The sequence below is a fragment of the Pristis pectinata genome, chromosome 35 (assembly GCF_009764475.1).
Source record: "Pristis pectinata isolate sPriPec2 chromosome 35, sPriPec2.1.pri, whole genome shotgun sequence".
Lineage (NCBI taxonomy): Eukaryota > Metazoa > Chordata > Chondrichthyes > Rhinopristiformes > Pristidae > Pristis > Pristis pectinata.
The window spans coordinates 8,562,145-8,634,233 of record NC_067439.1 but is presented as its reverse complement, the minus strand read 5'-3'; the positions used below and the strand labels follow the sequence as shown (position 1 = coordinate 8,634,233).

Sequence of the window (72,089 nt, the reverse complement as noted above, 5' to 3'; positions counted from 1 at the left end):
TGGAAGCTTCCGGGCTGTTGGTCTTGCACGCCCCCGTGCCATTAACAGGAGAAAGCTCTTAACTTCGGTTCCTTGGTGTGACAGACTCCAGGCCCAATCTCTCCAGGTTGGTCATGTTCTCTGGGATTTAAGGATTAGCTTCCAGATCAAGCAAAATAAAGGGAAAATTGCAAGGGAATTAACCAATATTCATTTATTTAATCTAAAAGATGTTGATTGGCTCAGTGCCAGCTCCTACAGCTGTACAGCAATTCTGGGTAGGGCAGTTATTGGCCTGACCCAACCCTCACGCATGGATCTGACACAACACCTAGCCACTCCCGGCTTCATTTAGCAACCTGTCAGCCCATTCTGGCCTGGCCCTGACTGTCAAACCCTTCCCCATTGCCCCTGAACCCTTTGTGTGACTACAGATCACACCCCTCCACTTGGGAGCTGACACTTACCCTCCCAACCAACCTCTAACTGTCGCTGATCCCTAAACTCTCTGTGCCAACCTTCTCCTCGAGCCTCTCTTCCTACAACCTCTCTGGACAGAGCAACAGCAGAGTGATCGAAGAAGAGGTCTTTCCTCCTACAAAGCCGACTCATCTTGGGCCTTGGGCTCCATGTGGATTCCCAGGGTTCGCTCCTTAAACTATACATCCAAGGGAAAGAGGGAACTAACAGACTAAGACACATTAAGAGGTGCTGGACAATTCCTATGATGAGAACTGGATGAGCAGTGGAGAAGGCTGCCAATTCTAAACAAGTAGAAGAGTCCTGTCATGTAAGCATTAGCTTCGGTAACTATCTCTACATGTTTGATCCCTTTGAATTGTGACAAATTTCCACCCCAGTGCCTTCAGGAAAAGGCAGGAATAATGACACTTCCCATAATGAGGGCCTCTTTTTTATGATTTTATTGGAATGTGGAAAATTGAAGAAGAAAGAGAGAAGGAAATGGAGAGAGTCAGAGCGACATAAATTAATTTAAATTGGTTTATTACTGTCACATGTTTTGTTTTGCATGCCATCATACAGATCATTTCATCACATCAGTGCAATCAAAAGCAATAACAGAATTCAGAATATAGTGTTCTAGTTTCAGAGAAAGTGCAGTGCAGGCAGACAATAAGGTGCAAGGGCCATGACAAGGTAGATTGTGAGGTCAAGAGTCCATTTTATTGTACAAGAGGTCCGTTCAATGGTCTTATAACAGCGGGACAGAAGCTGTTCTTGATCCTGGTGGTACGTGCTTTCAGGCTTTTGTATCTTCTACCGGATGAGGTGGGGGGAGAAGAGAGAATGTCTGGGGTGGGAGGGGTCCCACCCCAGTATAGAGAGAGAGTCTGAGAAAGAGTGAGAAAGGGAGAGGGAAGGAAGGCAGTGATAGAGAGAGAGAAAGAAAGGGAGAGACAGAATGAAGTACAGAAAGGGTAAGAGACAGAGAGAGAGATAGAATGAAGTACAGAGAGGGTAATAGATAGAGAGAAAAAAAGGAGACAAAGAAAGACTGGAGGAAAATAACCAATTGAGATGTAAGAGAGAGACAGACAGACCAAGCAAGGAAGAGGGACAATGAGAGGAAAAAAGGGAGAGAGAGAGAGAGAGAGAGATGAAGAAGGGAGATAGAGAACAGAAGGGGGATAAATAGAAAGACAGAAAGAGAGAGAGAGAAGAGTGAGGGAGAGAGAAAGAGAGGGACAGTCAGGGAGATTGGGTTGAGTAACTGCATAGCCTGTGGGATAAACATTAAAAACTACAATAATAAATATTCCAGAAATTAACATCCTCAGAAGATTTTTTGCACTTCCTAAATTTTATAAAAATACAGGCTTGGCAAGCCATCCTACCCACACTCAATCTCCATTGCTTAAGTTCCCCGCCGCTCCTGAAATGAGATTCAGACTGTATTTGGTTCATTGGCTTTCTTTTAGGCTAATTTCTCTCCTGAGACATTGCCTGTTACTGGGTCATAATTCTCCAAAACATCCCCTCAACTAGGCTTGATTATCATTTCTGGAAGCTGAGACATTGGTTGCAAAGATTCTGACTTCTACTGTATTTCCCCAAAGCTCAGGTTGTCCAGAAATACTTCACAGCTACTGCAATGAGGCAGCCAATATATGCACAGCATACTCCTACAAATAGCAAAGTGATAATGACCAGAGGTTAGCTTAGAATTTTATCTCAAATCAGTCACACTAAAATTGGTCTAATAAAGTAGTGAACAAAGCAAAACAGTCCATTATCTTGTTGAGATTTCATAGAGATACAGCACAGAAACAGGTCCTTCATCTCACCGTCCACACCAACCACAAACCACCCATTTACACTGATCCCATGTTAATCCCATATTTCAAAGTTCTCTCTACATTCTTCTCAACACCTCCCCCCCCTCAGATTCTACAACTCACCCACTCACCAGGGGCGACTTACTGTGGCCAATTAACCCACCAACCTGCTCGTCTTTGGGATGTGGGAGGAAACCAGAGCACCCGGGGGAAACCCATACAGTTACAGGGAGAACACAGAGAGCACCCAAGGTCGGGATTGAACCCAGGTCTCTGGCCATGAGGTAGCGGCTCTACTAGCTGTGCCACTGTGCTGCCCATTGTAGTGGGGAAAGCTGAGAGAGAGAGATAGAGAGAGAAAGAGAGAGAGAAAGAGAGAGGGAGAAAACGAGAGAGTGAAAGAGAAAGAAAGAGAGAAAGAGAGAGAGAAAGAGAAAGAGAGGGAGAAAAAGAGAGAGAAAAGGAGAGAAAGAGCGAGAGCGAGAGAGAGAGACAGAGATACAGAGAGAAAGAGAGCATGAAAGAGAGGGAAAAGTTAATGAAATGCATTTCAGAAGGAAAATGATGACAGGACTCTGTACTATGCCAACCAGAGATGAATTTCTAGCTCAACTATTGACTGAGGAATCATTATTGCCCAGTACAACAACCCCCATTTTATTCTCCCCACATTTGCAGCAATTTCCCCCACATTCTACTACTCACCTACATTAGGGGAAATTTACCGCAGCATACTAACCCACCAACCGCACGTCTTTGGGATGTGGGAAGAAACCGGAACACCTGAGGGAAACCCATGTGGTCACAGGGAGAATTCCACAGAGAGCATCCAAGGTCAGGATTGTACCTGGGTCGCTGGAGCTGTGAGGCAATCACTCCACCATGTTGCAGAGAGAAACAGAGTTAATATTTCAGGTAAATTAATTGGCCACTGTAAATTACTCAAAATGAAGGTAGGTGACAGGAGAATTGGAGGCAGTTCGTTGTTCTTGTGAAAGACAATGGGTTACAGGGAAGTAAATGGGGGGTTGGAACTGATGCGATTGCTCAGAGAGCTAGCAGAGAGTCGATGAGCCAAATGACTTCCTTCTATGTCATAAAAAAATATGAGAAATATGAGGCCAATGACCTATTATCAACATTTTTTGATTCAGAATAGTAAACAGTTGTTTGACTTGGAGGCAGTTCCAATGTAACGTTTCCTTCAATGAATTCCAGAAATTGAGTGACTGTTTACAATAAGTTCTTTGCCAAGGATTGAATATTATATTATCATTAATTGTCTAGCTGTTAAAAGCATTGCCATAAATATGACTCTTAAAGAAGCTGGTGCCCTCTCACTCTGTTTAGTTAGTTTTAATTGCTGTAGGTTGCTACTGGAAGTTGGGTCCCAGTTTATGGTTCCAAGGCAGAAGACAGTATGATTGGTTCCTTCATTCATCTCAGTCGAGCATCAGCCACTGGGGTTCCCACCAGCCCTAGCAGTAGTTCCTGGCAAAGCCCCAAGGAATAAAGGGAGATGTGCCCACCACTCTGCCAGGCAGCAAGCAGTTGGTTTCAGCCTGGGAACTTTGGGCAGAACTCACGAGTGGGACAAGTGCTTCTTATAATGAGAAAAGGAGCTCAGCTCTTGAGAGAGTGGTGGAGAGACGTGGGCATTGGACGAAGGGGGTGAATTTTGCAATGTTAAGGGGGGGGGGTTCAAAAGCCGTGGTGTGCACTGGTTGGACTAAATAATATTCTATGTGGAAATTTGTTCTTAGTCATAAACATTAAACACATAATACAGTAGTGTACCTGAGTTGGTTACCTGGACGCTGTCATTTGGTTTAATTCAGTACTATGTTGTGCATTAAACACTTGGAAAAAGGAATGAATTTCTAACGAGAATTTCTAATGAATTTCAATGAGAGGCCTGACGATTGCATGAAATCTCTCCAGGAATGCTGGCTAACCACACATCCTAGATTCTCTTTGTTAAATGTTAAGAAAAAGAGGCATCTTTTTCTTAACCTGAACAGGGGAAAGGAGAGAAGCAAAGGAGTGACGTAAGGGATGGGACTTATGTACATTTGGAAAGGCAGAGCTAACCAGCGATCGTCAGCATGGCTTTGTGTGAGAGAAATCCAATCTCATTAATTTGATTGAGTTTTTTCAGGAGGTAATTAAGAAGACTGATGAAGCAAGGCAATAGATGTTGAACTTTAGTGAGGCATTTGACAAGGTTCCATGTGGTTGGATAGTCCAAAAGGTCAAGCCCTGGGATCCACATGGGATCCAAGGCAAGCTGGCTAATTAGATGAAAAGTTGGTTTGGTGATAGGAGGCAGAAGATGATGGTATAAGGTTGCTTTTCTGATTGGAAGTCTGTACCAATGGTGTACCGCATTGGTTGGTACTGGGTTCCTTGCTGTTTGTGATATCTTAATGACTTGGATGTGAATGTAGGAGGAATGATTAATAAATATGTGGATGACATGAAAATTGGCGATGTTGTGATTAGCAGAAAAGGTTGTCTAAGGCTACCGCAGGATATAGATCAAATGGAAAGTTGGGCAGACTGTTGGCAGGTGGAATTTAATTCCAACAAGTGTGAGGTGATGCAATTTGGGAATTCAAACAGGGGTAGGACGTATACTGTGAATGGTAGGGCGCTAAGGAATTTTAATGAACAGAGGGACCTTGGGACTTCAAGTCCATAGTTCCCTAAAATTGGCAACACAGGTAGACAGGGTGGTGAAGAAGCGATACGGCATTCTTGGCTGGGGCATAGCATATAAAAGTTGGAACATTATGTTGCAACTTTGCAAAACACTGGTGAAACCACACTTGTGTTCGGTTCTGGTCGCCACACTATAGGAAGGATGTGGGTGCACTGGAGAAAGTGCAGAGGAGAATCGCCAGGATGTTGCCTGGATGGGAGGACTAGGTAGGCTGGGCTTGTTTTCCCTGGAGAGAAGGAGGCTGAGGGGTGAGCTGATAGAAGTATATAAAATTATAAGAGGCATAGACAGGACAGATAGGGTACCGAGCCATGGTAGGCGCATCACAAACAAGAAGGCTTAAGCTTGTGAGAGGAAGGAACTGGGGGGATAGTGTTTTACACAAGAGGAGTTGATATCTGGAACTCGCTGCCAGTGGTTGGATCAGATACAACCAAGAGGCGTTTAGACAAACACTTGAATAGGTAAGGCATGGGAAGATACGGTCCTAATGCAGGCAAATGGGACAGGTGCAGATGGGCAAAAAGGTCGGCATGGATGAGGTGGGTCAAAGGGCCCATTTTGTGCTGTACTACTCTCTGACAGGTTGAAACAAAGATCAACAAATGAACGGCATCTATATAGGGCCTTTTACATCATTCTCACAGTGTGCCAGTGTGCTTTATGTTAGTATGTAACCACCGTTGTGACGGAGGGAAAAGCAGCAAGCAATGTTCACACAGTAAGCTTCCACACGCAGCAGTGTGATAATGGCCAAGTCATCTGTTTTGGTGATGTTGGTTCTCTTGTTCTTGGCCCATCGAGTCCAAGCTGGGTGTCTGAGCAATTCCATCACACCCATTTCTCCACCTGCTTCCCTATAACCTATTCTCTCTCTCATGTGCTGATGTAGGGTTACAACCTGAAAAATTGACAATCCCCTTCCCCCCCACAGATGCTGCTCGACCCGCTGAGTTCCTCCAGCAGATTGTTTGTTGCTCCAGATTCCAGCATCTGAAGTCTTGTGTGTGTCTCTCCCTCATGCCCATCAGTTCCCCTCTGATTCTCCTTCCTCCTGCCCACGCTTGGGGCAATTTTTACAGTAGCCAACTGACCTACCAGCATGTGTTTGAGATGAGGGATAAAACAGGAGTATCTGGGGGAAACCCTTGGGGAAAAAGTAGATGTTCCACATATGTACCCCACACACACACATTCTACAGTCTTCACCCATGGTGAAGATTGAACCGGGCAGCTGGAGCTGTGTGGCATGTGTGATTATTTGATGAATATTGGCCCTGAGACAAGAGCAAGCTCCTCAGTGTTGAAATAGTGTTCTTAGATCCACCTGTGAGGGTAGAAAGCTTAAAGGCTCATCTGAGAGATGGCACGTCTGATGGTGCGCAACCCTTAATTATGTACTGGGAACATCAGGTTTTCTGCCAACTGTCAGGAGTAAGTCTTGAATCTGCAATTTTCTGTGGTAAGAGAGCTCTCATTGAGTTCCCTGGTACCTCTACTGTGCTTCACCTTGTAGGCCTGACTGCAGTTGATGCCTTTCCATGTGTGCTAACCTGTGCCACTTTTAAGTGAGGTGCCTAATTCGTCACAGTCCTCGATATGAACCCTTATGCATGGAGCCAAATGCTCACACTCCTGCCATAGCTTCACCACCCTCCCCACCCACAACCTCTGTGTTGCCTGGGAATGATCACTCTTCCACGTATGCTGGACAGGGACAGGTTCCTACATTAGTCTCCTAGGTCACCTCAGGACCCACAAAACCTAAATGGAGGGATGTATTGGTATTGGTATTGGTTTATTATTGTCACTTGTACCGAGGTACAGTGAAAAGCTTGTCTTACAAACTGATTGTACAGGTCAACTCATTACACAGTGCAGTTACATTGAGTTAGTACAAAGTGCAAATGTCATTGTCAGTCCCGAGGGAATGCCAAACAAGTTCCCACTCAATTGCGGGAAATAACCTGGACATCAGATCAAGGTGCTGTCAGTGTTGCCGCATGTGTACTTGCAAATTTTATGAATAGGGTATATTTTTGAAAACAAAACAATTTAAATGACAGCTTTATATTTCAACCCGGAGGAATGACTGGGTTTGCAAGGAGAAGGTTTGATGTTCATTTGTGGAGTGTCTATTACTGCAACGCATCTCCTAAAATGAAACTTGTTTCCTGAGAGGAAGTGGTAATGGACAACTTTTCACTGCAATGATTACCACCCTTCTGATCAGCTGCCAACTGTTTCTAATTATAGGTAGAGATAGAACACAAATTTTCTCACTTTTCCAGCCCATTTGGAAAGATTGTTTCAACAAATGCATTGTGCTTCTGCATTGCAACTGGATAGCTCACAGTGCTGAGGAGGTATGGGAAAGGGGAACAACATGCACAAAGGGACACACAGACATACAGTGATGTACACTCACACATGCACACACAAGCACATGCATGTGTGAAACAAACATACATACATGCAGTCATATAAACAACACATAGACGCACCAAAGACACACACACACACAGGTGGACCAGTACAAAGGAACACACATTGATGCACTGATGCACACTCACTGATGAACGTCACTGATTCTTGAACCAGCTGGCACAACCCTAATCACTACAGTTTACCAACACTATGACCACTTTGATCACTTTGCACTAAAATGGATTTTGTTTTTTTTTGTTCTAATTGTGTCCCTTGTAAAAGTTGTGTATAACATGTTTATTTCTTGTGAATGCTGTTATATGATGCTACGTGCCTGTGATGTTGCTGCAAGTAAGTTTTTCATTGCATGTGCATACATGTACTTGTGCAGATGACAATACACTCGACTTTGATTTGACACATAAAACAGCACACAACAGATACGCAAGAAGCAGTGCATTTATACATGCATGCATGTGAACAAACGCACTGATACACAAAAACACATACACACAGTGAACGCACATGCGCACACCACACCCCCCCAAACACACACACACACACACACACACACACACACACACACACACACACACACACACACACACACACACGTACTCAGTCAAAGTAAAAATTGAGACCAGGCACCAGAGAACCCAAGTATGTCAGGCTTTAGAGTCATTTTGGTGCCTTGGTCCAATTTTGTTGCCCTTGCTACTCAGTTCTAGAATTATTGGTGTATTGCTGGTGATGTGTTGTAGTTTGTGAATTCCAGTCCAAAACCCACCAAAGAGAATTTCAAAGAAAGAACCGCCCATTCTAGAGCACCCTTCATAACTTGCCTCAGCACCTTATAGTCACTGAAGTTTTTTTCCCCAGTGGAGTCATTGCTGTAATTAGCACACAGTTAGCTCTGACATTGTGGAAATGACGGGGCATCTGTTTTCAGTGATGTTGGTTGAATGCTAGTTTATTTTGGGAAGAACTTCCCCAAGATTCATTTTATGTCCAGCATTAGGGTGGATGGGGACTCAATTGAATGTGCCACCTGGGTAATAGTTCCTCTGACAACGTAGCCCTCCCTATACTGGACCACCAGCTTCTTTGATGTGCTTGAGTATCTAGAGAGGGATATGAACGCAGACCTTTCTGGCACAGAGACTGTGCAGGTACGTTTTGTCATGAGGTCTCCACTGAGCACCTCCACATACGTACTCTATCCAGTAATGGTAACCTACCAAATGATAACAAGGCTGTGAGTTACAGGGAATAATATTAGTTGGGGTTTGAATGTTGGTCCAGGATACCAAAAAACTGATGTTGAAAAGACTTGAAACATTTAATCTATTTCCCCCTCTGCAGATGTTGCTCAATCTGCAATTTCCTGTTTATATTCAAGAGGTTTACGCTATTAAAATGCATAAGAAATAGCAAAACTTTAAAGGTGAGTTCTGACAAAGGGCTTCATCCTGAACGGTTAACTCTGCTTCTCCTCCCACAGATGCTGCCTGACCTGCTGAGTGCTTTTAGCATTTTCTGTCTTTATTTTAGGTTTCCAGCATCTGCAGTTTTCTTTTAATTTTCATTTACAGATGGCCAGACTAGGTTCTTAGTTTTATAAATAGGGGCAAAATAAGGAAGATTTGGAGAATCACAGTTTAGGCTTCAGTGAGAATACTGTGCTCTATAATAAGAACCTCTTTGTTTTAACCTTTTTTGCAAACAAGAATGTAAGGGTAGGGAAAAAGCTAACAATTAATTAGCAATTTTGGTCCTTACAACATAAAAACTAAGACAAAGTGAAGACTAGGTTAGAAACAATCATGCGTGTACTTTAGATTATAGAGATTTTTGGAGAAACCCACTCGTAAACAAACAGGCAGAATGTCTGGTGCGTGGGTGGTGGAGGAATGGGCTTGGAGTCAAGTGGGGAACTACAGATGCTCCAATATAAGTGAGGCAGAGGTGAAGTTTACAATGGGCAATGTATGGTGCGCAACCCAGCAGGGCTAAAAGATGAAGTCTTTGAGCTCTCGATCTCCCAATCTACCCCGTCACGGCCTTTGCACCTTGTTTGTCTACCTGCACTGCACTTTCTCCATAACTCCAATACAATATTCTGCATTCCGTTTTCTTTTTACTACCTCGATGTACTTATGTATGGAATAATCTGTCTGGATAGCACACAGAACCAAAGCTTATCACTGTTTCTCTGTACATGTGGCAATAATAAACCAATTCCAATGTATCACCCACGCAATGCACTGCAATCCCAGTGCCGCACACACTATTTATGACCCTTCAAGTATTTCATGGTTCCTTGAAACATATCAATCATCTGAGGCAATGCTATGAACACTGTGCCCTCTGTCCTCATTCAGTCAAGAACCCACTCAAAGTTTGCATAGTGGGTTAGATATCAGGACAAAGTCCCTGATTTCTGAGATGGTGGAAGTGGCAGTGTTGAGACATTGAGTAGATCTGGACCTTTACTGTGGCTGAATAGGAGGTGATCTCAGTGAAATGTACAAAATTCTTATGATGCCTCTGTTTTACTTTACGTAGTTAACCACCCAGTCCCAGAGAACAGAGAATGACAGGTGCCTAGGAGTGTGATAGACTGGAACCCAATCAAGGGGTTTGATGGAGGTTGCATTTATATATAGAATAGTAAATACCTGGGAGTGAGTTATGAGCTGAAATCTGATCAAGCATTTCAAGAGATTTGTATGGAGAAAAGAGTTACCCAGGGGTTAATCTGCTCTAAGGGTCGAGGGGATTATGCGTAGAATAACAAAAACCTGGGAGTGCGTTACAGGTTGGAATCTAATCGAGGGATTCAGGGGATTTATTTGTAGAATAACCAAATCAGGGAGTGAGTTATAGGCTAGAATCTCAGGTATTCGGTGACGTGGGGGGACAGTTATTTCTAAGATAAGATAAGAGTTCTTTATTAGTCACATGTACATTGAAACACACAGTGAAATACATCTTTTTGCGTAGAGTGTTCTGGGGGCAGCCCGCAAGTGTTGCCATGCTTCCGGCGCCGATATAGCATGCCCACAACTCCTAACCCGTACGTCTTTGGAATGTGGGAGGAAACCAGAGCACCCGGAGGAAGCCCACGCAGACGTGGGGAGAATGTACAAACTCCTTACAGACAGCGGCCGGAATTGAACCCAGGTTGCTGACGCTGTGATAGTTATAGAATAACAGATACCCAGGAATCATTTACATGCTAGAAAGTGATCAAGGAGGAGTTTATATATGGAATAGCAGATACTGGGAGTGAGGGACAGGCTAGAATCTGATTGAGGGGTTTGGGTGTTTATATAAAGAAGAAAACATTAAACTGTGGGGATTTTAACCAGAATCTGAGCAATAGGCTTTCAACTAAACGGTGGATGTGAAAGAGAGCTCTGATGAGGGGAAATTTAGAAAGTTTAGAAGAAAGGACAAAGTGATAGAACAGCAAAATAATAGTCAGAGTCTTTGAGGAAGAGGCAGTGTATAGAAACATAAGAGTTTACCTCCAACTAAAGTCAGATGGGAAAAATCGGTAAGAATTCAAAACCAAAGGCTCTTTATCGGAGTGCATATATCAGTTGTAACAAGATAGGTGAATTACTGCAAAAGTAGAAATAAATGGGTATGATCTAATAACATTATACATGTAGAACAATGCTGGGAATTATATATTCCAGTATACTTTACTTTTAGAAGAGATTATCTAAATGGGAAAGGAGACATGATATTAAAGAATGAATTAAAAGCATTTCAGAGGAAAGATTTTAGTTCTGACAATCAAGAAGTAAAATTAGTTTCATTGGAGCTAAAAAAACAAGGGGCAAAAGAAACTGGTGTGCCTAAACAGAGGTGGTAATGTGGGAGAGAGTATAAATCAGGAAATTGGAGGTGCAATGTATCAAGACTAATACAATAATCAAGGAGATTTTAATTTACATATTGCCTGAGCAAACCAAAAGAGCCACACTATGTGGAGGGTGAATTAACAGAGTGTTTAAAGTATGTTTTTTTACGTCAATATGTTGAGAAGCTAGCAAGAGAGCTGGAGATTTTAGATCCAGCACTGTAATGAGAAAGGGTTAATTAATGACCTAAAACAAAAACAGTGAGTGCTGGAAACACTCGGCAGGTCAGGCAGCATCTGACAGAGTTAACGTTTCAGGTCAAAGAATCTTCATCAGAATGGGACAGTGAGAAAACAAGTTAATTTTAGGTTTCAGAGAGGATGGAGGAGGGGAGAATAAGACAAAGGAAATACTGTGATAGGGTAAGACAAGGGTTGCTCATACCATCTGCTTTTCAGATTAATGAGGATGTTTAGAGAGAGAAAACAAATATTGAGACATGTAAAGCTAATGACGTACATATACCTGAGCTCAGAGTGACAATGCTGAAAATGCCCAGCAAATCAGGCAAGTCTGTGAGGAGATAAAAAGCTGAGTTAATATTACAGATGATGAACCTACATCACAACTGGCCAGCTCTGATAACAGAGTTACCTGAAATTGTTGAATTCAGTATTGACACACAAGGGCTGCAAAGGGTCCAGTCAGAAGATGAGGTGCTTTCCCTGAAGCTTCCATAGGGCCTTGTTGGTTCAGTGCCAGAAACCAGAGACAGATGTCAGAATGGGAATCATCCAGCATTCTCCATTTGGGTTGTAACTTAAAACTAACTTGCTTGTTCACCTTCCCAGATGAGCACTAACTCTGCTTCTCTTTCCAAAGATGCTGCCTGACCTGCTGGGTGTTTCCAAGACATTTTGCATTTGTTTCAGTTTTCCAGCATCGTGCAGTTATTTGATTTTCAGTCAACTAATGACCTGGTAGTTGAAGGTCTTTAGGGAATGGATAGAGTTTTATATTAAAAACTGAAACTTATTTAGTTCAATCTGAAACTAGGACCTTAAATTTGAATAAAGCCAACAGTAGACTGGGAAACTCCATTGAAAGGTAAGAATAAAGAAGGGATGAACAACATTTAAAGAATATGACCTCCTAAGGCAAAAAATCCAACAGGAAATGTGGTCCAGTGATGACTATCAAGAAAGTTAAAGATAGTGTCAGACATAAGGAAAAAACTTATAATGCTGCCAGAAAAAACAGTAAGTCCAGGAATTGGGAATATGTTGCATTCAGCTACCAAGCACAAAAAAATTGATAAAAGGGACATTAGTGTATGAGAATAATCCAGTTAAAAACATAAAGGCATACTGCAAGAGCAAGAGATGTATAAAAGCAAAAAGACTAATTATAGCTAATGTGGTTTCCTTGCATAAAGAGATAGGAAAAATTATATTGGGGAATAAGGAATTGTGTCTTTCTTCATGGAAGAAATCACAGAAAACTCTGGAAATAGTGTATGAATGAGAAACTCAAAGAAATTAATATTAATAAAGCAAAGGTATTGGGGAAACTGATAGAAATGAAGGACAATAAATTTACAGAACTAGTAGCTGTGTGGCTATGGAGATAATGGATGCACAAGTTGTTATCTTCCAAAATTCCATTAACCTGAATGCCTCTCGTAGGCTGAAAGGTAGCAAACCTAACCCCACTTTTTAAGAAAGGAGAGGGAGAGAGAGAGAGAGAGAGAGAGAGAGAGAGAACGCTGAACATTACCAGAAGGGAAAAAGGGGCTGGAGAGCAGGAGGAAGGAGGAAGCATCTGCCAGGGAGGTGTCTCTGCTCAACACCCACAGCCTCAGCTCCCAGCTGAGCAGAGAAGCAGGGGTTGGCCGCAGAGGTAAGAGGGAGTCTGGGAAGAGAGCTTCTTCTCATTAGCAGCCAGTGACATCATAGCAAACCAAGTGACCTTTTCCACACTCCAATGGTTACCAACACTGTAGTCCATTTATACTTGGGTGGGGAGATCCCAGATGAACTTAATAAACCTCCACATCTTGCTTCACAGGTCCACCCCAAACTGATTATATGACACCAATTAACAAACCCTCTCCAATTACTGAAGAGGCTCACTCCAACTGTTTCCATTGGTCTGTAGCTCACCTTAGCAAACTTTGGAAATTTCTTGAACATTAAAAGACTTGCAGATGCTAGAAATCTAAAATTTTAAAAAAACAGAAAATGCTGGAAATAGCAGTTCTGTGGGAAGAGAAACAGTATTAACATTTCACATCGAAGCCCTGCTGAGGATATGGATACCTATTTGCACATCACTGAATTTCCAAAGCTGGAGAGGACATCTGGAACCACCTTCTTCTGATGTTGCCCACCCCCTCCCATCTCTGGCCCATTGGACCTCACAAATGGAATCTACCTCATCCATGAAAATGTCCATGTCTCTTTCACTAAATCTAGGGGCTCGGTCCCTCAGTCTCCCCCAGTTGCGTGACAGCCACAGTCTGTGTGTCACTGCTGTCAGGGTGCCGGGGGAGTGTGGCTTTAAGGGCTGATGCTTGTTTCTGATTGGTGTGCAGCAAGGTATCATAGAGCATGAGAACAGGCCCCTTGGCCCAACTGGTTCATGCTGACCAAAATGCCCATCCAAGCCCATCCAAGCTAGTCCGATTTGCCAGCGTTTGGCCCACAGCCTTCTAAACCTTTCCTATCCATGTACCTGTCCAACTGTCTCTAAGAAGTCGGTATTGTACGTGCCTCAACCACTTCCTCTGACAGCTCATTCCACATTTGTGTAAAAAAGTTGCCCCTCAAGTTCCTATTAAATTTTCCCCCTCTTACCTTAAACCTATACCCTCTAGTTCTTGGTTCCCCAACCCTGGGAAAAAGACTGACTGCATTCACCCTATCTATGCCCCTCGAGATTTTATACACCTCTATAAGATCACCTTTCAGTCTCCTCCGCTCCAAGCAATAAAGCCCTAGCCTGTCCAGTCCTTCAAGTCCTGGCGACAGGGTGTCTGAAGCTGTGTAAGGTTGCACCAGGAAACATCTCAATGTAGAACACAGTAATCCTGTCTCAAACAACCAATTTCTCAATGTTTTCATGTGCGTGTGGGGGACCCTTTCAATCCAATGCTGATTTGATCACATCTCCCTGGGAGCTCAAAGATCTAAATGATAACCCTTACTCTTTCCCCTTGTCCTTGTCTTCTATCCCATCAGCCTCCACATTCAACCAGTCATCCTCCATAACTCCCGCTGCCTTCAGTGGGACTCCGCTGGCATGCTGCTGGATGGGAGATGGGTTTGTGCAGGGGGAGTGGGTTTGGCCCCTGAACTGCGGATGGGAAAGAGTTAACCAGACAGCTCTGGTGGCACGGCGATCGAGGAGTTTATGGGAACAGTGCCAGGCAGACCTTTCTGATTCACTGCAAGGAAATTGCCAGTAATTTAGTTTGTTACAAGGAAATGATGCCTGCAATCCTTGCAGCAGGCAGAATTAAAACAAAATTAAAATTAAGAATCCTCTCAAAATTCCCCCGATCTGAGCTCTTCCAGATGTTTCCTCGGCTCTAAGTTCAAAGGCATTCAGTGTGATTCAGTGTTACTGAGATAGACCTCAGTAACCACTGCAATGATGCCTTGGAGTTGGTAGGTTACCAGCATATCTCTGACCAGCAGTCTTCCATTTACTGTAACGCCCTCGAAATGTTGGTCAGAGTGAGCATTCAGTATGCAAATGTAGAGAGTTGCTGCTAATTCAGCACAAGAATTACTCACTGAATAACTGTACTCATGAAAATAAATCACAGTGTTGCTGCGCACAGTTTATTCTGACAGGGTTACTGTTTATTCAACAGGATGTGGGTTAATGTGTAGTTCTACAGAGTCACTGATTATTCAGCAGGGTAAGGGTTAATTCCTGAAAAGCTCTACTGAGTCACTGTTCATTCAGCAGGGTAACAGTTAATTACTGTGTAACTGTGCAGAGTCACAGTTTATTCAGCAGGCTAATGGTTAATCGTAACTTATGTGTTCAGTCGCTGTTATTCAGCAGAGTGAGGGTTAGTTGCTGCAAAACTATCCAGTCACAATTTATTCACCAGGGTAAGGTTTAATCACTCTGTATCTGTACAGAGTCACCATTTATTCAGCAGGGTAGGTGGGAATCATTATTTAACAGCACAGTCACAATTTATACAGCAGGGTAAGGGTTAAACATAATCTTTGCAGAGTCACAGTTTATTCAGCAGCATAAGGTTTAATCACTGTAGCTGTGCAGAATTATAATTTATTCAGCAGGGTAGGGCTTAATCATGTAACTTTACAGAGTCACAGTTTACTCAGCAGAGTAAGGGTTAATCATAATGTATCTGGTCTAATTTACCATTTATTCGGCAGGGTTAAGGGTTAATCACTGTATAACTAGACAGTCAGTTTTATTCAGCGAGGTGTAAGCTAATCACAGTGCAACTACAAGAAGCAATGTTTATTTGACAGTGTTACAGGAATGAATGGTGGTGATTCAGTGTCTCAGGTCCCACCTAAGGGTGGTTCAGGAAAGACTTACTTATTATCAGACAGAAGGAGGCTACTCAGCCCATTGTGTCAATGCCTGCTTCCCGCAGAGCAATTCCATCCATCCCATTCCCCCTCTCCTTATTTCCCTGCACCACTGCAACTTATTCTCACTCACACACGCCTGTCATCTCCACTTTGATTCCTTTGCCACCTTCCTACACTAATGTACAGTTGTCCAATTAATCACAAGCACATCTTTGGGGTGTGGGAGGATACCCACGCAGTCACAGGGAGAATGCACAAACTCCACAAAAACAGCACCGGAGATCAAGATCGAACCCAAGTCCGTGGAGCTGTGAGGCAGCAGACTTACTGCTGTGCAACGTGCCACCCATGAGAAGTTAATCAGTGTGTATCTGTACAGAATTACTGTTCATTCAGCAGGGGAAGGTTTAGTCACTTTGAAATCCCACAAGGTCATAGTGCATTCAGTAGGGAAAGGGATAGCCATGATCTAACTTTACAGCATTGATCTTTATTCAGCATGATAGGAGTTAATCGCCATGTAAATATATGACATTTCAGTGGGATAAAGGTGAATCACTGCAAAACTGCACGGGGTCGCAATTTATTTGAGAGGATGTGTACCTGTGCAGAATCTTTTGTTATCCAGCTGGGTAAGGGTTAATTACAGGGCAACCATGCAGAGATACATTTTACTCTGAAGGGCAAATGTTAATCACCACGTAACTATACAGAGACACTAACTATTTGGCAAGGAAAGTGTAATTGGTTTTGGTATTGGTTTATTATTGCCACAAGTGAAAACTTTGTTTTGCATGCCATCCAGCCAGATCATGCTGTACGTAATTACATCAAGGTAGTAGAAAGAAAACAGAATGCAGAATATAGTGTTACAGTTACAGAGAAAGTGCAGTGCAGGTAGACAAATAAAGTGCAAGGACTACAATGAGGTAGGTTGGGAGATCAAGAGTTAAAGAATTCATCTTTTAGTGTCCATTCAAGAGTCTAAGAACAATGGGAGAGAAGCTGCCCTTGTAATCACCATGTATCTGCAGAGAAATATTCTTTATTCAGCAGGGTGAAGTTTAGTGACCATGTCACTGTTCTATGCTATTTATTTAGCAGGATTAAAGGTTGCTTTTTATGCAGTGGAATAATGGTTAATGAATGTGTGACTGTGAAGAGTCAGTTTCATCCAGCAAACTCAGGGTTAATCTGTGTTTATGTACAGAGTCACAATTTATCAGCAGGGTAAGGGTTAACCAAATGTGCAAAGTCCTTTATTCAACAGGGTAAGGGGTAATCTTAATGTGACAGCAAAGGCTCAGCATTTATTCAGTAAGATGAGGGTTAATCACATGCATGAAATGTAAAAACTGCAGATGTTGGAAATCTGAATTAATTAGAAAATGTTGGGGGCACTCAGCAGGTCAGTGTATATCTGTGGAGGGAGAGGCATAGTTAACGGTTCAGGTCAATGACTCTTCGTTAGTGTGGATCCTCCCATGATCATGTTATACAGCATTTCTCAAGGCATTCTGAGATCCACCCAAAGGCACAAGCCTGCTCTTGACCTCTGTCACCAACACTGACGCTCTATGTCAGAGCTGTCCTTGTTTCCTTCCCCTTTGCCACGTTCAGTGTTCCAACAAAGGCATTTCCTTCCTTTCACATACCAAGGATCGCAAGCTTCAACAGCTCTTGAACCCTAATACCTCTTCAGATCTTCTCCTTCATCTTCATCATCTTATCTCTGCTCCCAGTCCCACCTCTTGCTGTTTTGCTACCTTCTCTGATCTCTCCCTCCCTGATTCCGAATGATCAGCAGAGACCTCCCCTACATCCCACCTCAATAAGCTGGGTATGATGCTGGACTTCCTTCTAAGACCTTTGTATTTATGCCCTTTTTTTGAAGGGCAGTTCTCACACTTGACACTGGCTGCTTCTTCCCTTTGCCCCAATTTCTGACCTGAACCTATCCTCCAGCCCAATACTCTCTATTCTTCGCTAACTGCCAAGGTGACTTTGACCATCTCAATTTTTCCACTCCCCTCCAAAAGAATTTGCAACTCTCTGCTCACTAAGGACCAAGCCAACATTTTCATTGAGCCTGCTGACGAGGGCAGTGCTGTTGTGGTTTGGTGAACTGACCTCAACCAGGAACCTGCCACTCGAGCATCGAGTCATTCTCTCACCAGCCACTGATCTCATTTTCCTGGGATACCTTCCCTCCTTAGCCTACAGTCTCATAATCCCTCAGCTCCACAACAGCCCAGCTCCAGCTCCTTCCCAGGATCCACATGCAAGACTGTTCTGTAGACCCATTGCTTCAGCCTCTTCTTGCCCCATTGTGCTTATTTCTTGACTCTATTGTTCCTCCCTTCATCCAGTCCCTTCCCAGTTATGACCATGACATTTGATGCCCTCCATCTCTTTGACAGTTTCCAGTTTCCTGGTCCTAACTGCCTCATCTTCACCATCGATGTCCAGCTCCTCTGTACCTCCAGCCCACACTGGGATGGCCTGAGGACCCATCAATTATTCCTTGATCAGATGCCCAACCAGTTCCCCTGCACTACAATCCTTCCCCCCCCATACACCCCCCCCCCCATGGCTGAACTTGTCCTTATATTGAACAACCTCTCCATTAACCCACCCACTTTTGCCAGATCAAAAGTGTAGCTCTGGGAACTCTGGAGCCAAACTTTGCCTGTCCCTTTGTGGGATATGTGGAACAATGTTTCAGTCCCATTCAGGCTCCCTCCCTCACTGGGACATTGACAACTATATTTGTGCTGCTCCCTGCACTTATACAGAACTCTGAAACTTCATTACTTTACTTGCCTTTTACACCCTGCTCTGGTATCACCTGGTCCATCTCTTCCCTTCCCTTTCTTGACTTCTCTGTCTCTGTCTGAGGGGATAGGTTGGTGACCCATGCCCATCACAAGCCCACAGAATTCCACAGGTATTTTGACTACACTTCCCTCCTCGCTTCCTGTAAGGACTCCATTCCATTCTCCCATTTTTCCCATCTCCAGCCTATCGGATAACGAGGCAGTGCTTCTGAGACAACTTCCATTTTCCTGAACTGTGGCTTCTCTTTTACCGTAGTTAACAGGGCTCTTAACCATCCCCTTCTGCTCTCACCCCTGTCATCCCAGCCCCTTGCCCTCACCTTCCAACCCACCAACCTCCACATTCAACCAATCATCCTCCATAATTTCCACCACCACCGGATTCCACCGTCGGACATGTTTTCCCTTCCCTTTCAGCATTCCGCATTCTCTGCAATTCCTTTCATTTTTCTAATCACACCAGCCACGCCTTTTCTCATGACACTTTCCCATGCAAGCATTGGATATGCAACACCTGTCCTTTTACCTCATCCCTTCTCACCATCTAGGGACCCAAACACTCCTGCCAAATGAAGCAGAAATTCACTTGCACTGCTTGCAATCTAGTGCTATTGCAGCTAGTGCTCACAATGTGGTCTCCTGTGAAAGAGAGTGACACACAGATTGGGTGACTACTTTGCAGAACTCCTCCATTCAGTCCGCAAGTGTAACCCAGAGCTTCCAGTCACCTGTCACTTTTATTCACCACCCTGCTCCCACTCTGACTCTCTTTTGTTAGCCTTCTATTCTGTTTCAACAAAGCCCAGCATAAGTTCAAAGAACAGCATCTGGGCAAGTTACAGCTCTCGGGAGTCAATATTGAATTCAACAATATCAGATAACCAGCCTTTCCTGTTTGTGACAGAACTGACCGGTCCTAAGATAGGGTCATCCATCTGTAAAAACCACATAGTTTTTTCTCTTTCCAAGGATGCTGCCAGACCTACTGAATATTTCTAATATTCCCTTTTATTTCAGATTTCCAGCAGCAGATATGTTCTGAATCTCACACTTCAGTACTTTTTTTCCCTTTGTCTATTACCCTCATTCACTTCCCTCAGCTCTGATCTGAAATGGTAACTCTGTTTCGCTCTTCACAGATACCACCGGGTCTGCTGTGTATCTCAGAATCTTCTGTTTTTATCTGGTAAACAGTCAATTTTACCACAATAATCATGGTGCAACTGTAGATAATCAGGATGAGGTTTATACATTATGTCACTGTACAGTCACTGTTTATTTAGCAAGATAAGCATTAATCACTGTGTTACTGTGCACATTCACTGTTCATTCAGCAACTTAAGAGTTAATTGCGATGCAGAATTTCTCAGTTTTGGCAGGGTAGCAGTTAATTACACAGTAGCTGTGGCAGAGTCACATTTTATTACTGTGTAATAATGCAGGGTAAGTGTTAATCACAGTGTGCCTGTTAAGAGTCTCTGTTTATTTGAGAGAGTAAGGGTTAATCATTGTGACTGTGCAGAGCCAATGTTTAATCAATAATTTAAAGAGTAACTGGTGGGCAGAGTCAATTTTGTTTAACCAGGTAAGGGTTAGTTACTCTGTCATATTGCAGAATCTGAGTTTATTTGGCAGGGTTGGGGTTAATCATGGTTCATCTGTACACTCTCATTGTTCTTTCAGCAGGGTATATGTTAATCACTGTGAGCAGAGTCTCAACTTATTTAGCAGGGTGAGAGTTAATCACTCTGTAATTGTACCAAATACATTTTTTAGCAGGGAAAGGCAATCACTTTCTCTCTGTATAGTAAGTGTTTATCCAGCAGGAAAATGGTTAATAATTCTGTAACTTTGCAGGGACATTGTTTATTGAGGAATATAAGGGCCCATCTTTGTTTAACTATGCAGGTAATTTTTTATTCTGCATGGTAAGATTTAATCATTTTGTTACTGCAGAGCTATTTAGTAAAGTAAAACCGTGAAACCATACTGAGTGACTGTTTATTCAGTAGGGTAAGAGTTAATCACCACATCACAGTGCAGTCACAATAAGGGTTAATAATGTTATAACTGTGAAGAGTCTGTGTTTATTCAGCAAGATCAGAGGCCAGTGTGTACAGAATCACTCATTCAGCAGGGTAAAGGTTGATCAATGTAATAATGCAGTAAATGAATGGTTATTCAGCAGAGTAAGGGTTAATCTTTGCATAACCATGCAGACTCCTGCTTATTCAGCAGGGTATTGGTTAAGAACTGTGTCACTGTATGGTCACTTTTTCATGCAGCAGAGTAAGGGTTAATCACAGTGCAGTGTCACTTTATATTCCGCAGGGAAAGTGTTAATCATGTATACCTGAACAGAGTGAGGTATATTCAGCATGATAATAGTTAATTATTATGTATCTGTAGAGGCAGGGTGAAAGTTAGCCAAGCGTCCGTACAAAGCCACAGTTGTTCCAGTGTGAGGCTGAGGCACAGCCACAGCCACACCTCAAGTGGCCACTACGTTGGGGCAGTGAATGCTGAACATACCAGCAACGTTCCTGCTTGGGAATGAAGAACAAAAATAAGGTCCAGGTTTAACCATATAATTGCAGTATTGCCTCTGAACTCCCCTCATAGACCATGTGTCAAACCTATTTATCATTCTTTCATGGGATATGAGGGTCACCAACATTTACTGACCATTCCTTCATTGCCCTTGGGAGGGTGGGGTGAGCCACCCCCTAGAACCACTGCAATCCTTCTGGTGAAGGCGCTCCTGCAGTGCTATTGAGTAGGGTGCACCAGTATATCAACTCAGTGACAATTGAAGGAACAATGATGTGTTTCCAAATTGGGATGGTTCATGATTCTTTGGGATACGTGGAAGACATGGCGTTTATTTAATATCTTCTATTCCTATACTTCCAGGTGGATGAAATGCCATCAGTTTAAGAGCTGTTGTCGACAGGGTAGTTTGCAGGGCAAGTTTATTTTTATCTCTAGAAGTTCATTGTTCTTTAATTATCAGAGAACAGCAAACTGGATTTCAAATTTCACAGGGGAGAGAGAGCTAAGGAAACAGAAGGTAGAGGAAATGTGAAATAAAGCAGATGTTGCAAAACTCTCAGCAAGGAGAGGGCAGCAGGGTTATGTTTCAGGTCTGGGCTCCCCTTTTGAAGACACAATTATCCCTGAGGATGAACACCTCTGGTCTGTGTACAAATGTTCCCTGACCTACAGACAGGGTTCACTGCCTGCTGCTGAGAAGTTTATGTGGGAAGGTGCTGGGAATACACTGGGGGCAAGGGGGAGGAGTGTCTGTCTTCAGCCTTCAGTGGATTTAAACTGCATGTTCTGGAGGCTCGTTCCTCAGTATGGTCGGTGAATGTTTAGCTCCTTTCCACCCTCTTGTGGTAAAAGCAGGGTGCAACAACTGAGGCTCAATCACCAGACTGGCCCAAACTGTTGATCATAGAGTCATTCAGCGTGGAACCAGACCTTTTGGCCCAACCATAAACCAACCACTTACACTAATCCGACACCAGTCCCATTTCATTCTCCCACATTCCTATCAACTCCCCCAAGGTTCTACCACCCACCTACACAGTCGGGACAATTCGCAGCAGCCAGTGAACCTCCCAACCTGAAAAACATGATGGTCTTGAAGAAGGGTCCTGACCCGAAACATTGACCGTCTGCTTTTCTCCACGGATGCTGCCTGGCCTGCTGAGTTCCTCCAGCATCATCGTGTTTTTCATCCAGATTTCAGCATCTGTTTCTCTAACCTCCCAACCTGCGTGTTTTTAGGATGAGAGAGGAAACCAAAGAATCTGGAGGAAATCCACGCAGTCACAGGGACAACATGCAAACTCTGCACTAATTGCTGCACCACTGTGCCATCCTGTCCTGTACCAAAGAAACATGAGTTCAAATCCCACCATGTCACAGAGGAATTTAAATTCAAGTAATTGAATAAATCTGGAATTTAAGAAACTTCTGTCAGTAACACTGACCGTTATGTACGTCCTTTAACCACCTTATTGACCTGTCCTCAGCATGGAAAGATACCAGCCTTTAACCACCTATTTACACTAATGCTACCCTAACCCATTTTAATCTCCCCATATTCCCATCAACTCTCCCCAGATTCTATCACTCGCCTACACACTAAGGGCAATTTACAGCAGCCAATTAACCCACCAGAACATGCAAACTCCAGACAGACAGCACTGGAGGTCCAAATCAAATTGTGGTCGCTGAAACTGTCAGGCAGCAGCTCTGCCAGCTGTGCCACTGTGCGAGCCTTGGACATGAATTCTAAAACCACCAGAGCAATTTAAGTTTACTCAATTAAATAATCTAGAATTTAGCATCAGTAACAATAACCACAATTGTTGTCAAAACTCGTGGGTTCAGTTATCTTTTGGGGAAGGTAATGTCTCCACATCCAGTATGTGACATCAGACCCACAGCGAAGTGGTTGGCTCCAAAGTGTCTCAGTGAGCTACCCAGTTGGAGCAAGTAACACTAGGTGTTGAATGTTTGGCTTTGGCAAAGTTGCCATCAAACTAAAAACCAGGAGGCGTCAGTCACATTCAGCCCAATGCATTTCTATAGTGCCTTTCACCGACATACTTCCCAGCCAGTGGAATACTTGAGGAGTGCTGACTCTGTTGTCCCGGAGCCAAAGGACTCTGGAATTGAGGAGAACTTGACCCAGTGGGGACATGGAAGCTGTTCCCACTGGGATTAGTCAAGGCGGGCAGCAGAGATGGAATTAAGGGAAAACTGGATAAACCCTTGAAGGAGAAAGGAATAGAAGGAAGACCATGACACGGTGGGTGCCTTATAACACTAGCGACCCAGGTTCAATCCTGACCTCCGCTGCTGTCTGTGTGGAGTTTGCACGTTCTCCCTGTGACTGCATGGGTTTCCCCCCAGGTGCTCCAGTTTTCTCGCACATCCCAAAGGCGTGCAGGTCGGTGGGTTAATTGACGAATTGCCACCAAATACCAGTGTGTGGTAGGAGAATCCGAGTGAAGTTGATGCACTTCTGCGAGAGAAGAGGTTACAGGCAATAAGTGCAGGAATGGGAATGATGTGATAGTTCTGAGAGCTGGCAAAGACTTGATGGATCAAATGGCCTCCTATAATAAATAGTATGAGGATATGAGATGTTGGGGAAGAAGGGAAGGCAGGATCTGGCTTTTGCAGGGTAGAAATACCAGCACAGAGTGTGATATAAATTCTAGCCTTGACTTCACTGACTGGCAGAGAAGTCTGGAAGGGCTGAATGGCCTCCCCTGCTTCCATTTTCTCTGTAATTTTTCCAGAAGTGAGCATAATGATAGCACAGCGTTGTTGTTGGTCTGAAAATACTTTGGGTCGACAGTAGATGGTGCTGCGAGCACACACATACAAGTAGGGTGCTTGGGGAAAGATATTGTAAAGGAATCAATAGGTGGCATTCAAACCTTGGCACGGGCTTGTGCACCTGTAAGCTGGAAGGTGTTTGCAACTGAAGATCTAGGAATATGATGAGGCATTAGATGATTAGTTCCTTCATTACTCCTGGGTCTGAACCCTGGGACTCCATGTGATCAGACCACAGTTACTTGCTTAGGCTATTCCAGCAGGACCTCCCAAACCTGTGGTCTCTACCATCTAGATTCATTCCAAAATGTAAACGTACGAGGAGCTTTTGATGTCTCTGGGGCTGTACTGGATGGATGAGGGGGGATCTCACTGAAACCTACTGGATACTGAAAGGCCTGGATAGAGTGGACGTGGAGAGGATGTTTCCATCAGTAGGAGAGTCTTGGATTCGAGGACACAGCCTCAGAATAAAGGGAGGCCCCTTTAGAACTGAGGTGAGGAGGAATTCCTTCAGGTAGAGGGTAGTGAATATGTGGAATTTGTTGCCACAGGGGGCTGTTGAGACCAAGTCATTGGGTGTATTTAAGGCAGAGATTGATAGGTTCTTGATTGGTAAGGGGTTTAAGGGTTAGGGGGAGAAGGCAGGAGAATGGGGTTGAGGAAAAAAAATCAGCCATGATCAAATGGCAGAGCAGACTCGATGGGTCAAATGACCTAATTCTGCTCCTATACCTTATGGTCTAAAAGACAGAGAACAGGATGACACTGCATCTAACACCCTAAATATTCTTTCCCTCCACCAGCAGCTCACAGTGTCTGCAGTGTGCACCATCTACAAATTTCACAGTTATTTGCCCAGGCCATTCCGACAGCACCTCCCAAACCCATGACCTTTACCACCAAGAAGGACAATGGCGGCAGGTGCATGGCAGCACCGCCACCAGCAGGTTGCCCCTCCAAGTTACCTGTCATCCTGACTTGGAAACACATCGCCATTCCTTCGTCGCTGTTGGAACTAAACCCTGGGGCTCCCTGCACAGTTACTTCCTTGGGTTACTGCTGCTTCCACTACCAAACCCATGGCGCCTACCACCTCAGGAAGAGCTGGATTGGTATTCCGAATTTTTTCTTAGGGAGACGCGCGTAAAGGTGGAAGTCCTGAACTTGCCGAGAAGTCCTCACTGCTTTGTTCGAATGTGGAATTCATCAGCAGAAGTGAACCTTGCTGAGGTTACACTGCCTCCTTAATCAGTGCCACTTTAGACAAGGTGCAAGACCTACTCACCCTCAGATTCCACTGGAGAGGAACGCTCCTAGGCAAGACAGGAACTTTGAAATTCATTGAGTTAATGTATTTGATTATTTTGTATTTTAAGCATTTTAATTATTTTTTGGCAAATTAATTTTAAAAGTTTTAAATGATTTTAAAGTTTTTAATAACATTGATTTTGAATGATCTTAAAATAATTTGTGAATGTCAGAGATATTCAGTCTTTTGATAATTCTGACAGCTGGTAAGCCTGGTGTGGGGCTTATTCAGCTGTCCATTTGGTTCTGGGGGTGGGGAGTCCTCAGGCTGTGGTTCCGAAGTACGCTTCACCGACCAAGGTTCTACTGCTGACAGGTACAGGTAGGGGAGTGATGAACATGGATGCCATTGCCAATTATTGAGAGGGACTGGAATTATCCAGTGAGCCACATGTTGTGCACCCCTGACCAAGAAGGACAAGGGCAGCAGATGCATAGTATCACCACAGCCTTTGGGTTCCCCACCGCATCCTTGCTTAGAAATACATCATTGATCCTTCATCATTGCTGGGTCTGAATGCTGGAGATCTCTCCCCAACAGTCCTGTGAGAGTATCTTCACCTGAAGGAGGCTAACTGCCTCTGTAGAGTTTAATCCCATAGGAGTCTAGTGCATAGAAAGAGCATATTAACTTATCCAAAGAGCAATTTGTTAATCAGGAGTGGCAGGGCTGTCTATGATATGCCCAGGGTCAAGGAGGTGGTTCACCTCTGCTCTCTCAAAGGCAGTTCAGTTCGGGCAATAAACGCCAGCTATGCCCATGTCGCAGAAGATAGAACTGTGAGGCTGCAGAGTTCAATTCCAGGGTTAATGATTGATGAAAAGTTCATTAACCTTCAACATTGGACGGGTATAAGGTGTTAGATGAAGGGATATCAAACTTGCAAGGTGATGGGGTTAGAGGAGGTGAGAGGGACCTCTATCGCTCTACCAAAGAGCCAACCCAGCATTAATGGGCCAAAGGGCCTCAGGCAAAGGGTGGTGGGGACAAGCAGCCTGTGACCGCCATTGGATTGCAAAACACTGAAACACAATAGAGATTTGCAAGTAGAACTGCTACCGTGAAATGTCAATTTGAAGTGTGCTAGGACAGAACACTACATCATGGATCGTGTCATAGGGAGGAAGCAACAAGCCCGATCCCATCAACTAGTGCCCTAGTCGGCCTCCTAATTGGGAGGACAAGGTCTCATTAGGTCAATGTCATTGGAAACGGTTATCAGCCTGGACAATTATAGGAGTTTGGAGAGAAGGATTGTGGAAGCCCCCCAAAACATAGTTATATATGGATATCCCTGGTTTTATTGTTGGGGTGTACCAGGTAACTAGTAAGAACTATTGTTAGTCATCATCAAGGGGCGGTGCCTCAAGAAGGCGGCATCCATCACTAAGGACCCTCACCACCCAGGACATGCCCTCTTCTCGTTACTACCATCAGGGAGGAGGTACAGGAGCCTGAAGACCCACACACAATGATTCAGGAACACCTTCTTCCCCTCCGTTATTGGATTCCTCAACAGTCCATGAACCCATGAACACTACCTCGTTATTCCTTTTCTCGGCACTATTTATTTTTGCAATTTATAGTAATTTTCTGTCTTTGCACTGTACTGCTGCCACATACACACTTCACGTTGTATAAATCAGTGATAATCAATCTGATTCTGATCGTGAAAAGGTGCTGGAGCTTTATTGGAGACACTGCCTCCTAATGTGGACCAATTTAAACATTTAAGAAGAAAAGGTCTTCATTTTTTTTTAATCCAGCACGTGGCACTTCCAATTGTGCCTGGAGGAAGACAAGTGAGGGAGTTTCAATGTGTCTGCTTTTGGAGGGGGTCTCCTAATGTTGGCTGACTGCAGTTAACCTGGGAGTGTCCTCATCCTCTCTGTTCAATGATTATTGAGGTTCCTGATTGCTTCCCTGTTGCACATGTCTGTGAGCCGCCTGAAAATTGTCCTGAAAGTCCTCGCAATGACACCTCATTCCCCCCTGTCCTACCAGCTGAAAGTCAATCAATCTTGATTGGATGGAGTCTCAGTTGTCACTCCAACGGATTCCCCACCCACCCCATCTCCAACAACATGGAAACTAAAATGTTCAAGGAAAAACAAGACGCACGTTTGTGTTTTTAATCCACCTGATGTTTTGTTTTTCTGAGCTTTATTCGTGCCCTGGAGGATTGGCTAACCCAGAATGGTAACCAGTTAAAATAATGACAGTTGTTGATCTGTTGGCTAATATCTTGAAGGACGATTTGGGGAAGGAACTGACCAAACATCCTCCCCAGCGTCCATGAATATTGTCTTCTGTAGCAATATGTGAGCTGCTATTTCCCATTCTACTAAGCTGGGAGTTTTGAGGCCTATCTGGAGTTTTATTCCATGGTAGACTAGTGTACAGCAAAAGCATATTAACCAATCCAATGAACAGTTTGCTAATCACAAGCGACAGGACTGGGCGATGATGTGCCCGTTATTATTTGTGTCAGCACGCACTAATCTTCCATCAGGTGACCAACTTTACCCCTTTGCAAAGCAGATTGGCTGGTGGGGTTGTGGGGGAAGAGGGACACTGGGGTGGGTGGGAGTTGAGGTCGCCCTTAAAGGATGGCACACATACTCTTGTCCCGGAATGGATTGCTGGAGTTGGGGACAGGGGTGACCAGAGGATCCTCTTTGGCATGTTCCTCACAGTAGGCTAGAAGCTCGGCTGCTGCCTTGGAGACCTGAATGGTTGGGAGAAGAAGGGAGTCAGAGTTGGAGTCCACAACAAGAGCACAATATTCCACAGGACCAGAAGATACAGAAGCAGAATTAGGCCATTCAGCCCATCGAGTCTGCTCCACCATTCAATCATGGCTGACATTTTTTTCTCTCTCTCTGAACCCCATTCTCCTGCCTTCTCTCTGTAACGCTTAACCCCCTTCATAGCAGTGTTCAAAGTCAGTGAGGGTATGCATATTTTGAATTCTGCTGGAGTGCAGACCATGGGATTCATTGCTTGCCCCAGGACCTTGTGGAAGAGCCCCAAACTTCATCAGAGATACAAGAGACTGCAGAGGCTGGGATCTGGAACAACAAGCAATCTGCTGGAGAAACTCAGTGGGGGCAAGGGAATTAGTAGGCAGGGCCCTGATGCAGGGTTTCGACCCGAAATGTTGACAATTCCTTCCCCACCCCCACCCCCCACAGCTGCTGCTCTACTCACTGAGTTCCTCCAGCAGATTATTCGTTGCCCCAAACTTCATCAGCCCAGAAATTCAACTATGGAAGGAATGACAAGTCATTCTGGAGCTTCCGAATACTGAAAGCCCTGGACAGGTTGGACGTGGAGAGGATGTTTCCATTAGTAGGAGAGTTTAGGATGAGGGGGCACAGCCTCAGAATAAAGGGACGTCCCTTTAAAACTGAGGAGGAATTTCTTCAGCCAAAGGGTGGTGAATCTGTGGAATTCGTTGCCACAGAGGGCTGTGGAGGCCAAGTCATCGGTGTGTTTAAGGCAGAGATTGATAGGTTCTCGATTGGTAAGGGGGTTAAGAGTTACAGGGAAAAGGTGGGAGAATGGGTTTGAGAAAAAAAATCAGCCATGATTGAATGGCGGAGCAGATTTGATGGGCCGAAAGGCCTAATTCTGCTCCTATATCTTATGATCTTCCCAGCCTCCACAGATCCTGCTGATGAAGAGGGTCTTGGTCTTGAGTGGTTCTCAGTCGCGAGCAAGCTGTGGGTTAACTGAACACAGAGAGGTGTTTGTTTCACTGCAGTGAACAGCCCAAGACTCCCAAGGCAGGCGCAGCACAGCTCAGACAGAGAGTAAAGATCTATCAATACCACCTCCTCACACACTCTCAGGGCCGTTCACAGGTCCAAGCAGTGAGCCGTTGAGCAGTACACCCGAGCTGACTGCTTGACCCTCATCCAAGGTTATATCTCTGCTTGGATACGCCTGGAAAGAGGTCTTGCAATGTCCATGGGCTCACTGCAGCCCTCCAGCACCAATGGGGACCACAAGGGCTGGACACCAAGCTGGACAATAATGTTCTAACTTAACTATTTGTAGTTTGCTGTTGTAAATAACATCGTTTTAAAGTTTAAACCAAAACAGGTTAGATACAGAGTAAAGCTCCCCCAACACTGTCCCATCAAACACTCCCAGGGTAGCAGCACCTTTAAATTAATGAAACGCCTGAAGATAGAAGGAGGTGGTGGAAAAATTGGTTTAGAATATGGTGTTGGAGACACCAGTTATTCTCAGGGCCGGACCTCCCCACCAAAGCTGTATGCATTGCCGGCCATTGGTTGTCTCAGAGAGGGAAGTCTGGCCTTTGAAACTATTTCCATCTCACACACAGAAGTCCTGTGCTGAGAAAGCAAAAAAAATATTGCAGATGCTGTGTTTTTGAAATAAAAATAGAAACTGCAGGAAATACCCGGCAAGCATGCAGTTCCTGGTTAGACATGCATTCCTGAGCCTTGTGGTCAGAACTGGGGACGGGAGCCAAACAGCTTGGTTACCACACTGCCCTAGCACACTGCACAGTTAGAGCTGCTGCCTCACAGCACCAGTGACCCAGGTTCAATCCTAACCTCAGGTGGAGTTTGCATCCCTGTATGTTAAATTTATGTTAACTTATGTTTGTCACGTCTGTATTGTACTGTGCTACATAAAGCTAATTCTAATGGCATTTATACCCTGTGCATGCAGGCCTATGACAATAAAAGTGAACTTGAATGCTCTCCCTGCGACCTCATGGGTTCCTGCCCTCCTCCACCCTTGGTCTCCTCCTACGTCCCAAATGCATGTAGGTTGGTACACTAATTCTTCGCTGTGAATTACAGTGTGGGTGAGTGACAGAGTCTTAGGGGTGTTGATGGGAATGTGGGGAGATTAAAATGGGAGTGGTGTAGGATTGGTGTAAATGCAACGGTTGGGGCAGACTCGGTGGGCTGAATGGCCTGTTTCTGTGCTGTAAGACTCTGAGACTCTATGTTCCCATGGTAATTGGTTTAAGGACTTAAAGTCCTCTATAGAACTCTGATTAGATGCAGCTCTATAGAACTTTGGTTAGACCACACTTGGAGTATTGTGTTCAGTTCTGGTCGCCTCATTATAGGAAGGATGTGGAAGCTTTAGAGGGAGTGCAGAGGAGATTTACCAGGATAGGGCCTGGATTGGAGAGCATGTCTTATGTGGATAGGTCGAGCGAGCTAGAGCTTTTCTCTTTGGAGAGAAGGAAGATGAGAGGTGACTTGATAGAGGTGTACAAGATGATAAGAGGCATAGATCCAGTGGGCAGTCAGAGACTTTTTCCCAGGGTGAAAGTAGCTAACATGAGGGGACATAATTTTAAGGTGATTGGAGGAAGATATAAGGGGGATGTCACAGAGTTTTTTTACAGAGAGAGTGCTGGGTGCATGGAACGCACTGTCAGCAGAGGTTGTGGGGGCAGCTACATTAGGGACATTTAAGAGACTCTTAGATAGACACATGAATGACAGAGAAATGGGGGGTTATGTGGGAGGGAAGGGTTGGATAGATCTTAGAGTAGGATAAAATGTCGGCACAACATTGTGGGCCGAAGGGCCTGTACTGTGCTGTAGTGTTCTATGTTCAATGTTTCTGGCAAAAGATAGAGGGGACACGTGAAGCAAACTTCATGTGGAGGGCAGTGATGATGCAGAGCTCACTGCATGCACAGCCGGTGGAAACCAGATCAACCAGGACCTTTGTAAGAAAATTGGAGGGGCGCCGTAGAGAGAGTAGTTTGCAGGGCTGTGGGGAAAGAGTGGGAGGAGTGGAACTGATGCGATTGCTCTATCAGGAGGAGCAACTCAGTGGCCCGAATGGACTCCTTCTGGGCTTTAGTGATTCTGTGATAATTTAATTCACTCTAGTGGTTGAGAACCACGCAAGGAGGTGGCTGGGAGTGAGCGGGCGGGTGGGAAAAGAGCATAGAGTGGCATGGCGGGAATGTAGAGTGGAAAGGGTTGGCACAGGAAACAATCTTCAGACTTCAAGATGGGATGCTCATTGGATGGGATGTGGGAGAGGGTGTGACTAAGGATCACCACAAACAATATTGTGCATTTATATAGCGCCGATGTATGAATATGGATCTAGAAGGTGATATTGGGGCATGATCAAAATCTTGGTCATAGAGGTTGGTGTTCAGGAGTTTTAATGAGTGCTTGATGGTCAGCGAGGATTCAGTGGGCCAAAGGGATACTGTTTCCCGGCTGTATCTCTCTATGGCTCAATGAGTGTCTTATAGGAGGAGAGAGAAGCAGAGGGGTTCAGCATTGAGGACTCCAGAACATGGGGCGTAGGCAGCTGAAGCCACGATGCCAGTGGTGTAATGATCGCAAGACACCAGTGTTGAGCTTGGGAGATGCCAGAGGGCTGTGGGACAGGTGGTTACAGAGATAGGGAGGGTCTAGAACGGAAACCAATGGAGAACAAATGCTGGTGCCAGTTGAAGCCTCCTTTACCGGCCTCAGTGTGTTGGGCAGGCCCCTCGGTTACAGACTTGGGGAGAGGAGCCGGGGGGGGGGTCCCTGCAGATGGACGCGGCCTCACCTGCATCCTGTCGATGTGGACCTCCAGCTTCAGCTGCTCCACTGCCATCCGGGCCTCAGCGATCTTGGCCGTTTGGTTGGGCATCGCGCTCCGCTGGTCTCCTGACAGAAACACAGTGAGGGGGACACGTCACGTCAGATCGCGAATGATGCAGAGAGGTGCACGGTGCGCAAGGGGGAGAACAGAGGATGGGCCTGCATTTCGGTAGCGCTGTCAGCAAGAGCTTTACAGCAAGTGATATCCATCTGGTGATCGCTCGCTGTGGTAGTGTAGGGAAAAACAAGAATGCGATAAATAGAGACAGCCATAGGCCATTCAGCCCTTCTATCCTGGTACACCATTCATCAAGATCATGGTTGGATAGGCTGAATGGTCCACTTCTGTCTCTATTTACCACGGCCCCAGTTGTGAGAGAGATTGGTCTTCTCCTGACTCTGGTGCTGAGGGAGAGAGGCCTCCTCATTGCCCCTGTGTGAGAGGGAGGGAGGCTTCCTCATGGCTGTGGTGTATGAGAGAGGGAGGCTTCCTCATTGCCTCATTGGTGGAGAGAAGCTTCCTCATGGAGTTGGTGGTGTGGGAAGGAGACCTCCTTAAGTAGTATCTGAGGCTTCCACATGGTCATGCATGAAAAGGAGGGAGGCCTCCTCGTGGCCCCTGGGTGTTAGGGAGAGTGGCTTCCTCGTGGCTTCAGTGGTGGAGAGAGGTTTCCCCGTGGCCTCAGTGAGTGAGGAGTAGAAGCCTCCTCATGGCCCCGGTACGTAAGAGGGAGAGGCCACTTCCCATGGTGAGGAAAGGCCTGTCCTCACCGGCAAAGAGGAGATAACGTTGAATCTGTTAGGGGAAGAAGAGATAATGGACGTTGAACCACCAACAGGCCTGAGCATAAGGCCCAGGGGGAGGTGCTCTGAGAGGACATCTTACCCCAGAGGGCTGTGGAGACTGAATCACTGGACATATTCAAGGCTGAGACAGAGAGGTATTTGGCCTACGGGCAAGTCAAGGGTTATGGGGAACAGGCAGAAGAGGGTGCTGAGGCCAGATAAGAGCAGCCACCATCTTATTAAATGGTACAGAGGGGCCGAATGGCCTACAAAAGTAGGGAGATGATGTTTCAGTTATGTAGGGCAATGGTGAGACCATATCTGAACTACTGAGTTGGTACAGTATTGGTTTCCTTATTTAAGTCTTTAAAGAGGTTTACAAGACTAAGCTGGTTGTCCTGAGGAAAATTGGACAGGTTAGACTTGTATCTGGATCTATTCTGAACTTTCAAATATTATGGGTACCTTTTTTGAACTACTTTCAAAACCACTGACTTGGTGCTTAAAGTACAGATATTGGCCAATACTACTACGTCTTTAGGATGTTAATAAACAGCTTCGGTTTTGGTAGTGGGGTTAGATTTTTTTTAGAATAAAATTATTCCAACTTATCAATATTAATTGTTATCTTTTTTGTTTATTAATATGAAGCATTGTGATTCTTAGTGTGATTCAATACAATCTATGTTGTAACATTTTGTTTTTTTTTCCTTCGTTTCTTGCACTTTGTACTTTTTATTTGAAATTAATAAAAATATTTAAAAGGGAGACTTGTATCTGCTGAAGTTTTGAAGAGTGCTAAGACTTGTTTCAAAACATATCAGGTCCTGAGGGGCCTTGATAGGGTGACGATGGAGAAGATGTTTCTTCTGGTGAGATAATCTAGAATCAGGGGTCACATTATAAATAAGGTGTTTCCCATTTAGGACAGAGATGAGGTGAAATATTTACGCTTGGTTGGCCGTGAATCTTTGCAGCTCTCTTCCTCAATCGGTGCTGGAAGAAGAGTCTTTGAATAGTTTGGATACTCAAGAGACTGCAGATGCTGGAATCTGGAGCAAAAAACAATCTGCTGGAGGAACTCAGCGGGTCAGGCAGCATCTGTTGAGGGGGGGGGGGGGGGGAAGGAACTGTCGACGTTTCAGGCCGAAACCCTGCATCAGGACTGAGAGTGGAGAGGGGGAGATGGTCAGTACAAAGAGGAGAAGGGTGGGGGGGAGGGGGGGGGGTGGGCTGGTGACTCAGGAGTCCGAGGTGATTGGTGGACTGAGGAGGGGGGTAAGGTGACGGGCAGGTTGTGCCAGGTAGGGGAGGGGAGCGGGGATGGAGTTGGGAGACAGTGGCAGGTGAATGGTAGACAGAGAGAGGAAAGAGGAAAAAGAGGGGATAAAAGGTGGGAGCAAGGTGGGGGGAGGGGATTGTGGAGACAGCTGCTGGAGGGAGATCAGCAGGAACACAAAGGGCTCCCAGTGCTGGACTCAGATAAGTAAAGGCCCATAGGATGGGAATTCAATTTTGAGATATCAATCAGATCAGCCATGATTTTACTGTATGGTGGAGCAGGGTAGCGGGGCTGAGGGCCTAGTCCTGCTCCTATTTCTTATGCTCAAGCCTTAAGCTGAGAGAAAGGCCCTTCTTCATGGTAAAGGTGTCAATGGAGCTTCATAAGAATGTTATCAAACAAAGTCCAGTGCCATGTGTTAAGGCAGTTGGGTTTTAAGTGGTGTCTTAAAGTTACAAAGGCATTTGGAGAGGTTTAGGGGAAGAATTCCAGAGCTCAGGGAGCGCAGACAGATAGAAGAAGCATGTCTTCTAATGGTGGAGTGATTACATATGGGGTTGTGCAGAAGGCCAGAACCAGCAGAGTGCAGACATCGCGGAGAGTTTAAGAGGTTATGAAGAGAGGGAGGTGTGAAACCACGGAGATCGTTAAAACGGAGGCATTGCTAAACCAGGAAGCTGTGTAGGAAATGGCTGGCAGGGTTCTGTACGAAGCCTCAAGATGGCAGTCAGTGGTGATGGGTGAGGAAGAATTAGGAACAACATGGGGATATGACCCTTTTCCAATGAGGTGACCATGGGTCCATTTGCACTCAAACAAGGCCTCATGGTAATGTTTTACCCAAAGGTTGGTAGTGCAGTACCACTACCTGCAGTGCACTGAAACATGGGACTAGGCGTTGTGCTCCAGTTCCTCGAATGAGAATTGAACACATGGCTTCTTGAGTCAGCTTACAGAGTGAACCACAGCAAGGACAGGAACAGAGGTGTGAGTCAGAACCTCCAGAAAAACAAAGACATGAAGTCTAAAAAAAAGCTTGGAGTGAATGCTAATAATAAGTCACTGCCTGCTCTCATACCCCACCCCAGTACCCCTGCTTAGTGAAATTAAACCTTGCCCTGGGAATCCATCGAGCCCAGACATGCTCCCTGTTCATAATCGTGCACAGGTTGCCCCCTCCTGGGAAATGCCACACGATATTTGTGTTTCACTCAAAGAGCCAACTTCAGAGAGCACACATCGATCTACAGGTATAACCTTCTGACGTGTGGCCCGACTGTGTTAGAGGGAGAGGTCTCTGCTCGGGGCTTGGACAACGGAGTCCATCTGCCTCCGCCGCCTCCCCCCTCTTTCTTTAGCTGTTCCCTTTCCAAACCACTGCCCCTCCAACATCCCCACATCCCTACCTCCTTCCTTTGCCCACACCTCCACACCCTGCCTCAGCATTCCCCATCCATCATCTCCTCCTCTAATTCTACCTCTCTCCCAATCCTTCCCACCTCCCCCTCCTTCCCCATCTACCTCCCAATTGCCCATCCATTCCCTTCTGCTTTAACATGTTCTTTCTATAAACTCTGAACCGCTCGATTCAGTTGCAGCTTGTTACTCACTCCTGAGTATGTTATCATCAGCCCCCAACCCCTCGAATGGAATTCAGCACTGTGTATCTCTCATTCTCCATACAACTCCTCGATTAGATTCCAGCTTGCAATTCACTTATGAACATCTCTTATTTCAGATATTACCCTCGAACCCCCTTGATCATTTTCCAGCCAGGTACCTGTTATTCTATAAAAAGTCCCTCACTGAACCATTGCATTAGCTTCCAACCTATCACTCCCTTCGGAATATTTGTTACTGTATCTTTAACTCCCTGAACCCCACTATTAAATTCCAGCATATAACTCACTCCCAGGTATCTGCTATTCAATATATAATCTCCCATCAAACTACTGTATCAGCTTCTAGCCTGCAACTCCCTTCTGGATATCTGTTACTCTCTATAAAATCCCGAACCCCACAATTAGATTCCAGCCTGTAACACACTTCCAGGTATCTGTTACTCTTTCTATAAATCCCTGAATCCCATGGTTAGATTCCAGCCTTTAACTCACTGCTATATATCCTATATTTAAAAGAGAATCCCCCCATTAACTTCCAGCTTGTAACTTGCTCCTGTGCGTCTATTATATAAAAATCCCTGCACCCCTTGATTAGATTCCAGCCTGAAGCTCACTGCAGGCCAGCTGCTGGCTCTGATGTGATAGATTGACTTTATTTCAGAACTCAAGGCCCTGCTGAGGCACCTCAATGGATAATTAATATGTTGCCTCAGCTGAGAGTTGATCCCAGGGGTTTGGGGCTGGGGGGAGCTTGGAGACTGTTGACAGCACTTGTTTGTTGATGGAAACAGCTGGTGTTTGGTCAGATGATAAACAGCTGGCTACGCTCACCCCAGGAGACTGTTAACCCCTTCCAGACCTGAGCAGATCAACGATAATCCATCATGGACTCAAAGCTCATGGTAATTTGCTCAAGTGGTTGCTAGGCAGCAGCAATGGGACCCCTTCGACCTTAGCCGAGGTAATATGGCAAGGTCCCATTGGTTCCTCCATGGTCACCCTGAGCAACCACACATGGCCCAACGGGACAGGTCCCAGGGACCCTCGACAGGCACGACTCTCACTTGCTACACTGTACGGGGCAGTTACATGGTTTCCCCAAACACTTTGCAGGGCCAAATATTCCCATTCTTACACCTGAACCAGCTGATGCCATCTTGAAAGCAGTGTGTTACCATGGTGATCAGATCATTGGTCTGTGTTGGCCATTTTAATGTGCAAAGCCTGGCCCCTTCCTCCATTTTAGTAGACAACAAACAACTTACATTTGAATGGCACCTTTAACATAGTGAAACATCCCAAGACGCTTTACAGGAAAATTGTTGAATAAAACTGGTCATAGAGAAAAATCAGGAAATACCGAGAGACCAAAGGTTGGTCAGTGTTAAGGAATATCTGGGAGACAGAGACACCTTGGTGGAGAAAGTCTGGAACTCGGGTTCTGAGGATACGGCCTTGAATAGTAGAGCAATTACATTTAGGGAAGATGAAAAGGTTTGACTTGGAAGAGAATAGAGGTATCAGTGTGTTGTAGGCCTGGGAGAGATTTCAGAGGTAGGGAGGGGTGAGGCCATGGAGGGATTTGAAAACAAAGTGAAAATTAGGAACACAATTTGCTGCTGGACTGGAAGCTGACACAAGTCACAAAGCACAGGGACAGGGTGAGGGAAGGGGTCTGTATGGGGCAAGGAAATGGTACGAATCAGGGTATGGGTGGAGGGCAGTGTGCCAGCTTACTAAGGGGACCAAGCACACTGAACGTCAACCAAGGGGTTCAGGGAATGCTCCACAAGATTAAAGTAAGCTACTTGAGTGCCACACCTGTCAACCCAACACACCGTGATCCTCCCCTTCCCCTCCTCTTCCCCCTCATGGGCCATTCTCTCTTCTCTCCCCTCCCATCTGGCAGAAGATACCAAAGCCTGAAAGCACGTACCACCAAGCTCAAGGACAGCTTCTATCCCACTGTTATAAGACAATTGAACTGTCCCCTTGTACAATAAGATGGACTCTTGACCTCACAATTTACCTCATAGAACATAGAACACTACAGCACAGTACAGGCCCTTCAGCCCACAATGTTGTGCTGACATTTTATCCTGCTCTAAGATCTATCTAACCCTTCCCTCCCACATAGCACTCCATTTCTCTATCATTCATGTGTCTATCTAAGAGTCTCTTAAATGTCCCTAATGTATCTGCCCCCACAACCTCTGCCAGCAGTGCGTTCCACGCACCCACTACTCTCTGTGTAAAAAACTTACCCCTGACATCCCCCTTATACCTTCCTCCAATCACCTTAAAGTTATGCCCCCTCGTGTTAGCCATTGTCACCCTGGGAAAAAGTCTCTGACTGTCCACTCGATCTATGCCTCTTATCATCTTGTACACCATGGCCCTTGGACCTTATTGTCTGCCTGCACTGCACTTTCTCTGTAACTGTAACACTATACTGCATCCTGTTATTTTCCCTTGAACTACCTCAATGTACTGATGAGATGAAATGATCTGTATGAATGGCATGCAAACAAAGTTTTTCACTGTACCTTGGTACATTTGACAATAATAAACCAATTTACCAATTTACCCTCACTGTCTCCCACCTCCAAATATTGCACCAAGCTACATCAGGCAGCTCTCAGGTGGTGACCACACCTTGCTGGCAGCATGGCACTGAGGTCAACTTCTCAATATACAGGTAACTAGTTGGTGCCTCCACCAGTGTGGGGCTGGGTTCACATGAACACCTAGACTAGCTAAAGGAGATCAGTCTCCAACCCTGAGGTATGTGGGTGAACCAACTGGGATATTTTTATCCATTCTCAACACAGTGGAATGATTGACAAAGCCACTATTCATTGCCCATCTACCTCCCTGCTCCCTCCCCCTTGAACCACTGCAGTCTGTGTGAGGAAGGAGCTGTAGGATTTAAAACCAGGGACAATGAAGGAACAGCGATCTATTGCAAGTGAGAGTGGTGTGCGACTTGGAGGGGAACCTGTAGGTGGTGGTGTTGCCTCACATCCGAATCACTTGCCCTTCTGGATGGTCAAGGTCACCAGTTTGTCGGAGTAGTAGCCCAGGCAAGCAAATGCAGTGCACTTTGCAGGCGGTGCACACTGCAGTGCTGGTGTGCTGGTGGTGGAGGAAATGAATGCTTCGGGTGATGGATGGGGGCCAATCAAACAGGCTGCTTTGTCCCGGATGGTGTTAAACTTGTCTTTTGTTGGAAGTGCACTCAACAAGGCAAGTGGAGAGTGTTCCATCACACTCCTGACTTGCTCCTTGTAAATGGTGGATGGGCTTTGGGGTGAGTCACTCACAGCAGGATCCCCAGTCTCTGACCTGCCCTCGTAGCCAACATATCTATGTAGATCCCCAAATGAAAGCCTATACAATAATATCACAGTTTTTCATGACTTTGTTGCATGTACGGTAGGCACGGCAGGCACAGTAGCATAGCGGCTAGCACAACGCCATTACAGTGCCAGCGACCCAGGTTCAATTCCTGGGGGACGGGGAGAGGTGGGTGGGGAAGGGTGAGTGGACCAGGGAGTCATGGAGAGTGATGGGTAGAGGGGAAGCCACACTTCCCAATGTGTCCTCTATTTTTCAGGCGACCATTTTACAGACCACATGCTCTCTGTCCACAATGGCCATCTGGTTGCAAGTCATTTCAACACCCCTCCCCATTTCCACGCCGACCTGGTCTGTCCTCGGTTTTATCCACGGTGAGCCTAATGCAAGCTAGAAGTACAGCTCCTCCTATTCCACTGGTGTCGTCCATGGTATGAGCATTGAATTTCCGAATTCCAGGTAACCCACGGCCCCGTGTTCCTTTCCCACTCCTGCTGGGCTACCCAGGGTCTCTCACCCTTTTCTCCCCTTCCCGTTCCCCCCGCAAACATTACCAAGATTTTGTTACCCACCCCCCCCCCCACCTGGTTCTAACTGTCCGTCACTCAACCAGCCGTCTACCTGGGTTTCTTCTCCCTCCTTCTACCCTCCCCTATCTGGTCCCCTCACATGTGTTTCCACCTTTCACCCACTGGCCCCTGTCTCTCAGCTCCCCCCTTGCCTCCCCCAGGTGGTTCCACCTGCCCATCATCCCCCACCTCACCTGGTTCCACCTATCACCTACCAGCCCCTGCCTCACCCCTCCCTCCCACCTCTCTACCCTGGCCACCTCCCCTCTACTATCTCAGTCCTGATGCAGGGTCTCGACCTGATACGTCAACCTCCACAGATGCTGCCTGACCCACTTGAGTTCCCCCAGTAGGTTAGTTTTTTTTGTTCTCACCTCTTTACACTGGCCACCTTCCCTCCACCCTCCAAAACCATGACCTCTGCTACCAAGAAGGACAAGGGCCGCAGACGCAGGGGAACACCACCACCTACAGGCTCCCCCCCCCCCCCCAGCCATGACACCACCTGACTTGGAAACACATCATCGGTCTTTCATCATGGTTAGGTCTGAATCCTAGTACGGTAAGATGGACTCTTGGTCTCGCAATCTACCTCGTTGTGACCTTGCACCTTATTGTCTACCTGCACTGCACTTTCTCTGTGACTGTTACACTTTATAGAACATAGAACACTGCAGCACAGTACAGGCCCTTCGGCCCACCAATGTTGTGCCAACATTTTCTCCTGCTCTAAGATCTATCTAACCCTTCCCTCTCACATAGCCCTCCATTTTTCTATCATTCGTGTGGCTATCTAAAAGTTTCTTAATGTCCCTGATGTATCTGCCCCCACAACTCTTGCCGGCAGTGCTTTTCACGCACCCACCACTCTGTGCATAAAAAACTTACCCTCATACCCTTCCTCCAATCACCTTAAAATTTGCCCCCTCGTGTTAGCCATTGTCGCCCCTGGGAAAAAATCTCTGACTGTCCACTCGATCCATGCCCCTTATCATCTTGTACACCTCTGTCAAGTCACCTCTCAATCTCCTTCTCTCCAAGGAAAAAAGCTCTTGACTCATCAAAGTCATTTCACACTTTCCTGTTCTCCCCAGCAACCTCACCAAATATCTTACTGTTGAGGATTTATTCTGCATTCTGTTATTGTTTTTACCAGCATGGTAGTGTAGCGGTTAGCGTAATGCTTTACAGTGCCAGCGACCCAGGTTCAATTCTGGCCACTGTCTGTAAGAAGTTTGTATGTTCTCCCCATGACTGTGTGGGTTTCCTCCGGGTGCTCCGGTTTCCTCCCACATTCCAAAGACGTACGGGTTAGGAAGTTGTGGGCATGCTGTGTTGGCGCTGGAAATGTGGCAACACTTGTGGGCTGCCCCCAGAACACCACGCAAAAAGATGTATTTCACTGTGTGTTTCGATGTACATGTGACTAATAAAGAAATCTTATCTTATCAATGCACTGTGTAATGAATTGATCTGTATGAACAGTATGCAAGACAGGTTTTTCACTTCACCTCGTACATGTGACAACAATAATAAACCAACCCCCTCCCCAGCAGTACCGTGGGAGCTCCTTCACTAGAAGGATCACAGCGGTTCAAGAAGGCAGCTCACCCCCACCTTCTCAGAGGCAGTTAGGGATAGGCAATAAATGCTGGCCTTGCCCATGCTAAAATTACAAGAAAGCTCCTGAAATCTCAGACGCCCCTGTCCCATCTCCCTCTGCTGCAAATCTCTCCCCACCTCTTTTCTAAAGACACAGCAGTCGGTGGCGCTGAGCGGGGAGAGAGGTTAATCAAGTGAAATGTTGTGTATTAATTAGTTAAAGTTGAAAGACGTGGCTGATTAAGATTGTTACAGGCACGGTGTTACTCCCAGAGAGGGGCTCCCCTAATTAAACCTTCCGAACATCTGCCACCCTCCACTGCTCAGGAGGGAGCTGATAAAATATGCAGCGGCCTGCCTACTAATGAGGCCGATGAGCGAGACCCACCCCTTGGTGGGAGTCAATTGAGAAATGTCAGGCTTGAAAGAAACAGACGGCGCAGGACCGGGGTCTGGAGTGCTAGCGGGCAGTGGGGGGGTGGAAGGGGGTGTTGGAGGCTGGCAGGGTGGGTGGGGGGAGGTCAGGAATTGAGTTCTAAGCTTTATTTTTCAATAGCTCAAGGACATGCCTTTCCCTGCCCGTCACTGTCAGACTGCTCTCGCCTTCATAGAACAAAGAACACTACAGCACAGTACAGGCCCTTCAGCCCACAATGTTGTGCCGACATGTTATCCTGCTCTAAGATCTATCTAACCCTTCCCTCCCACATAGCCCCCCCATTTCTCTATCATTCATGTGTCTATCTAAGAGTCTCTTAAATGTCCCTGATGTATCTGCCCCCACAACCTCTGCCGGCAGTGCGTTCCACACACCCACCACTCTCTGTGTAAAAAACATACCCCTGACATCCCCCTTTATAACTTCCTCCAATCACCTTAAAATTATGTCCCCTCGTGTTAGCCATTATCGCCCTGGGAAAAAGTCTCTGACTGTCCACTCGATCTATGCCTTTGTATCATCTGGATGGATAAATGTGTCTGCGAAATATGGTGGGTGTCATAAGGAGGAGGGGAGGATTATGTACAAACTAAAGCAGGAGTAGGCCATTCAGCCCCTCTTGTCTGTTCTGCTGGACATTGAGTCATATAGCACAGAGAAAAGCCCTTCAACCTAACCCATCCATGCTGGCTAAGTTGCCTCACTGAACCAGTCCCATTTGCCTGCGTTTGGCCCCATATCCCTCTCAGCCTCTCCTAGCCATGTACCTGTCCAAATGGCTTTTAAACATTGTAATTGTACCCACCACTACCTCTTCCTCTGGCAGCTCATTCCAGCCTCTGTGTTTGGAAAAAGATGTCCCTCGGGCACCTTTTTTAAATCTTTCCCCTCTCATTTTAAACCTATTCCCTCTAGAAAGCATGCAAAATAGATTTACCAGGACGTTGCCTGGATTTGAGGGCCTGAGTTACACAGAGAGTTTGCAGAGACTAAGACTTTATTCCCTGGAACGTAGGAGATTGGGTGACCTGACAGAGGTGTATAAGATCATAAGGGGCATAGACAGGGTGAAAGCACACAGTCTTTTTCCAGGGAGGAGGTGCTAAAACAAGAGGGCAGAAGTTTAAGATCAGAGGCGAGAGATTTAAAAGGAGCATCAGGGGCAGCTTCTTCACGCAAAGGGTGATGCGTGTTTGGAATGAGCTGCCAGAAATAGTGGTTGAGGCGGGCCATATTTAAAAGCCATCTAGATAAGTACATGGATAGGAGAGGTTCAGAGGACGATGGGCCAAACACAGGCAGATGGGACTAGCTCACTGGGCAACACAGTCAGCATGGACGAGTTGGGCCAAAGGGCCTGTATGATTCTCTATGGCCATAGTTTTGGACTCCCCTACCCTGGGGAAAAGATTTTGGCTATTCACCTCAATTAGATTATGGTTGATTTACCTCAGCTAGAATGTACCTGTTACCATTAATTCCCTCAATATGTATATATCACCATCTTGAATAAGCTTCCCCCTCAATGCCCCCCCCCCCCCCCAACCACCTCCATCCCACAATCCTCGTGGGTAAAGAATTCCAAAAATTTGCCACCCTTCTGGTGAAGAAATTCCTTCTCATCTCTGTCCCCATTGGATGACCCTTATTTTGAGACCCTTTCTCCTGGTTCCAGACACCCTATCTGGGATCTCCTCCACGCCTACCCTGCTTAAGCACCTTGGACATTTCAATGAGATCCACTCTCGTCCTTCTACGGGACAAGTCTACTTAATCTCTCCTCGTACCACAAACCCAGGATCCCTGGAACTGTTGTCCCTTCAGTCCTGTGAGTATATCCATCTTTGGGTAGGGAGACCTGCCCTTATTCACACTACACCAGTTGCAGCCTCACTAGGGCTCTGTATAACTGGAGCAAGATGTCCTTACTCTGTGAATGCATCAGGTAACTTCTAACCTAGGCAATTTTGTTAAGTTGGGTCATGGGCATTTGTTTGTAGTTCTTTGCCTCTCCTGTATCCCGACCACACATAGAGTCATGAAGCATGGAAACAGGCCATTCGACCCACTGCATCCAGACTGATCAGTGGGCACCCATCTTCCACCACTTGTCCCATAGCCTTGTATGTCTAGGCAATTCAAGTGCCCACCTAGACACTTCTTCAATGCTGTCAGCAGCTCTCTCAGGCAGTGCATTCCAGGTTCTCACCACTCTCTGGGTGAAAAAGGTCCCCTTCAAATCCCCTTTATCTCGTTTACCCCTTACCCTAATCTACGTCCACTAGTTTTGTCTACCTCTGATATAGGGAAACTTTCCTGGGGTCCACCTTAACTCTACCCCTCATGAAACAGGTCATCGACACTCCATTACAGTGTTGTTCATGGGAGCTTACTGTGCACAAATTGGCTGCTACCCCTATGTTTGGATAGTGTGAACAGAGGGTTGTTCCCATTTAAGGGATGGCTCAAGGACCTTCAGTTACTGTCAAAAGACACAGGTAGTGGGGTGTATGCACTGAGGTTTTTTTTATGTAGAGATTGATAAGTTCCTGGGTGTCAAAATCTCCAAGGATCTGTCCTGGGCCAAACACATTGTTGCAATCACGAAGCAGGCACGCCAGCAGCTCTACTTCATTAGGAGTTTGAGGAGATTTGGTATGTCACCAAAGACTTTTGTAAATTTCTACAGATGCACAGTGGAGAGCATTCTGACTGGTTGCATCACCACCTGGTATGGAGGCTCCAATGCACAGGATCACAAGAGGCTGCAGAGGGTTGTAGACTCAGCCAGCTCCATCATGGACACATCCCTCCCCACCATTGAGGACATCTCCAAGAGGCGGTACCTCAAGAAGGTGGCATCCATCACTAAGGACCCTCACTATTCAGGACATACCCTCTTCCCGTACTACCATCAGGGAGGAGGATACAGGAGCCTGAAGACCCACTCTCAATGTTTCAGGAACAGCTTCTTCCCCTCCACCATCAGATTTCTGAACTGTCCGTGAAACCCATGAACACTACCTCGTTATTCCTTTCTTTTGCACTATTTATGTGTTTTTGTAATTTATAGTTTTTTTATGTCTTTGCACTGTACTGCTGCCACAAAACAAACACATTTCACGTCATATAAGTCAGTGATAATGAACCTGAGTCTAATTCTGATTCTGATGACAACATAACAACATAAAACATAGCTGCAGGAGAAGGCCACCCTGCTCTGGCACCAGCTCAACGCAGGAACTCAGCACCATTTTCCTGAACTATCCCCCATATCCTGAGATTCCCTCAATGCCCAAAAATCTAACGGTCTGTTTGGAAGAAGCTCAACGACTGAGTCGCTGTTGCCCTCCAGGGTTTAGAATTCCAAAGAGTCACCCCACTCTGAGTGAGGACATTTCTCCTTGTGTTCCCTTATTGTCAAACTGCTCCCCACCCCTCCTCTCCTGGACTCCTGACAGGGTGGATGTCCTCCCTTCACAGTCTGACAAGCTCTTTCAGAACCTTGCAACGATCTGGAACTCGCTGTCCGTGGGGGTGGAGGGAACGGAATCGATCAGTGCCTTCCTGAGGGAGTTGGATAGGGATTTGAGGGGGAATAATTTTCAGGACTGTGAGAGGGGGAGAAAAGCAGGGGTTTGGAAATGGGAGAATTGCCCTAAAAAGAGCCAGCAGGAGTTCAATAAGCTGAACAGATTCCATCTGTGCTGTCAAAGCAGTGGACGTCTTGTTGAAGGTGAACGTCTCTTTCCCTTTCAGTTAACATTAGAACCCATCTGCTAGTGGGATCTTTCTGTGTGCAAATGGGCTGCAGCATGTTCTACACACCTCACTGGCTGTGAAGCTCTGGGGTGTACTGGTGTGGTGTACCTTGCAATAGGACTGTAGACTGACTTGGGAGGGACAAATGGGCCCCAGGGTGCATACCAGGATGTGTGAGAACAGGCAGGGGCCTCAAAGGTTGAGGACAAGCGTGTTGACTCTGGCTGACTTGGTGCCCGAAGACCTGAGCCCCCATTGTGGGTTCCACCAAGAATCCAGTGAGCAACCCTTGCGAATTTAGTCAATCTCAACAGATCTCTCAGTGAGCTGCTCAACAGACAAGCCCCTTCACCCTGAAGGCATTTTACCCTCTCCCCATCCTGAGTCAATACAGCATGAAAGGGGTGAACTCTGGGTACAGGTGGAGCTGGATGGGGATTGGGATGGGCTCAGGTTCCTGGGTGTGAGGAGCTCTTGGGGAGGTGGGTCCGGGGGGGGTGGGGATACAGGGAACTCTAGGGATTTCTCTGCCCAGTCAGTCACTTGGCCAAAACCGCTTCCAGAGTCAGAGACACCAGAACTGGAGATAGATGGAATCGGACTCTGTGAGCTCCTTATCAAGGGCGGATACACACGGACACACACAGACATACACACATCTCTCTCTCTCCCTCTCTCCCTCCTCTCTCTCTCTCTCTCCTCTCTCTCTCACACACACACACACACACAGATGGGACACACACACACCCTTTCTCTCTCTCTCACACACACATCTTTCCCTCCCTTATACACTCAAATAGCTACACATACTTGGATATACAATGAAGCACATGGACACTTGAATACAGACACATACTTGTGCTTGTACATAGTATCAGATTTTACATTCAATGGCACAACACAGATAAACCACAGATTACAGATACGCACAAGCTGACATGCAAACGTACCCACTAAGGCAGATGCACATACAGACTCCCCCCCCAGTGCCAACCAGAACTTGAACTCAGATTCTATCTAACGCTGACAAAAATGCCACAGTCCATGTGAAGTCATGAAGCAGCGTCCAGCCCAGCATAGTTCATCCCAGGTGATGTCTGCTTTCCCATCAGTTTAGTGAGAGAATGACCAGGCATTCGGTGAGCAGAGGGTTCACTTACCTGCTCAGTGGTGGTTCCAGTATCGGCCAGAGTAGGTGCACAAGCAACCAGTGAGTTAGCGACCGAGTCAGTGGGAAGATCCACAGAGACTGAGTGAGCCCCTCCCTAAGCTTGTTTCGTCAACTTGGTCCCTGTAGGACAGTGCTGTCACTCAGGCACACACACATCACACAGGCACACAGACACACGTCACACAGGCGCACACACGTCACACAGGCACACACACATCACACAGACACATACATCACACAGGCACACACAGACACACGTCACACAGGCACACACACGTCACACAGGCACACACACATCACACACACATCACACAGACACATACATCACACAGGCACACAGACACACACAGATACACGTCACACAGACACACACAGGCATACACCACACAGGCACACTCCAACACACACATCACACACACATCACACACACATCACACAGACACATACATCACACAGGCACACAGACACACACAGATACACGTCACACAGACACACACAGGCATACACCACACAGGCACACTCCAACACACACATCACACACACATACACACACACACACACACACACACACACGCACGCACGCACGCACGCACACAGAGGTAGATAATTTGTGAGGCAGTGTGTTACTTCTGCCATTTACACAGGGTTTCCACGTCATCCTGATACACAGATACGTGCCGTCCCAAATGCAACAACCCCAATGGGTCTTGGGACTCCCTGCTCCACTTTGAGAGGTCATGGACCAGGGATTCCCGGGAATCAGTGGGGATGTTGAATTTCTTCAAGGAGGCTTTGAGAACATCTGTGAATCTCCTCTCTAATCTCTGCCTGTGGCAGGGCTCAGAATAGTGTCAGTTTTGGGAATTCAATCAGAAAATACTGGAAGCACTCGGAATATCAGGCAACATCTGTGCAAAGAGAAATGAATGTTTCAGGACAAGGAACCGATCCAAGCACTGAATTTGCAAAGATGCTCCCGGAGCAGCCTCCCTCCTCACAAGTATCCTGGGCTGGTGTGAGAATTGGGAGGGTTGTCCCACAGACTAGTCAAGCAACAACCTGGTAGCATAACGCTCACAGAATCACCCCTGACAGACAACATGCCAGACTCCCCATCGCAGTCCGATCTCACCAATGGGACGGACCCAGCAGAGGGGACAGCTCAGTAGTATGGACACACAAAGGGGTCCTCCATGTTGACTCCAATTGGATCAAACGTGGGCAAGCAACCCTCGTCCTGACCACACATGTGCCTGTGTGACGTGTGTGGCTGTGTGATGTGTGTGCCTGTGGGATGTGTAACGCTATTACAGCTCCAGCGACCCGGGTTCAGTTCCGGCTGCTGTCTGTAAGGAGTTTGCACGTTCTCCCCGTGTCTGCATGGGTTTCCTCTGGGTGCTCCGGTTTCCTCCCACATTCCAAAGACGTACGGGTTAGGAAGTTGTGGGCATGTTATGTTGGCGCCGGAGGCGTGGCAACACTTGCGGGCTGTCCCCAGAACACTCCACACAAAAGATGCATTTCACCGTGTGTTTTGATGTACATCTGACTAATAAAGATATCTTATCCTCCCTCAGCTGACGAATCAGTGTCCCTACCACGTCAAATGACACTTGGAAGAAGCCCTGGAAAGAGCAAGGGCATAGAATGTACTTTGGGTGGGACCTCAATGAGCATCACGGTAGCACCATCATAGACAGAGCTGACTTTGAGTCCTGAAGGACACAGCTGTCAGACTGGGTCTGTGGCAGGTAGCAAATGAACCAGGATAAACCTACTTGACCTCATTCTTGCCTGTGTCAGATATATCTGTCCATGACACCATTGGGAGAAATGACCACCACACTGTCTTTGTGGAGACACCATTTTCACACTGAGGATGCCCCACATTGCGTTGTCTGACAATACCATTCAGCTGAATGAAGACGCAGAGAATGGAAGGATATGGATCATGTGCAGGCAGAAAAGATTTAGTTTAATTTGGTATCATGTTCAGCACAGACATTGTGGGCCTGTTCCTGTGCTGTACTGTTCTGTGTTCCATGCTAACTCAGGATAGATCTGGCAGCTCCAAACTCAGCATCCATGAGGTGTTAGACCATAATGTATAGGAGCAGAATTAGGCCATTCATCGGGAAGATCACACAATGAATACTGACCAGATCTGTTTTTATTGACCCTGGCTGAAAAGTGTTGGCAGGGCAACAGAAGAACTTCTACCCAAACCCCACCATTTACCCAAGACAGGTCAACTTTGTAAACTGGAGAAGAAATTGTGCACCATGAGGACGTTCCAGAAATTGTTTTTTCCCAAAGGAAAAATCAAAATTAGCCCTAGGTTCGGCACAGGTCCTTCTTTGGAGAATCGACTTTGACCATTCTGTTGTCAGTTACAGCCTCAGCCAGCAGAGGGGAGTGTTGCCCAGGGAATCTCTCAAAGAAACCCAGTGTAGTGACACTGGCACAAGGGTTGTCCTGGGAGTGGTGTGGCACTGGTAGTGAGGTCACATGAGGACCTGAGTCCTACTGGAACTGGGATCCCACTGGGAGTAAGATCACTCTGGGAGCAAGGTCACTCTGGGAGCAAGGTCATTCTGGGAGAAAGGTCACTCTGGGAGTCAGGTCCAACGAGAACTGCATTCCCACTGGGATTGTTATAGTTTTGGGATAGGTTTAACACTGGGAGGGGGGTCACCACTGAGTGACGATGATGACACTGTGCCTATCTGGTACTTGGACCACAATGGGGGGTGGGAGAGCACCAGGGACAGATGTCCCACCAAGTCAGGTCATACTGGGACAGCCAACATCCAGAATCGTACAGCGACAGGGTGTGGGGCACATGGGAACTGTGTGTGCTCCAGTGATGCCCGGTTCAAACCCCTGAGTCCAGTGGTACAGTAGGAGAGGGAAGAAGTGCTGATGGTCACTGGTGTGAGTGGAATTTGCACGTTCTCCCCGTGACCGCGTGGGTTCCCCCCCGGGTGCTCCAGTTTCCGCCCACATCCCAAAGACGTAAGGGTTGTTAGGTGAACTGCACACTGTAGATTGACCCTAGTGTGAGGGGTTGAATCGAGAGGAGTAGGTGAGAATGCGGGGGGAATAAAATGGGACTGGTGTGAGATTGGTGTAAATGGGTGTTTGATGGTTGGCATGGATTCAGTGGGCTGAAGGGCCTGTTTCTGTCCTGGGTGACTCTATGGCTCTGTGATATATATAAATGGCAGATGAAAGCCTGGATGGGTGGGTTAGTAAGTTCTCAGACAATACACTCGTGGACAGTGTAGAAAGGATATAGTGGGATGTAGACCAGTTGCAGATATGGGCAGAGAAATGGCAGATGGAGTTTAACCCGGCCAAGTGTGAGGTGTTGCACTTTGGGAGATCAAATGTAAAGGGACAGTATACTGTTAATGGCAGGACCCTTAACAGTGTTGATGTACAGAGGGATCTTGGTGTCCAAGTCCATAGCTCCCTGAAGTGGCTGGACAAGTAATAGGGTGGTAAAAAAGGCATATGGCATGCTTGCCTTTAGGTCGAGGCACTGAGTTCAAGAGTCAGGAAGTTACATTGCAGCTCTATAAAACTCTGGTTAGGCCGCATCTGGAGTATTGCATTCAGTTCTGGTCGCCCCATTAAAGGATGTTGAGGCTTTGGAGAGGGTGCAGAAGAGGTTCACCAGGATGTTGCCTGGATTAGAGGGCATGAGCCATAAAGAGAGGTTGGGCAAAATTGGGTTGTTTTGTCTTGAGCGACGGAGGCTGAGGAGAGACCTGATAGAAGTTTATCAGATTCTGAGAGGCACAGACAGAGTAGACAGTCGGTATCTTTTTTCCCAGGGTCGAAATATCTAATACTAGAGGATATGCATTTCAGGTGAGAGGGGGAAAGTTTGAAGGAGGTGTGTGGGGCTTGGTTTTTTACAAAGAGAGTGGTGGGTGCCTGGAATGTGCTGCCTGGGGTGGTGGTGGAGGCAGATGCGATGGAGGCGTTTATAGAGGCTCTTAGATAGGCACATGAATGTGCAGAGAATGGAGGGAGATGGACATTGTGTAGGCAGAAAGGACTGGTTTTGTTAGGAATTACGAGTTTAATTCTCCACAACATTGTGGGCTGAAGGGCCTGTTCCTGTGCTGTATTGTTCTATGTTCTATGACTCTATAACCATGGTGTTAATCTTGCTGCATAATGCATGTGTGGGGGTAATCACTGAAAAATGGTCTCTTGCCATTGTGGATGGGTCCACCCATGGCACTTGGGTTGGAGATAGGTTTGGTCGGGGAGATGAGGGCCGAGGGTGAACGAGGGATGTAGAGAAGACCCACATTAACTCAGCCACTGGGTGAACTGTGCCGACTCTAGTAGAGAAGGTCTCCAGCACCCTCTGTCTCCCACATGTCCAGCAGCTCAGCCAGTTACCCTCTGACATCGGGAGTGAGGGAGAGAGGGACCCCTTTTACAAGGGGGAACAGTGAGCCTCCCACAGATCAGTGTGAATCTCTGCTCCTTCATTTCAAGCTTCCTTGAGGGCAAACAAGGCGTGTTATACCACCTCTGCCCCTGACCTGCCAGCACCCAAACATCTGCCAGCACATCTGGGCAGAAGTTCTCATTCTGTCATCTGGATAGAATTATCCAGAGGTGACAGACCATTCGGCCCAGAGCGTCGCTGCTGGGTGCGGCCTGGCTGGGTGTCATGTTGGCCAGCGCCTGATCCCAGACCCTTGAGACGTGAGGCATGTTTCAGAGTCACACTGTCACAGTAATTAAACCTTTAACACTGAGCTAATTATAGGACAGAGAACGCTGCATAAATCTGAGTTACAATTCCCTGAAACTGCCAAGGTTCCGATATTTCAATTCAGAGGCCAAGAAACATGCAGAAAAGGGGAATATGAAACTGTTGACTGGAGCCACAGGAGACTGCAGATGCTGGAATCTGGAGCAGCACACAAAGCGAGGAACTCAGCAGGTCAGGCAGCATCTGTGGAGGGAAGTGGACAGTGGATGTTTCGGGTTGAGACCCTTTATCTGGATTGGGAACCGTTTCTGTTTTCCTTCTGGTTAAAGTAAACTTTCTCAGCAATCACTTGGACTAAGAATTAGACCATGGCTCCAGCCACCCAGCCAATGGCCACTTCTGTCATAGGCAGGCACGGTAGTGTAGTGGTTAGCGTAACGCTTTACAGCGTCAGCGACCCGGGTTCAATTCCCGCTGCTGTCTGTAAGGAGCTTGTATGTTCTCCCCATGTGTCTGCGTGGGTTTCCTCCGGGTGCTCTGGTTTCCTCCCACATTCCAAAGATGTACGGGTCAGGAAGTTGTGGGCATGCTATGTTGGCGCCGGAAGCATGGCGACACCTGTGGGCTGCCCTCAGAACACTCTACACAAAAGATGCTCTTCACTGTGTGTTTCGATTTACATGTGACTAATAAAGATATCTTACCTTATCTTAGGATATGGGCAGCAGCTGGATCTGGGAAGACCCATCATGGAAGTGGCTTATCCTTGAGTACCACAGCTCAGCCATCAGTGGGACAGACTAGGGTTTAACCCGACACCAGAGACCTGAGCACAAAAGATCTCACTTTCTCTCCAGCACGAGGTGTTAGTTTGATGTCATTGGTTTATTATTGTCACATGTACCGAGATACAGTGAAAAGCTCTGTTTTGCATGCCATGCAGACAAATCATTCCAAACATAAGTACATTGAGGTAGTACAAGAGGAAAAAACAATAACAGGAATGCAGAATATAATGTTACAGTTACAGAGAAAGTGCAGTGCAGGCAGACAATAAGGTGCAAGAGCCATGACGAGGTAGATTGAGAGATCAAGAGTTCATCTTTATTGTACAAGAGGTCCATTCAAGAGTCTTATAACAGCGGGATAGAAGCTGTCCTTGAGCCTGGTGGTATGTATTTTCAAGCTTTTGTATCTTCTGCCTGGTGGAAAGAGGGAGAAGAGAGACTGACCGGGGTGGGAGGGGTCATTGATTATGTTGGCTGCTTTCCCGAGGCAGCGGGAAGTGTAGACGGAGTCAGCGGAGGGGAGGCTGGTTTGCGTGATGGACTGGGCTGCGTTCACAACTCTCTGCAATTTCTTGCAGTCTTGGGCAGAGCAGTTGCCGTACCAAGCTGTGATGCATCCGGATAGGATGCTTTCTGTGGCGAATCTGTAAAAATTAGTGAAGGCCACTGGGAAAATGTCAGATTTCCTTGGGTTTTGGAGGAAGTAGAGGCACTGGTATGTTTTCTTGGACACTGGAAAAAAGTTCTGTGGTGCCTTTCCAGAGAAGAGTAGTGGAGAGTAGTGCCCTGACCAATATCAAGTCATCAATCAACACCAAGTGAACGAGCCGTCTCAGCTTCCTGCTGAGATCCCCTATTGCAGAAGCCAGTGTCCAGCCAATTCGATTCACTCCATGCGATGTCAAGAACAGCTGAGAGCAAAGGTGATTTCAATACCTAATGTTGAACTGCAGGCAGTGTCATTCGGCTAATGAAGCCTTAGGTCACGTGTCGAGGTGCTGCTTAGCTGTGAAGACACCCCCTATTAAGAGGCATAACTGGGATCTCCTGTGTAACAGCATTCTGCAGATTGTGGGTGTTTAAAGAACCTTGATTTACTGGTGAAGATAGTAGGTGCTGAATATGTCTGTTGTTGTTGATGTCACTGACCGTTTGGGAAACATTGATGGAGGCTCATATTGAGAAACCACAGAAGTATTGTCACCTTCAGGAGGTTATAAAGGAACGCTGTACAGTGGAGGATATCACGTTTTCTTCTGCTTCGTACTGAAGGCTAGAACTAGCTCTGCCTCGAGCCAAATTGTTACAGAGCTGGCATCTACCCAACAATGTGGAAAATTATCCCTTTAACAAAAAGCAGGACAACTTTTTACATTCATATTCAGGATTTGGATGTTGCTGACAAGTCCAGCATTTAGTGCCCATCCCAATCTCTCTCGCGAAGGTTGAGGTGACTCACCTTCTAGGACCGCCACAGCCCTTTTGGTGAAGGTGATCCAGTGGTGCTGTTGGGGAGGGAGTTCCAGGATTCAGGTTCAGGAACGAAGATGTTAGGATGGTATGCAACTTGTCCCATCTCTTACAGATTTCTATAGATGCACGGTGGAGAGCATTCTGACTGGTTGCATCACCACCTGGTACGGAGGCTCCAATGCACAGGATCGCAAGAGGCTGCAGAGGGTTGTAAACTCAGCCAGCTCCATTGCGGGCACAACCCTCCCCGTCAACGAGGACATCTTCAGGAAGCGGCGCCTCAAGAAGGCGGCGTCCATCACTAAGGACCATCACCACCCCAGATATGCCATCTTCTCGTTATTCCTTGCACTATTTATTTATTTTGTAATTTATAGTAATTTTATGTCTTTGCACCGTGCTGCTGCCGCAAAACAACAAATTTCACGTCATCTAAGTGATTGATAATAAACCTGATTCTGATCTAACTAGTTATTGCCCTATCATTGGATCCTCAAACACCATCAGAGCGATGGAAGGTGTTGTCCACAGTGCTGTCAAGCAGCACTTACTTGCCAATAACCTGCTCCATGATACCCAGCTTGGGTTTCCTGAGAACCACATCACAGCCTCGGCCCAAACATGGATCAATGATCCGAATTGCAGAGGGGAGGGGAGATTGACTTCCCGTGACATCAAGACAACATTTCACCAGCAGTGGTTTCAAGGACACCTGGTAAAACTGAAGTCAATGGGCATTACACAAAGTTGTGGTTGTTGGAGGTCAACCATCCCAGTCCCAGGACATCACTGCAGGAGTTCCTCAGGACAGTGTCCTGGACCCGAACATCACCAACTGGTTCATAACGACCCTCGATCAGAAAGTCAGAAGGGGCATGTTTTGCTGATGATGGCACAATGTTCAATTCCATCCACAGCTCCTCAGCAAGTGAAGCAGCCCATCCTGCATGTAGCAAGACCTGGACAAGACCCGGGCATGGGCTGATAAGTGGCAAGTAACATTCATGTCACAATAGTGTTGAGGCAGAGACTATCTCCAACAAGAGAGAGTCAATGGCGTTACCATTGCCTTTCACCACTCTCAAGCTCCTGGGGTCAACATTGATCAAAATCTCAGCTTGAGGAGGCACATAGCACCATGGCCACAAAAGCAGGTCAGAGGCTGGATGTTTCCTTACAAATTAAAAAGAGGTCATTCAGCTCATCGAGTCCCTGCCAGCCCCCAGAGCAGCGCCATCAATCCCATTCCCCAATTTATTTTCTGTAACCTGTTCTCTCTCACGTGCCCATTAACAACCCACTGATTCTACCACTCACTTTATATACCAGGAGCAATTTACAGCCCCCACCCCCCAATTAACTTACCAACCTGCATGTCTTTGGGATGTGGGAGGAAACCGGAACTCCCAGGGGAATCTCACGCAGTCACAGGGAGAACGTGCAAACTCCACACAGGCAGTGCGGGAAGTCAGGATTGAGCTGGGGTCACTGGAGCTGTAAGCCAGCAACTCTACTACCTGCGACACTGTGCACCACTGCCTTACTCGCTCTGTGGTCAGTCACTCACCTCCCGACACCCCAAGGCCTCTCCAGCGTCTACAAGTGGATGAGTGCATCACCACTGACTCTCAAGAAGTTTGACACCATCCAAGATAAAGCATCCTACTTGATCAGTGCCCCTTCCACCATCCTAAGTATTCATTCCCTCCGCCACTAGCGCACAGCGGCTCCAGTGTGTACCGTCTGCTAAATGCACCGTAATTACTCACCCAGGATACTCCAACAGCACCTCACAACACACAGCCTCTGCTACCAAGAATTACAAGGGCAGCAATTTCACGGACACGCTACCATTTGCAGGACACACATCATACTTGGAAATACGTCGTCATTCCCACATTATCCCCGGGTCTAAGCCCTAAAACTTTGTCCCAACAGCACTGTGGGAGTACTTTCACCACACAGACTACAGCAGTTCAAATATGCAGCTCGCTACTTTCTCAAGAGCAGTCAGGGATGGGCAGTAAATGTTGGCCTTGCTAGCAACACCCGGATCCCAAATGAATGAATGACCAAAACCAAATTCCCAGGGCAGAGACAGCAGGGGTTAGTCTACACTGTCCCATCACACACTCCAAGGGCAGAGATAGCAAGGATTAGATACAGAGTAAAGCTCCCTCTGCACTGTCCCATCACACACTCTCAGGGCAGGGACAGTGTGGGTTAGATACAGAGTAAAGCTCCCTCTGCACTGTCCCATTACACACTCTCAGGGCAGGGACAACACGGGTTAGGTACAGAGCAAAGCTCCCTCCATGCTGAAACCAGCAGTAAGCTTTACTCCAAATTCCCCTGAGTCCTCCAATTGGACCTGATATGATCTGATTAAAGAAATGACAGACATCCATCTCTATCGCACCTTTCGCAACCTCAGGCGTTTAGAACCAAAGAAATTAACTTCTGAAGTGCAGGCCATTTTGTGCAGAGCAAACTCCCATTAACTATGAATCAGTAATGTTGAGATTTTCTATTTTAGTGATATTGTTTAATAGTTACTATTGAGCTAGGACACTTCATAGAGTCATAGAATCGTACAGCACAGAAACAGGCCCTTCGGCCCAACTCATCCATGCTGACCTTTTAACCCATCTACATCAATCTCATCTGCCTGCATTAGAATCGTATCCTTCTAGGCTTTGCCTGTTTAAATGTTTGTCTAAATGCTCAAAAATGCAGTAATTGCATCTGAATCCAGCACCTCCTCTGGCAGCGTGTTCCAGATATCAACCACCCTCAGTGTAAAAGAACTTATCTTTTAGATTCCCTTTTAAAACTCCTTCCTCTCACCTTAAACCTGCGCCCTCTTATGTACTGTGGGGAAAAGATTAGTTGAAAAGCACTTGCTCGCATTAAACCAGAGGTCATGGAACCATTTACAACCTCCTGTGAAGGTACCTATGTGCCTGTGATTCTGTTGCAAGTGACTTTTTCACTGCACCTGTACCTCACTGTATTTGTGCACCTGACAATAAACTTGACTTGAAGACAGGATGGTATTTTGTACAGAAATAACTTAGGTTGCTGCTATAGTATTGAGGTCTGACCCCTATACTTGAACATTTACCTCAGAGCAAAGATTTCAGGTGTCTTTTACTTAGCCTCAGCTAATTGTCTGATGTGCTAAGCTTGCACAATTACAGACAAAACATTACCTACAATCAGGCACAGTGGATGATTAGAGAGCAAATAAAACACTGCAGATGCTGGAAATAAGAACAACAAATGCTGGAAACTCCTATTAGGTCAGGTAGCATCTGCGGAGAGAGAAACACAGTTAATGTTTCAGGTCGATGACCTTTCACCAGAATTGAAGGAATACCTGAGGAAATGGCACTTCAGAACTGACCCAAAACATTAAACCCTGTTTTTTTTTCCCCTCCACAGACACTGCCTGACCTGTTGGGTGTTTCCTGCACTTGTTATTGTGTTTGATTTCCAACACTTGCATTATTTTTATTTTCCAAGGGAAAGAATTTTAAGTGTCAAGAGGTTAGGTTTCTTAGTTTAACTCTTCCCGGCTCCTCCTGGCCCACCCTCATTACCCCTCCAGCACCGTGTCACTGATTATCCTATTAGTAGCTCGAAAACAAGTTAACTCCTGATAGAAGTTTATAAGATTATGAGAGGCATTGATAGAGTCAGTATCTTTTTCCCGGGGCTGAAGTGTCTAATACCAGAGGGCATGTACTTAAGGTGAGAGGGGGTAAGTTCAAAGGAGATGTGCAGATTTTACATAGAGCGTGGTGGGTGCCTGCAATGCGCTGCCAGGGGTGGTGGTGCAGGCAGATACGATGGAGGTGTTTAGGAGGCTCTTAGATAGGCACGTGACTGTGCAGAGGGATATGGAGGGATATGGACACCGTATAGGCAGAAGGGAGACAGAAGAGATTCTGCAGACGCTGGAATCTGGAGCAACACACAAAAAGTGCTGGAGGAACTCAGCAGGTCAGGCAGCATCTATGGATGGAAATAAACAGTCAATGTTTCAGGTCGAGACCCTTCATCAGGACTGGAAAGGAAGAGGGCAGAAGCCGGAATAAGAAGGTGGGGGGAGGGGAGGAAAACACGCAGGCAGGGGAGAGGTGAGTCCAGGTGAGAGGGGGGAAGGTAGGTGGGTGGAGGGAAGGGGGGAAGATGTAATAAGCTGAGAGGTGGTAGGTAGAAGAGGCAAAAGGGCTGAAGAAGAAGGAATCCGGTAGGAGAGGGCAGTGGACCATGGAATGAAGGATGGGGGAGGGGAGGAGGGGAGATGGGCAGGTCATCAAGGCGGGGGAAGGGAGCCACAGGAAGAAGGGAAGACAAAGGTGTGGTGGGGGGGGGGGAGAAAAAGAAGGGGTGGGGTTACCAGAAGTTAGAGAAATCGATGTTGAGGCCGTCAGGTTGGAGACTCCCAAGGCGGAACATGAGGTGTTGTTCCTCCAACCTGCGTCTGGCCTCAACGTGGCAGTAGAGGAGGCCGTGGATAGACATGTCAGTTTAGTTAGGCATTTAATTACTAATTTAATTAGTTCAGCCCAACACCATGGGCCGAAGGGCCTGCTCCATGTTCTGTGTTCCATGTTCTGTGTTCTAACACTCTCAGTTACTGTCACAAAATAGGTGTTGAAGGATCCTATAGTTTTAGATGTTCTAATGCACAAAGGATTGTTAATGTACCTCTGGAGGCCTTGATATTAAAAGGTGATCACACTGTCCCGAGGCTGAATTGAGATACCATTGCCACAATCCTCACTAATAACTTGACCCTAGGGGTTTGACACACAGGCTAACAAGCCACTTTCACTGAAATGACACCTGATCTCTTTTACAGTGGTGAGACAAGAGTCAAATGTTAAACATCTTATCTCACAAGTGTCTGCTCTCAATAATGTAGCAAAAACAAGTAACCTTCCAAGGTTAACAGACAGATGCATTTTCTTACAGGTCACAATGTACTTATCACACAGTACACAGAAAAGGCTGTAGAGTCATAGAGTGATAGAGCAATACGCCATGGAAACAGGCCCTTCAGTCCAACTCATCCATGCCGACCAAGATACCCATCTAAACCAGTCCCATTTACCCACATTTGGCCCATACCCCTCTAAACCTTTCCTATCCATGTACCTTCCAAGTATCTTTTAAATGTTGCTGTTGTACCTGCCTCAACCACTTCCTCTGGTGGCTTGTTCCACATACGCACCACCCTGTGCATAAAATTAGTCCCTTTTAAAACTTTCCCCTCTCACCTTGAACCTAACCCCTCTATTTTCTGATTCTCTTTCTCTGGGAAAAAGACTGTGTGCATTCACCCTATCGATGCCCCTCATGATTTTATACACCTCTATAAACTGTAGATGTAATCCCAAACGTGGTTCTAAATTTTCAGTGCCTTTTTTCTGTTGAATCCAACTCATGGATAACTATCGCTGATTATATTCATCGTCCCTGAACTTCAACTGTTCTTCTAACTTATACGTCCTCCTAAATTTCATTTCTCCCTAAATCCTTCTAACTGACTGTATGACTGAAGCAATCCGGTTACATGGATTCTCCATGGTGGGTGAATCAGTGCCTTGATAACTTAAAATGCTCCCGAGCCGCGTTAGCCCTTTCATGTCGTGCGTGTTCTTAAGTGCAATTTCACCACACATTTCCACACCCAGCTATCCTCACATGTTGGAAATGGGATTAGTGTGGAACATAGAACATAGAACAGAACAGCACAGGAACAGGCCCTTCGGCCCACAATGTCTATGTCGAACGCAATGTCAAATTAAACTAAATCTCTTCTGACTGCACATGATCCACGTCCCTCCATTCCCTACATAATCATGTATCTATCTAAAAGCCTCTTAAACGCCACTATCGGATCTGCTTCCACCACCACCACCCCTGACAGCCCGTTCCAGGCACCCATTACTCTCTGGGTAAAAAAAAACTTGCCCTGCACATCTCCTTTAAACTTTCCCCCCTCACCTTAAATGCATGTCCTCTAGTATTTGACGTTTCTACCCTGGGAAAAAAGATTCTGACTGTCTACTCTATCTGTGCCTTTCATAATTTTATAGACTTCTATCAGGTCTCCCCTCAGCCAGAGAAAACAACCCAAGTTTGGCCAACCTCTCATGCCCTCTGATCCAGGCGGCATCCTGGTGAAGCTCTTCTGCACCCTTTCCAAAGCTTCCTCATCCTTCCTGTAATGGGGGACGGAATTTCACACAATATTCCAAGTGCGGCCTAACCAAGTTTAGGTGGGTACCTGATGGTTGGCATGGACACAGTGGGCCTGTTTCTGTGCTGTATGACTCTATGTGCATACCTGCACACACTCCTGTGTCCTAGTATCGGGCAACCCATGTCATCTGATGCAGATCTTCCTTTAGTTTCTAAGGGATTTTACCAGAAGATCAAATTGAATTGGAAGATCCTGGTTCAACTTCTCTCCTTGAACATAACATGATGCAGCACAGATAGGGTGAATACACACCGTCTTTTTCCCAGGGAAAAGGAACCAAAAACTAGGGGGCATAGATTTAAGATGAGAGGGGAAAGATTTAAGGGGGATCTGAGGGGCAACTGTCATGCAGAGGGTGGTGGGTATATGGAACGAGCTGCCAGAGGAAGTGGTTGAGGCAGGTACAATAACAACATTCCAGAGACATTTGGACAAGTACATGGTTAGGAAAGGTTTAGAGGGATATGGGCCAAATGCAGGTAAATGGGACAAGCGTAGATGAGCATCTTGGTCAGCACGGACAAGTTGGGCAGAAAGGCCTGTCTCTATGACTTGATGTCAGGGAGTGTTCGGCTTACTAAATGTGTGCAACAATATGCACAGCGATTCCAGGAGAAAGTTGTCGACCAACTATTCTTAGACTGTCCTTGAGTGAGCTACACAAGGTCCTAGCCGCCATTTGGGAGTATGATTTTCCAGTCTCCTGTTTCAAAATATCCTCAATTACACGATAAATACTTTTTTAGGAGCCCTGGAAGAACTCTACTATCCAATACGGTCTTTTAATAGCATGCTTATTAAACAATGAACAAAGACCTCTCCTTAATCAGTTACCTCATGTGGATGCTTATAGCCTGTTTACTTTTCTCAGCCTCTGCACAACTTGCTTAGTTTGAGTATTTTGTATTCCCAAAACCCACTGACGTGTGAAGTCTGTTCATAGGTTTCCTTGGTCACGAACTGACCTCCTCCAATTTAGCATCACTTGTTAGCAACAGTGCAGCTCCCCCTCTGCACTATGTATGCCAGCTTTAACTGTCTGGACTGGGACTTGAACCTGGCATCTGAGTGAGGGGCAAGAACACTACAGTGTTCCATTGGTGCAGAATGAAGTGGGCTGCTCCAATTCCAGGCCATGTCTAATGGGATCGGGAATGCCTGAGGTGTGTAAACCTCATGGAGGGGAGTGGGAATGATCAAGAGGCATGGAAAAAACAAGGTGCCAAGAGAGCACCCAGCATCTGACCCCTTGACAATACCCATCTCATTCAAAGAATGACCATTCAAACTCGGGTATGTTATCCTTGTGATATCCAACACAATGGGCTGCTTTGGATCCCATCCAATCAAACTGCAATCTTCCCTCCCCTCAAATATTTTTGTTACAACTAAAGACAAGGTGGTTAATGTAAAGAGTGGAGCTTGGTTACCCAACCCAGCCCAACAGAAACCAATTCTGGAGCTCCCAGTTGCTAGCCATTTTAATTCCCCTCCCTGTTCCCACACCAACCTGTCTGTACTCAGCCTCCTCCACTGCCAGGGTGAGGCCAAGTGCAAACTAGAGGAACACCACTTGATAATCCGCCTGGGAAGTCTACGACCGGATGGCATGAATAGTGAATTCTCCGACTTCAAGTAACCTGCTCCCCTTCTGTCCCTTTTCTCTCTACTCCTTGTCCACCCAGTTCCCCCTACACACATCCAACCCCTTCCCCACAGCTTCCTATCACCCAGTTTCTGCCTATCACACACACACTCCTCCGTCCCCCTACAGTCCCCATCTGCCCTCCCCACCTCCCTTACCTGATTCCATGCCCCACCTTCCTTTCCCGTCAGATTCCATCATCTGCAGCCCTTTGTTGCCTCCACCTATCACCTCCCAGCCTCTCCACTCTCTCCTCCTCCATTTGCCAATCACCTGGATCCACCTATCACCTGCCAGTTCTTGTTCCACCCCTCACCCTCACCTCTTTATATTGGGTGTCTCCCCTCTCAGTCCAGACAAAGGGTCTTGATCTGAAACGTCAACTGTCCATCTCCCTCCACAGATGCTGCCTGACCTGTTGAGTTTCTCCAGCCATTTGTTTTTAGAACCAACTATGTGTGTTGGGTTCTGGACAGGTATTAAAAAAAAATGTAAATCTTCAGTCTTGGGTTAGGTTTGGACTGATCGTGGTTGATCAAGTTTGGGTCAATTTTTAATATTATAACTGAGCAGGTCCTCATTAAAGAACACTTTCTCTTAACTTCCCTTTGATTCCACTCCAACCCCCACCCTGGGCTTTGTTCCTAGTGAGTATCAATGAGATTACTTTTTAACTTCTGAAGAATACAGAAGAGTTATTGATCCCTTTCCAGTTGGGTCCCATGAACGTGTAGAGAGGGAGAAGGAACATCTCAGAGTAGGACAGGGTCTCAATGGGAATGTCACAGATTTTCCAAATTGGAACATTGTCGTTGATTTCTCCAGGGAATGATTTGGCCAGACTGATTGGAGATTTTAGGAACCTCAGACATTTCCAGCTATCCTGAGTTGCCAACTCTCCAGGATTCTCCGAGGAATTGAGGTTTAATATTCTGGATACTGTAGCAAAGAAAATCCTGGAGAAAAATGACAGGGGTGTTCAAATATTAATGGTTTTCATTAACCCAGTTAATTTTTGGATTATAAAATTAACAGAAATGGAGTTGTGAAGGCTGTTTGATGGAGAGCCAGGAATTATCCAATTAGATCGTGACGAGCCCATCCATTTTCCAATCAACGTGAGAAGACAAGGATGGACAGGCAGGACAACCAATGGTGAGTATGTGTGTGTGTTTGTGGGAGGGGCTGGTGGGAGAGGGTGGCAGAGCAAGAATGAACAAGCCCAGTAACCAGTTACAGGTGTGATTCATGGGATGGATGTATCGGGCAACCAATGATTGAGGTGTAAGAGCGGTAGATCAACAAGATGGATATGTTCTAGCATCCAATGACCAGATGGTGAGGTGGCACTTTGTGAGGAAGGACATCCAGCCAATCTATGCCAGGTGTGAAGACAAGATGTCCCAATGTTGAGGTTGAATGTGGCATACAACTTCATGGTGGTGGGTGGAAACATGGTGGGTTCGACAAGTTGGGCTTAGCTGGTCAAGAGATGAACATGTTCAGTCAGAGCCGTCAAGTTGTTACATACCCTCAATTCTCTTCAGTAGAAAATGCAATGGTGGAACAAGTTCACTATAGAGTGCAGAGAGATGGACATTGTAGAGTTGGGGAGAATCCAGCCAGGTTCTCACCATGACAGGACAATGGCCTTTTTGAAGGGAGCTTTCTACCTGTGAAGGGTTAATTGAGCCTCCGTGGATTCATGTTTTTATGGCTGTGAGCAGTGAGTGACAGTGAGGGTTTAATCTAATCTGCCATGCACTGCTCTCATTCCCTTGTCTTCATGCATATCATACTGCCGTCACGGCAACTGTGATGATGGAGGCAAGTGCTGCTCATTAACCCTCAGTGTACTGGAGTCCTGAGGCAATACTTCCCTTGGGTTGTATCCCCATCCTGATTCCCCCACACTGCACCTCCCCACCGCCGAGGGCTTTCACTTTACCTCTTCCCGGGGCAATGAGCCACATGATCATTGTTGTTGGATTGGTGGCTAATTCCAGTTGAATTGTGGCCACTGAGGAGTGCCCAGAATCCTGGATTCTTACCCAGTACAGCCCAGGAAAATTCTGTCTGCATTCTCTCGGGGGCTGGAACTCCCGTCACTTAATCTAATGGTCCTGAGGCCAAATCCTATATGTCAGTTGGGATCGGCTGACTGAGAACAGACTGAGGCAACGTCCCTTTTCCCAAAAACAGATAGAAATGGTTAGTACCTATGAAGATAAGTAGATCTAATGCTTTCCCATTCACTTAACCAATTCCATTGGATCAAGTTCCAGAACATTCACTGAATGAAGGATTTCCAATGCAAGAAATGGGGGATTTCCAACCCCTTCCCATTTATCCATTTGAACAGATTTCCAATAGTCTCAACCACTTCCCATACATTCTCCGTTCACCACAACCCTTCCTGTGCATTCCGTATAGATATTCAATGGATCAAATGCCTTCCTAATCAATCCATATATTCCCAATGAATTCAGCCTCTTCTCATCCAGTCCATAGTATAAATTCACAACATCCAATGGATCAAGTGCCACCCCATTCATTCCATTGTATAGGTTACCAATGGACCCTACTCCTTCCCACTCAGTCAGGGCAGAGGTGTGCAATGATGCCAGCCCCTGCCATTCACTCCAATGTACAAATTCCCAATATACCGAATCCCTTTTCATTCACTCCATCCAAAGACTCCCAACAGACATTACATTGAGTCCATGTATAGATTCACAATGGATCTAACCATTTCCCATTGTCCTTTATGCAACTGTATAGATTCCTAAAGAGCACAACTCATTCCTATGACCTCCATAACTAGATTCATAATAGACCCAACCCCTTCCACTTTCACTCTCTGTATATATTTCCAATGGACCAAACTCCTTTGTAGTCATAATATGGTACAGGTTCTCAACTGATTCATCTGCCATCCATTCAACCCATGCATAGATTCACAAATGCACTTCATTATATACATGCTAATGGTCCCTCACCAGTCCTTCCATTGTATCGTTTCCCAAATGAACTCAACCCTATCATATTCACTCCATGCATTGATTCCCAATCGTCCCAATCCTTTTGCATTCACATCAGTGTACAGATTCCCAATGGATCTTGCTCTTTCTCATTTCATCCCACTGCACAGACTCCCAGTGAACACAACTATTTCCCAAATGTGTACTATCCAAACAGATCAAGCCCAGCCCTGCACTCCCATGTATTGATTCCCAATACACCCCAGCCCTTCCCAAGCACTCCATATATAGATTCCTGATGATTCCCTCTTACCATTCACTCCATTATACTGATTCCCAATGGACTCAACCCCTCCCATTTACTCCAGTGCTGCTTCCCAAAGGATCCAACTCCTTCCCTTCATTCCATGGATTGATTCCCAATTGACTAACACCCCTCCTGTTCACTCATGACAGATCCCTGATAGGTAAAACCCTTTCCCTTTGGTCCATGTTTACCTTCCCAATGGATCCAACCACATCTTGGAGCAAAACAAAAACCCTTGGAAATCCAAAACAAAAATAAAAGTGCCAGAAGCACTCAACAAGTTGGACAGTATCCTCAGAGAGAGAAACCAAGTCAACATTTAGGTCAATGGCTCTTTATCAGAACTGAGTGCTTCTGAATCCAATCATTCCTGAATTTCCATTGTACAAATTCTCAGTGGATGAAACCCCACCTCAGTCGCTGCTTTCAATAGATTCCCAATGGACCTGACCTCTTCCCATTCACTTAGTTGTATTGTATTCCAACAGACCGAACCCCTTCCCATGTACTTCATCTATAGGTTCCCAATGGTCCCAACCTCTTCCTATCTACTCCATTAAAGCACATACCACCAGGCTCAAGGACAGCTTCTATCTCGCTGTTAGAAGACTATTGAATGGTCCCCTAGTACAATAAGATGGACTCTTGCCCTCACAGTCTACTTCGTTATGGCCTTGCACCTTGTTGTCTGCCTGCACCGCACATTCTCTGTAGCTGTGACACTTTACTCTGCATTCTGTTATTGTTTTACCCTGTACTACCTCAATGTACTGTGTAATGAACCGATCTGTATGAACGGTATGCAAGACAAGTTTTTCACTGTACCTTGTACCTGTGACAATACTAAACCAATTCCAATTCCAATATTTTCTCAGTGAATCCAGTTCCTTCCTATTCATTCCACTGTTCAGATTTCCAAACAGCCAAACCCAATCCTATTCATTCCATGGATAGACTCTAATGGATTGAAACTCTTCCCATTCACTACATGGGTAAAATTGCAATAGGCACAACCCATTCTCATTCACACAACTTTATAGATTCCTAGTTGACCAATCCTCATCTCACTCACTCCATGTATAGGTTCCCAATGAATCCATCCCATTCCCTCCATTGTATGGATTCCTAAAGGATCAATCCCCTTCCTATCAATTGCATTGAATAGAATCCCAATGGACCCAATACCTTCCTATTTAATCCATGTATAAGTTCCCCATACTTACAATAACCTATTCCAGTTCATTTCATGTATAGATTCCCAATAGACCCAACACTCCCATTCACATGTGTATAGATTCTCAATGGATCCACCCTCTTCCCATTCTTTGCATTGTAGATTCCTGATAGACCAAACCCCTTCCCATTCACTGCTCTGAATTGATTCCCAGTAGACCCAAACCCTTCCCATTCACTCAACTGAATAGTATCCAAACAAACCCAATCCCACGAGCTCCATGGATACATGTCCCAACCTCTTCCTATTCATTTCATTGTACAGATTCCCAATGGACCCTACTTCCCATGCACTTTGTACTGTTTCCCAATGAATCACATCCATTCCCACTGAATCCACATATAGATTCCCAAGTGAATTCAATCTCTATCAGTTTATAAAGACTCCCATTGGACCCAAGCTCTTCCCATTCACTCCTTTGAATAGACTCCCATTGTGTCAAACTCCTTGCCATTCATTCTCTATAGATTTGCATCAGAACATACCCATCCCTTTGCTTTCTCACAGTATTGAGTCCCTATTCCTAATGTATGGAATGATCAGGATCACTCTCTCCTCTTTACCTGTACGTTTCAGTCCTGTCCATATCCTCCTTCCATCCCACAGACTATTGTAATCCAGTCCACTGTTGTTCTGATCGAAACCCTTCGGTTAAGAAGGGGGCATGGTGAGGGAAGAGTAGGCAACTATGGAGTAGAAAGACATGCATTTCAATGTCATCTTTCACATCCCAAAAAGTTTACAACCAATGATGTACTGTTTTGTTATTGTTGTAATATTATGCACAGCAAGCTCCCAAAAAGCATCCCAAAATCTCAAAAAGCATCAATGAGATGATGACCTCATCTTCTGTTTCAGTGATATTAGTTGAGGGGTAAGTTTTGGCTGTGATACTGGTGAACTCCTCTGCTCTTACCTATTATGACACAGAAGGAGGCCATTCAGCCCATTGAGTCTATACAGGCTCCTCAGCAGGATAGTCCCATCAGTCCCACTTCCCTTCTCCTGAAACCTTTTCTCTCTCACATGTTCCCATCAACTCCCCTTTGATTCTTTTGCTATTCACTTACACTCTGTGGTAATCTACAGCAACCCACACGTCTTTGGGATGTGGGAGGAAACTGGAGCATCCGGGGGAAACCCATACATTCACAGAGAGAACATGCAAACTCCACACAGACAGCACCCGAGGTCAGGATTGAACCTGGGTCCCTGGAGCTGTGATGCAGCAGCATTAATTAATGTTTTCCCTGGCTGAGGGGTGACCTTATAGGGGATTATAAAATTATGAGAGGCATAGCTATGGTCGGTCGTCACAGTCTTTTTCCCAGGGTAGGGGAGTCTAAAACTAGAGGACATAGTTGTAAGATTGATAGGGGAAAGACTTACAGGAGATCTGAGGGGAAGGTGTTTCACACAGAGGGTGATGGGTATATGAAACGAGCTGCCAGAGGAAGTGGTAGAGGCAGATAAAATTACATTTAAAAGACATTTGGACGGTACATGGATAGGAAAGGCTTAGAGAGATATGGACCAAATGAAGGCAAATAGCATTAGTGTAGGTAGGTAACATGGACAAGTTGGATTTAAGGGCCCATTTCCGTGCTGTATAGCTCTTTGAATCTACGAATATGCCTGAGTTCAATATTGTACCTAGGGAGCTTTTCCCATCTACCTGAGGTGACTTAATATCTTTTCAAAAAGAATGGAGAATCAAATGCAGCTTGTGTGCTCAAGTCTTCGACAAGTTACCCTTTGACTCAGAGACAAAAGTGCTACCCTCCAAGACAGCACAGAGACTTTGCCCAGTTAGACTCTGGGTTTGATCTTAGATCACCATTGGCCATTTGAGCTGGAGGACAGGCACTAAGATTATCCTCGATACCATTAGGCCAGGCATGGGGTATATTGTGGGCAACGAAAAAAGCAGGTTGGCAGCTTTGGAGTGACTCTGACTAGAAGTGGTACGTGTGCATGTGGGTGAAGTCAGGTAAGGATTGAACCTGGTTGTGATGCCACTTATAGCCCAATAGTGTTTGCTGAGACTATTCCAGCCCAACAATGCAGGGGCTGTGTATTTAACTGAGCCTTAACCCAGGAAAGGAAGGGAGAAAATTGAGAGTGGGGGACAGGGTGGAGAATGGGAGCTGGAATTAATAGAATGAAATTCCATCATCCCTAGAACAGGCAGTGCTGTGTATATCTCAGTCTCTAAACAGTTAATCCTTAAATGTTCCTTCTATAAAATAACATTTGGCCTGGTTATGGATTTAGGGGCCTGCAGTCACTTTGGGCCTGTAAAATTCAGTTACCATGGCAACAGGGTGAATGGTGCTCATTCACCATGATTACCCGAGCAATGAGCACAAGTGCCGGCGACTTCCGATTTAGATTGAATCGCAAGATATGGATTAATCGGAAAGTTTTCACTTTCACTTTTCAGAAGTGTCAGAGCGGGAGCAATGAGCACAGTTCTGTGTCTGACCTGGGATGGCCGAGAGGTTATAAAGATTCCCAGCTCTCCGAAACAGGAGAAAACTCTGGGTCACCCAAGACCAGGCTCACTCCTATGGATAAGCATGGGGCAGTACGTTACAACTGGTTTGTGTCCACCTGACTCTGGGCAGTATGTAGTGTCCATTGGAGCCCCAACTTGGGTCTTGAGGAGGGTTTCAAAGACATCTACCCCCTCTCCTGCTCCTGAGAAAGATCCAAAACAAAAGAAAACTGTAGATGCTGGAAATCTGAAAAAAAACAAAAGAAGCTGGGAACACTCAGCAGGTCAGGCAGCATCTGGTAAATTGGTAAATTTGTTTATTATTGTTACGTACTGAGTGACAAATTTGTCTTGCATACTGGTTATACAGATCGATTCATCACATCAGTGCATTGAGGTAGTACAAGGTAAAACAATAACAGAATGCAGAATAAAATGTTACAGTTACAGAGAAAGTGCAGAGCAGGCAGACAATAAAGTCATAACGAGGTAGATTGTGAGGTCAAGAGTCCATCTTATCATACTAGGGAACAGTTCAGTGGTCTTCTAACAGCGGGATAAAAGCTGTCCTTGAGCCTGGCGGTTTTTGTATCTTCTGCCCAATGGGAAGGGGAAGAAGAGAGAATGACGGGGCAGGTGGGGTCTTTGATTATGTTGGCTGCTTTACCGAGGCAGTAAGAAGTGTAGACAATGGAGTCCATGGAGGGGAGGCTGGTTTCCGTGATGTGCTGAGCTGTGTCCACAACTCTCTGCAATTTCATGCGATCTCGGGCAGAGCAGTTGCCGTGACACATCCGAATCGGATGCTTTCTATGGTGCATTGATAAAAATTGGTGAGTGTCAAAGGGGACATACCAAATTTCTTCAGCCTCCTGAGGAAGTAGAGGTGCTGGTGAGCTTTCTTGGCTGTGGCGTCTACGTGGTTGGGCCAGGACAGGCTCTTAGTGATGTTCATCCAAGGAGCTTGAAGGTGTCAACCCTCTCGACCTCAGCACCATTGATGTAAACAGGAGCATGTGCACCACCCCCACTTCCTGAAGTCAATGACCAGCTCTTTTGTTTTGCTGACACTGAGGGAAAGGTTCTTGTCATGACACGATGTCACTAGGCTCTCGATCTCCTTCCTGTACTCCGACTCACTGTTATTTGAGATCCAGCCCGCAATGGTGGTGTCATCTGCAAACTTGTGGATGGAGCTAGCGCAGAATCTGGCCATGCAGTCATTGAAAGAGAAACAGTTAACATTTCTGGTCTGAGACCCTTCATCAGAGCTGAGAATGAGAGAAAGCAAGTTAGTCTAAGTGGAAGAGAAAGTGGGGGAGGTCAGTGGGTGGAATAAAAGGAATGTCTGTAACAAGGAGAAATAGTGCAGCCATTAAAAGGGCAGATAAGCTCCTTTGTCTGTGTGATATGTTGTAACGTCTTGGTGATATGTATACTGGAAAAGGTGCATCTGTAAATAGCAGAAATTTCACATAGATTCATGGAATTGTAAAATTGTCACAGGACAGGCGATGTGCAGGGAAGTTTACACTGAGAGTAGTGGGTGTCTGGAATGAGCTGCCAAGGTGGTAGTGGAAGCAGATACAATAGTGGTGTTCAAGATGCTTTTAGATAGACACATGGACATGCAGGGAATGGAGGAATAGGGATCATGTGCAGGTAGAAGGGATGCGTTTAACTTGGCATCATGCTCGGCACAGAATTTGTGGGCCGAAGGGCCTGTTCCTGTGCTGCATTGTTCCCTGTTCTACATTCTGCGTTCTATCTTCTATGACAGAAGGAAGGTATTTGCCCGAATGAGTCCATATTGGCTCCTTGTTAAGCAATCCCATCAGTCCCATTCCCCCATTCTTCCCCCACAGCCCTTGATTTTCTTTACTCTTTTACTTATTTGTTCAGAGATGGGAACATCGCTGCCATCCTAACTAAGGAGGAAGTTCAGAGTCGTCCAGGTGGATGGGACTGGAGTCACATATTGGCCAAATCAGGTAAGACAGGGAGAGTTCCTTCCCTGAAGGACATTGGTGGAGGTGGTTTTTTAGACAATCCCAAGCCACGTCAAGTCGAGTTTATTGTCATATGCACAAGTACATGTGTGCACAGGTGCAATGAAGAACTTACCTGCAGCAGCATCACAGGCACACAGCATCAGATAAGCAGCAGTCACAAGAAAACATGAATTAAATATATATTATACACAATTTTTATAAGAAAGAACACAATTAAGATGAACTGAAAACAAAGTCTATTTTAGTGCAAACTGATGAAAGTGGTCGTAGTGTTGCTAACTGAGGCAGTGATTAGAGTGTTGTGCCGGTTGGTTCACGAACTGAGTGGTTGAAGGGAAGTAGCTGTTCTGGAGTATCGACCTCTCCTCAGCTCTCCGTGATCCAAGGAGGTTGGTATCGACAGTGTCGATGTGAGGAGGCATTCCCTGGATCATGGCATTGGGTAACACTGAGAGACACTGCAGTGTCCTGTGGGATAATCACCAACAGCCATGCCACAGACAATGCAAAATTAAAGAAATATTAGAGTCAAAAACAGACACAGCAGGGAAACAGATCCTTCGGCCCACTGAGTTCCATACTGACCATCAACCACCCATGTACACTAATCCTACACTAATCCCATTTTGTTTATTCCTCCCACATTCCCGTCAACTCCCCTCAGATTCTACCACCCACCCACACACTAGGGGGCAATTTACAGCAGCCAAATAACCCACCGACCCGCAAGTTTTTGGGATGCGGGAGGAGGCCGGAACACCCAGTGGAACCCATAAGGTCACAGGGAGAATGTGCAAACTCCACACAGAGAGCACATGAGGTCAGGAATGAACCCGGGTCACTGGTGCTGCAAGACAGTGGCTCTACCTGCTGTACCACTGTGCCACCCGAGATAGATCAAAAGATCCAGCATTTATGTGGCACCTTTTACAAGTTCAGGACATCCCAGACCACCGCAGTCATTGTTGCAATGTGGGAAACCCAGCAGCTAACAAGCACTGCAAGATCCCACATGAATGATCTGTTTTAGAGATGTTGAGGGATAAGTACTAGCCAGTCTATCATCTGTGGCCTACATTGAAATGGGACCTTTTATCTCGACTTGAGGGATGGGTGGGAATGGGGTTGGGGGTTCTGACTGGTTGCATCATGGTCTGATATGACAATTTGAATGTGCAGGAGTGTAAGAAGTTGCAGAAAGTAGTGGACTCTGCCCAATACATCACAGGCAGTGAGTTGGCCTGAGGCCTACGTCAAAGTGTGGGGCTTTCCCAGGTATAACCTGCGGCTGACCCTTGCATCTCGGTCTGTGAAACCAGCCACACGTTTTCATGCTGTCTTCTGTTGGCCATGCCAATCAGACTGGCACATCTTTGAGTGAATTCTTGCCAGGCTTCTGACTGAAGGCAGAGGCAGGAGAGAAGGATGTGGGAGAGAGTGGTGCCCAGCGAGCTCCACGATATATACCCTGGCATCGTGCCTTCAGCTGCCCAGGCCCTGAGTTCCAAATTCCCTCTTACACCTCTCTCCTCCTTTTGGATAC

At 46.1% G+C, this 72,089-nt stretch overlaps 1 protein-coding gene across 1 annotated transcript; it reads right to left on the bottom strand.

The window, feature by feature from the left end:
* Window positions 1-27,989: 27,989 nt before the first annotated feature.
* LOC127586420 (guanine nucleotide-binding protein G(I)/G(S)/G(O) subunit gamma-8-like) lies at window positions 27,990-32,050 on the bottom strand. Its single transcript, XM_052044374.1, has 2 exons — window positions 31,967-32,050; window positions 27,990-28,115 (listed from the first exon to the last, which is right to left on the bottom strand). Exons 1-2 carry the CDS (start codon window positions 32,048-32,050, stop codon window positions 27,990-27,992), a joined length of 210 nt encoding a protein of 69 aa, XP_051900334.1.
* Between the last annotated feature and the right edge of the window lie 40,039 nt (window positions 32,051-72,089).

Coding starts and splice junctions, on each gene's coding strand:
- LOC127586420 (XM_052044374.1), bottom strand. CDS start 32,050: ATGCCCAACCAAACGGCCAAGATCGCTGAGGCCCGGATGGCAGTGGAG. Junction 28,116..31,966: donor TCCACATCGACAGGATGCAG/GTGAGGCCGCGT, acceptor CCAACCATTCAG/GTCTCCAAGGCAGCAGCCGA.